This window comes from Patagioenas fasciata, chromosome 1, assembly GCF_037038585.1.
Source record: "Patagioenas fasciata isolate bPatFas1 chromosome 1, bPatFas1.hap1, whole genome shotgun sequence".
Classification (NCBI taxonomy): Eukaryota; Metazoa; Chordata; class Aves; order Columbiformes; family Columbidae; genus Patagioenas; species Patagioenas fasciata.
In genome coordinates, this window is record NC_092520.1 from 7,625,014 (window position 1) to 7,685,961 (window position 60,948).

Consider the following 60,948-nt stretch of genomic DNA (forward strand, 5'->3'; position numbering starts at 1 on the left):
CCCTGTGAAACAGTAGTTGTAGCAGAGTTTCTTCTGTGATGAAAAGGGCCAGAGTGTTTCTTACATGGATATGAGTGGCCAGCTGCAGTGGTGTAGTGTTTCATTACACAGACTTTGGGAAAGGTTAAAGGTATCATTTGTAACTCTTACATTATGTATAGTGTCTGAAACCTGGAACTGCACAGGTTTTGTGATGTGTGTGACTTATCCACATTGCACATTGTTGTAAGGACTGATTGAGCTGTTAAATACAGTGTCTGGGGATGTGGAATTAGGCTTCTGAGCTGTGAGGGTCAAGCAAAATGATGTTGCTCAAGGTTTTTTTGTTTGCTTCTCTCTTTCCTGTGCTGTGCTTGCTAAGGAAAGGCAATGTACGTGAACATTGCAGTGTTTCCAAGTGGAATCCCAGAAGGTTATCTGAATAGATGAACTGAAGGGGAAATCGCTTTTGTGGAATAAACTCTTCAATGTGAAAGTGATTTGTGGAGTAGAGATTAAATTACAAACCTGGACACTTTTATGTTGACTAAGGTGCCATTTAAACTCGGTTAACTTTCTTTGAATAAAAGGTTTCCAGATGGGATTTTGAAGGTGTCTCACAGAAATGTCATAGTACCCTCTAAAAGATTCCTTGAGAGATCTTCTATAATCAAGAAAGTTTTTTTGAATTGTGTTTCTTAATATTTTCACTACAAACTGAACATTGTTCTGAATGTTGTTTTCTTCTTAGTGACTTTTAACCATTCAAAAGCTATGCTGTGAGGCTAGAAATATAAGTGTGTGTGTGTGGTTTGTGGGGGTTTTTTGTGTTTGGTTTTTTGTTGTTGTTTTAACCCCTTGAATTTAGTAAGTAAAGTCTTGCATCTGCTGATATTTATTTTAAGTCTAGGGGTTAAAGGCCTGAAGTGTCCAGGATTAACAACACATATGATAGGACAAGAGGAAAAGGCCTCAAGTTGCACCAGTGGAGGTTTAGATTGGATATTAGGAAAAAATTCTTCACGGAAAGGGTTGTCAGGCATTGGAACAGGCTGCCCAGGGCAGTGGTGGAGTCACCATCCCTGATGGGGTTTAAAAGGTGTTTAGATGAGGTTCTTAGGGACATGGTTTAGTGCTAGAGTTGGGTTAGGGTTGGACTTAATGATCCTGGGGGTCTCTTCCAACTGAAATTATTCTATGATGCTGTGTTTCTTTTTGAGGATCAACTGTCATGTAAAATGGTGACTGGCTTTGCAATAGGCATTAAATCTGAATTATTTTTCTTCTCTTCAGATGCAATCTCCATGTTTGCTGAAAATAAAAGTGTTAAATTAACTCCTCTTCTCTCCTCCAGTTAGAATTCGGAAAGCCTGAATTTAATTATCAGATACATTATGGGCTATGGCAAGTGTATTGCATTAGAGGCGACAGAATGGTGGTGCTGGTTGTGATACCACCCTCCAGGGTAAGAAAGTGTGTCAAAGTACACCATACCAGTACTTATAAGTGAGATTCTGGCACATGGCTTATATGTAGACTGTGGTATTTTATTTAAATTAATTATCTTCTCAGTTGGGTTATCTTTGAGATATTCTGATGTTTCTATAGGACTGACAGTGTTGCTTGTATTTGGTTTTATTTAGGGAGTGGAACAGAGACAAGTTGTGTTCCAGCAGTCGCATTTCTGAAGGTGAACAGAAATGATCCTCCTTGCTGTATGTAGAGCTGATTGACTCTTAGAAAGTTTGTGAGTGATGATGCTCCTGCTGGGATTTTGGAAAACTTTCATTTTGATTTTTCTGTCAATTCATGCTAAAAGCTGAATAATGTGTGTTTGTGAGGTTTTGGGGTTTTCTGGTCATTTCCCCAGTCAATGTGTATTTTTTCAGGCTCTTAGTCTTCCCACTTCTGGATTTTTCATTATAGGTGAAATGTTTAACAGCCTGTAGTCAAGGCAGAACAGAGTATTTCTGGCTTTACCAAAGCTGAGTGGCTTCTTTAGTGCCAAGAGGCATAACAAAGCAATATACCTTTGTGAAAGAGGCCGAGTTAATCTCTTGAAATTGTGCAATTTCTTGTGTAACAGACTGCAGCTGTAATAAATGTCATAGTAAGATCCCTTGGTGCCTGTTGGAGCTGTACTAGTAGTGCTAACTGTGTTCTTTCATGAAGGTCACTGACATTCCTAATTAAATCACTGTGATTTGTATCAATCAACACAAGGAATTGTGGTCACATCTCATGGCACAACTGAAGAGTTCACGTTTTTTCACTTGGGCTACTGATGCTCTTGCAGAGCGTGATGGCTTTTGGAAGGCAAGACATGGGTTCTGCTGGGGTCTTTTGCCACAGGTGAAGTGTTCATGTTGCTTTGGAAAGTGTTGTGAATATAATGTTTTGCTGACCGCCCTTTTCAAAGCAGGAGTTCATGCTGCAGGGAAGCAGTTTTGGCCTAGAGAACAGAGGTTTAGGAGAATGCCGTTGCTGGCAGTTGTCGCTGTTACTGGCTTGTTTGTACTTTTAGATCTGGAGACGATTAATGGCCGGTAATAATTTAGTCAATGCAATTATATATTCTCTGGCTGTGTGTTGTTTTACTGATTGAGAGTAGATGAAATTCATGTGATTGTGCATAAAGAAGGGGCTTAGAAATGCTCTTCACCTTATAATTGTTTTTTTTAATTTAGTTTTCATTTGTGCCTGAAAGTGGTGTAGGAATAGAAAGCAAACCATGGGCTGAGATTTTGACCCTTACAGGAAGTGTATTGACAAATGGGATAAAAGTTACAGGTTAACCTTTTCCATTGCAGACTTTTTCTGTTGTGCAGCATGCAATGGTGTGTGTGATGCCGTTTTCCACTTGCAAATATACCCTCTAATATAATGTCTGCATTTGAGACCTGCACATGAGTGAGATTTTTGACATGGTGATGAGGGCTCACTATCTTGAATCAAGGGTTTAATGAAGGGAAAGGAAGAGATGGAAATAAATATTTTCCTGATGGCAGTTGCTCTGTGATGAGATAATATGTTGGAAAGTGTTGGGTCTGTGTGCAAAAACCCGAGTTTGTATTTAATTACCAATTAACATACTGCATTCTCTGTGTTTGGAAGGTTAATTGCAATAGCCAAGTATTGAAAATGCGGAGTGTATTTCAGATGGTGTAAGGATGATAGGGGATGTTTTTCTTTTAGCCTTTTAGGCTGAGGTGTTTCCAAGGGAGTGGTTCCATGGGGGTGTGTGCAAAGTGACAGAATAGATGTATTTTGTTATTTAGATCATGGGTGGCTTTCTAAAGTAGTGAAACGTTCTGATGGAGCCTGTTGCTTGAGGATGTTACGTGTTCATTGTAAATGTCAGCTTCTCAGGTAAGGATGTTACAAGATGTAAAACTTCTACCAGCTCTATTGTTATTGGGATTTTTAATCATGAACTTGTGTGATATTTGGTTTCCAGTACCTTTTCTCTGTCTTTTTTAATACTTTAATAAGTTGTACCTTTATCAAGCAAGCATCTCTCCACACTAAAGGTTAACATCATATAGCAATGGCATTTTTCAAAACACTTCCAAATAGCACTTCAGCAGATGAACTGTCTTATTTGCCTTGTGTTAAAGTAACATTTTAATAGCAAGTGCTTTACTCTTGAATGTAGCACTATATTGCAGTTGTAGGGTCTGGAGTGAGGAGTGATGCTCCGCTTCAGTTGAAAAGGGTGTTGGATTTTTGAAAGTGTGTTCTGGATGGGCTGGATGTTGGCTTCTTTGTGGTAGTGCCTCATGTCTCTGCAGAAAAAACAGGTAAGTTTGAGATCGTCAGTCTCTGAGTCTCAGTTTGACTTCTCAAAGTTGTGCTGGTTTTGCCAGCTGAGTTTTTGACCATGGAACTAAGTCAGATGGTGCTTTAGATTTCAGTTGGCCTTCCTCGCAGCTCAAGGTAGTATTGCCTGGTCTGTAGGGCAGCTCTTGATCAGCTTTGCTTTTTCCTGCTAGTGAGAGGCCAGAGAGCACTACTGAAAAAAATCACTTCTGTGTTAAGAGCGAACTTGTCTATTGTGTTTGCTCGAACTTAGGTGGAGCATGAGTATTTGTTTTCTGGCAGCATCGTGGCCCCCAGATGTTTTTCCTGTGTTTTCCTTTAGAGATGCTGCCAAAGAGGAGCGTGTGGTTTAGGTAACTCTGGGTGCCCGTTGTTGTTTGCAGAGCCCCTGGCTGAAGCTGGGACTGAAAGTGCTGGTTAACACTCAGTTGAGAAAGGTCAGAAATGATGGCAGAGGGTTGGGATGATGCCCGTATGAGCAGTATGCAAGTTAGGGGTGATTTTCTTCCTGATTAATTGTTTTGTTTGTGGCTCTGGCAAAGTCAGAGGCCTTTCTGTTCTGTGGCTACTCTTCGGCCTTTGCTACTGTTGGTGGTTTTGGGCAGTTCAGCCGAGTCCTGGGGCTGCCCAGCCCTGCACAAGGGTGGCTGCTCTGGATCTCAGTGCACAACCAGGTTCACAAGCACCTGGTTTGAACGAGTGAATCGAAGCACTGTGCAGCAGGGCTGCACGTTTCCTGCTTATCTGCAATTGTTACAATGAGAATTAAAGGGTCAGTTCCTATTGAGAAACGATCTGTCAGTAAATGACAGCAGAACCTATTTTCTGTTGAATCAGTGTACTTAATAGGAAGCTTTAAAATGATCTGCTGTGTCTTTTAAATGTACCTATCACACTGTTTCATCTGTTGTGCTTGTGTGTACTTGTGCCTGTCCTTGGACTGCGTGATTTTTCTGTATTTCTGAGATAGGGAGATGTTTCTGGTGGGATTTGAAAGATACCTTTTACAGAAGAAACACAGTAATTTAAGTAACACAGTCTTTATGTGGGTGTCAAATCTAACGTGTGCTGTTTGTGATGCTTTCAGGGAAGGGAAGTCAACATCCCTTCGGTGCCATGAACCTCCCTCAGACACCAACAGTGGCCCAGATTGGAATCTCGGTGGAACTGCTGGAGAACCTGGCCCAGCAGACTCCTGTTGCAAGTGCTGCTGTGTCATCAGTAGATTCATTCACAGAGGTAGCGTGGACATTCTAATTTCAGAAATTCTCTGTACTACTGAAGTCTTAAGGATTGAACCTCCAAGTTAATTTAAAAAAAAGCAGCTATGGGAGGCTGTAGGGTTGTAACCAACTTAATCGTTGTCAAATCATTTGGCTGGATGCTGTTATATTTTGAAGTTACTTTTTCTTACACTGGAAAACTCTCTCCTGTAAAGGATTGGATTTTGCATGTTCAGTGGAGTTGGGCCAATAGACTCACTCATCTCAATGTCACTCTACTGTAAAAATATTTGTGATGCTTCCTTATAGGAGCAGCTCTGACTAAATACATGTAAGAGATGGTGGATCTTTGGGTGATTTGGAGGTGCTGGAACTCTGGTGTGTAGATTTGCAGGGATGCTCGAAAACTACTCAGAAGTCAAGGCCAACATTGGCATGATGCAGACAGGTATCTACTGTCCCTGAGAAATCCTTCTGATGTAGTTCTGCAGAACTAGGGAATCATCCCCTCTCCCACAGAAAGACATTTTAGGTTTGGTTTGGTTTGGTTTGCTTAATTCTTTCCCTATGGACCAGGCTTTGGGCTGCAACACTTGCCATTTTTTTTACCCAGCCTGCCTGTTAGTTTGAACCTCTGGAAATCCTCAGCCAGCGCTGGTGGTTTGTTGGCCATCTAACAGCAGTTCAAGGCAAGCTGGATCTGCTTGCCAGGTCTTGATTTCCTGAACGCCGACGGCTCTGGCATTATCTTTTGATATTTCAGCAGTTGGTGAGGGTTTTCTTGAAGCTTTTTTCTTGCTTGCTTTGCTTACAGACACTTCCTGAGCTAGATTAGTAACTGAACAGTGATCCTGATGATGTAACTGATGTCCTGTAGCGGTGTATACGCATAAAGCTCCAAATAAGTAAAGTCTTTTGGAGAAAGTTATCATGATTAGGAGTTGAATGACAGCTGTTTTTGCATAGTACTGTTAATGGAGCTTTACTGGAGATGTTAGGAGCAAATGACATCTAAATAGCACTTCTGTTTTCACCAATTTCTATAATAGCAGTAGTTAAGTCGTGAGTTATTGTGTCGCATAAGGTCATTTGTAAGGTGGCTGGTGGATTTTTCTGGCAATAATATTTAAAGAAGAAAGAACCACCTCATGATTGCATAACTTCTTTACAAATGTTGTTTCCATTTAGGTGGATTTTTCTATTAAAAAAAGTATAGTAGCATCCTAACTGAATTTGTATGTTGCTTTCCAGGAATGCAGTTGAACCAAAGGTTGAAGCAGTAATTACTCGTATAAAGACGATGTATAAAGTCATAATTGACAAAAAAACCTTTGAGGGAGTAGATAGCAGAGGAAGGGGATATGACTGGGAGCATGTTTGTGAAGGACTAATGGCTTTGATTTAATACTTGACATTTGGAACTGCTACATTATAGCAATAAAGTGGTTTTGTTTTTTTGAAGGCAAAATCATCTCTGTCTAATTGAAGGGGTTGCTCTCCCACTATATTTTTAGTGAGATTTATGAAGCTTTATGATTGTATATCTATTTTTTAAATACATGTATTATAAAAAACATGTATTGAGAAAATTGAATGAAACCAGAGTTCTGCATGTGAGTGGGGTGAGACTGAGGCTTCTGGGTTCTGAATTCTTCCATTCCTTTTGTCACAGCAGGTGGAGGGAAGCACAAGGGTACGCATATATCAGAGAGTCACAGAATGTCGTGAGTTGGAAGGGACCCACAAGGATCATCGAGTCCAACTCCTGTGCTTTTTCCTCCTTCGTTTCACTGTCTATGAAAATAGTTTGTTCTCCCACCAAAACAATGCACACTTTTTGTTTTGTTTTTTTAATAAAGAGAATAGGGGTAAGATGGAGGTACCGTAGCCTTATGTAGCTGTAGCCTGGCTGCGAATGTCCTGCAGCCTCATCCTCTGCACACAGGGCTCACTGCTTCTTGGCCTCTCTTTCACTCTTTTAATTCTTTATTCCTACAGTTTAGGAGTTTCCTGTTCATCTTTTTCATGTTTTCCCCAACAAGATCTTGTGGCAGAAGATGCCAGGATAACAACCTTTCTGGTGTGGAACCAAAAGGAAATTTCCCTGTCAGTGGAGTCTGACGAGTTGTAACGAGGCCGATCACAGACTTTTCAGCTGGTGTAGCGACTCATGTTTTGCCATGAGCTGGAACAGCAGCTTTGACTGGGTCTGCAGTTGTGCTGATGTTTGCTTTGCAGGAGAGGGACAGCTCTGGTCACTGCATCACTACTTTGTCCCGAGATGAAAGTGTTCTTCCCAAAGCTGTTTATGCAGTTGGATGAAGTAGGGCAGGGAGTGGGCAAGTGAAGATCCTGAAAATGATTCTTGGATGATGAATGCATCTGAGCGCAAGTTAGGATGTTTTGATCACTTTAAAATGGACATGTTTGGACCTACTATATCCACTTTCCCACAGTGTTTTAGATGGTAGTGCTAATTTTACTTCATACAGGAGTTTTGGATTTGTTCAACTTTTGCGCAAAAATTCAAACTGAAAAAAGAACTTAAAACTCTCCTTTTTTTTTTTATTTCAGTTCACTCAGAAGATGTTGGATAACTTCTATAACTTTGCTTCCTCCTTTGCTGTAACTCAGGCACAGATGACCCCGAATCCTTCTGAAGCTTTCATTCCTGCAAATGTAGTTCTGAAATGGTAATGGCAATGATCTCTGGTAACAAGTGGGTTTTTTCCTCGGCATTATACCAGCTGATTTCTTCAGTATTGAACTGCTGTCATGCTATTCACCGAGATGATGCAAAAATGATTTCAAAGCATTTGTGAGAGTTGTCAATTTGTGTTTGTTCATTGCGCTTGGTCTCTTCCTAGATGTAATTCCAGCATAGTTATATTGCTCATGTTCCCGGTTGACTTGGTTCTGTCCCCAAGACCTTTGAGCACAAACAAAAGTCTCTCTGGGAGTTGTTTTCCAGGGACTGGTTTAAGAAATGTCTATGGGGGTGATCTGTGTAGTCTGGAGATGACTTGTGAACTAGCAGCAGTCCTACAGTTTAACCCTCTTTAGCCTCCATAGTATTAACCTGAACCCTGTTTAACACAGAATTTTGGGCTCTCTGAATACAGTTGTATCATTAGTACAGATATCATGAATATACAAGCAGTTAACATAAGCAATATATTTTATTCGGGAGTGTAACTTGATGCAGATCTGTTCAGAAGGTAACTCCACGCACTCCATGAATGTACATGGGGGAGGTCTCTGAGAAAAACTGAAGCGAAACCAGGCTGATGGAGCAGGGAAATGGCTGGTCATGACCTGAATGATGCTGAATTTGCTTTTGGTTGTTCAAAACAGCATCATGAATTGAGGCATAGCTCTAATAATTAAACTGAACACCTTTGTATATAGAATCTGTAAAAATCAACAATTTTTTTAGCTCTGTTCCTGTGTTCTTGAGCCATCATAATGTGTTTAATTATAGCTTGCGATACGTAGAATATCTTAGGTCTCTGCAGTGGGCTGCCTGCAGTGAAGTTCAATAGTTCGGCTTAGAAATTCATTCATAAATAAGCCTTTCTCTAATCTGAGTGGGTTTAAAACTCTTTGGAGTCTCTTTTCTCATTTAAATTGGGGAACTATGAGATGGACGAGAACTTTGTTTCATGGGTAGTACCTTTTGGTACCTTACAGCTTGGGCTTGTGGGGATTGAAAGGATGTTTTTAGGCTTTTGTAGCCTGAAGCCTGTAGGCTGTTTTTGTTTTGAGAAAGTCACGGGAATTGTCTTTTTTCCCCATTTCTCCATGGTCGCTCAGTAATGAATTCTGATATTCAGTTTGTGGTTTACTTGTTTCCGTGAGTACAGAAAGTGAAATTAGGACAGCATGTGTGCGTATGGGATTCCATTATTTGTTAGAGAATAGGTTTTTTAGACTTGGCACTGTTAGGTTGATGGTTGGACTCAAACTTAAAGGTCTTTTCCAACCAAAACAGTTCTATAATTCTTAATGTGTTGTTGCTGAAATACACAAGTCTCACTGTTAACATTCTTGATACAGTAACAATAAGCATTTTGGATTTACTCCCTGGTGTGAAATACATGTAATTTATCATGTTCTCTGCACAGACTATATTATTTGCCTCATTTCTGAAGGCATTTTATTTGTAGCAGCTTTTGTGGTTTGATTTTGTTTTTCTAGGTATGAGAACTTCCAGAGACGCCTGACACAGAACCCTCTCTTCTGGAAAACATAAGCTTCAATTGCAGCATTTGAAGAGCTTTCTGATGAGCGCTTTTGGAAAGATGCAGCGAGTAACTCCATGAAGAATTTTGAGGAAAAAAACAACCAACGATTAGTCTGAAGAGACAAACTTGTAACTTTTGTATTACGCCTGAAAATTATTTAAAATTAAAATCCGTGAAAACTACTTGCCTATGCATTTTTTTTAAATTGATGTACTTGGCTGCAACAAGAAATCAGTGTTGCATGTACCCACGTAGAGATATTCTTTTTGAAACTGCATTTAAAGTGGAAGAAATAACAGGGTGGAAAACTAGCAGCAGTGTCTCATAGTTGTGTAATGTTCTGGGCTATTTAGTTGTAAACCAAATAAATGTAGTTTTTCCTTCTTCATTCTGAAGGGCCATCAGGCAACTGAGAATATGCTGATGGTTTTCCTGCTGGTACTTACGCTGTAAGTTCTTTCAGTTTGTCAACAACAAATATTCCTGTGCGCAGCTCCTGTAAATGGTACAATGGTATTTTCCTCTTTTTGGCATGAAGGACACTATGGAGCTTGATCTCAGGGTACCTGTCTGAAAGTTTTCCTGTATGAAAGTGTAATGAAGAGAAATTTCGGGGACTTCCCTGCTGCAAGTCAAACAGCTTTGAAATGGCTGTTATAGGCCAATTCAGAATTGTAGGTTTGTATTTTGCAGGCCTGGACTGTTCAGTGAGATGAGAGCTGCTAAATTATTGCCAGTGGAGGTATTTGATTAATTTGTCTTTCTCTTCAGCTTTAATTATGGTATGAAGGCCTAAGGGAAACCTGAAAGAGTTTTTCTGTGAGGAAAATGGGTTGCGTCAAAACACTGAGGTTATGTCAAGGACTTGTGGGGTATCATTTCTACCATTTGAGAGGAAGATATTATAATAATAACAATATTATGTTCTGCATTGAGAAACTCATTGCAGCACAGAGAACTGGAGCTTGTTTTGACTGTCCTGTGAGCTTCTCTTGCTATCCTGTGATTCCACTTCAAACTTAGAACCAAGTGTCTCCATAGTCTTCATCAAAACAGAGAACATTGTTCTAAATTTCTCTGGAAGAAGCTGCCATCTCTTCAGTTTGGTACGACAAAGTATCTTCTGTAGTCTCTACTGCTTAATGCTCCAGGTGGCTTTTGAAAAGCAAAACTAATTCCATCCCAGGTAACTTGTGGACAAAGCTCAGAGTTGTTTCACAGAAGGTTAAACCCTGAAATAACTGGTCCCGTGCTCAACCAAGCACTTAATTTTCTGAAGGAAACGTTTTTAAGCCACCTGTTCATGGAGAAGCAGCAATGAGGGCGGTTAGCAGAGGTGCAGGCTCAACTCCCTTAATTGGGAAAGGTCATTAGGATTATTGTGTGACCTGTCAAATCCTGCAGCAGGATATGGGAGCTCTGGTTACACAAGTGGCAGATGCCTCACGTAGCTGACAATGGCACAAGCGGTGTCAGAACACAGCGGGGCCAAACGGAAGCCGCAGTTAAAGCATCGTTGTGACACGGCTGCTGGTGGTCATTGCTGAGGTTCTCGTGCTTGTGAGGAAGCATCTGCCTGGTGTGGAAGTAAAATAATGAACATTTCAGAGGCCTTTGTGAGGTTCAAGACATGTCAGTATGACCTGACAGTCTCACCGGGGCAGCAGGATTTAAGTACCAATGGAGTGAATTATTTGTAAAGAAGAGGTACTGACTGGAGCATCCCTACATGAAGTAAACTGTGTTACTGCTCGTTGTTGCAATTTTCTACAGTCCTGCTTTATCTGACACGGTTTGGTGAAGAATAAGTCATATAACCTAAAGATGCTGTAGTCCATCAGGGCCCCCTCTGGGCAGAGTTCCCACCAGTCACTGCTGCTCTGTCCTCTCTCCTGGAGCATCAACCTCTTGTGTTCTGCCCTGGTCACAGCTGCATCCTGGTGGCTCCATGATGCTGGTGGGACTGGTGGTGTCTGGGCTTTGGGAAGCCAGAGTGGACCGTGTGGGAGGGATCAGTGCGAGCTCTGTGGCTGCTCTCACCCTGGCTCCAGATGTCAAGGTTATAAATGAATATATATAGTTGCATGCATTTTAAGGAATTCAGCAACGTGCATTGAGAACTTCTCCCAGTGCTGCAGCCACCATGGGTTCAGCAGGTTTCTCTGAGCTTGGTCAACGTGGCACACGCTTGAGACCATCTCTGTAAGTTATTTTCCTTTTCTTCCCAACCTGCCGTGGCTGAGCTTGTGGATCAGAAACCTACAGAAGGGAAAACCACCCCACTTCAAATTCTATCAGAGAGGTGCCTTTCAAAACCACTATGAAACAGCTCATTTATTTCTGTGAGCTGTTTATTTGAATTTCCAAGCTGTGCTTCTCAAGCACAAGAGCTTTTTCTTTCTACCTCACGCAACTTTCGTTCCACATGGGTTTGTCCTGAGAGACACCAAACCAGTCTTTCCTATTTCTTTGTGATGAGACGTAAAACAACAGCTGGATCACTGATGTTCAAAGTAGAAGCCTAAACCTGAGCTATTCAATCCACCTTTTGCACCATCTGCATGTCAAAAGTGAGGTTTGCACATTTTTTATTTGCTTGCTAGAAGAGAGAAGTATTCCCTTGTTGAGGAATGGAATAAACCTCTTACCGGCCTTTCTTGTTTCAGGATGAATAAGGGTTTAATATCTTTGCTCTGTGTCTTTCAGATAAAAGGGAGGTCGCAGGGAAGCGATCAGACTTTGTCCTGTGTCTTCATGACGAACAGCTGAACGCTTGCTCAGCACATCTGTCTATATAGATATGTATCTCCTACCAATATCCCTCAACAGGCTGGTTTAAAATGAGAGAACAGGATTATATAGAAGTAGTTCAGGAATACACCTGAAGAGAAACACAAAGATACAATGCATACATCAGTCTATCCTGCTTCTTACATATATATTGGTTTGGGTTGCTGTTGGTTTTAATTCCTCACACACAATAAAAAACAATTCTTCACCCAGTTACTTCCAGAAATGTAAAACCTGTAATAATAATAATAACCCATATGTAACGTAAATTATTTTGTAAAGGACCTCCTATGTGTATTTTTCCTTTGTGCTGTTACCACTTTCTTGCTACTAAGAGGTTAAGTCTTAAAACAACAAAAGACCCTCTACTGATGACAACCAATGATAGGATAAGGGGCAATGGGTACAAACTGGAACACAAAAGGTTCCACTTAAATTTGAGAAGAAACTTCTTCTCAGTGAGGGTGGCAGAGCCTGGCCCAGGCTGCCCAGGGGGGTTGTGGAGTCTCCTTCTCCGCAGACATTCAAACCCGCCTGGACACCTTCCTGTGGAACCTCAGCTGGGTGTTCCTGCTCCGGGGGGATTGCACTGGATGAGCTTTCCAGGTCCCTTCCAATCCCTGACATTCTGTGATCGTTCGGCTTTGAGGTTGAACATGCCCCACCATGGCTGACCAGGACAGTGATTGACTTATTTCCTTCCATTTTGGGACATTTTCCCAACCGTTTTTCTTCCCAAGTTAACATGACTCATCAGCCAGAGTTGGGAAAGTTTCATTCAGGAGCCTGATCAGTTTCTGGGTCTGCCCACACTGCACCCAGAGGCGAATTTAAAACTACAGAAAGCAACAAATGCATACACTGCTACTAGTTTATGCTGAAATAGATGGAAAGTCTGTGAAAAGCAGTCAAAATTCTAATTACGAAAAAAAAAGCATAAACCACACCAAAGAAAACACTTTCACATATACAAGGAAGGACAAATTCCATCCCCATTTGCATGAAATTCTCCAGCTTAAAATCAGATACCTCAAGAAGAATCCGATTTAAAATCACATTGTGGTTAACGTTTTAATTCCGTCACCACCACATGGCGTAAAACTCCAGAAGATGCACAGTCAGCTCTAGGAAGAAAACACCCCAATGAAATTAATACATGACTTTTATGTTCACCTGAGCTTTAAGCATCTGAATGTTGAAAAGGAGGTGTTTCTTTCCCTTTGTGATGTATATTCAAGATATTATTAGTCTTAAAAGCAGATGGTACTGATTGTTGTAATCGAGACTTCTTCTTCCCTGGGGCTTGATCCAGCTCTACTTGTGCAAGTCCATATTCTCTAGTTCAGGGGTGTCCAAGTAATTTTCACCGAAGGCCACATCAGCCTCCCTGTTGCCTTCAAAGGGCCGAGTGTAATTTTAGGACTGTATAAATGTAACTACTCCTACAGTTATACAGTCCTAAAATTACACTCGGCCCTTTGAAGGCAACAGCGAGGCTGATGAGCCCCCCCCCAGTGAAAATGAGTTGGACAGTGCTGCTCTGGTTCTTCCCTTCATTAACACCTTGAATCTTCAATCAGCTCTATCCAGATTTCTCAGGGCAAACCTGGTAGAACATTTGTCTGTATTTCAAGAGAACAGTCCTCAGCACATTCATAAATCGGTGCAAAAGTTAAAGCTGACCCTGTGTTAGGCCCCTCTCTGGTGAGGCACCATCCTCCCTTTCCTTCCTTTCAGCTCATTTGTCAGAACACACCACTTTGTCCAAAAAAAAATGGCCAAAAAAATCCCTACTGCTTTGTATCCCACTTCACTGTCAACCCCGGACATGGGAAAACCCAGAAAACCTTGTCCAACGACACACGCTTGCACAGCCTGAACAGCAGCAGCCTCCAGCACCAGTGTAGTCAGTGCGGTTCAGCTCAGCTGACGGAAGCAGTTTCCTGGAAGGCTGGAGGATGCCTGAGCACTCCCACAGCCTTTTGGAGTTCTCTCCCCACCACATCCCCACCTCGCAGCATTTCAGACTCTGCTAAACCCAGAGACTTCCCACAGAATTAATTATGAGGTGTTTGGGCCATTGCTGTTGCATAAAAAATAGTTGTATCAGAACTCGTGTGGCCAGCAGGACCAGGGCAGTGACCGTCCCCCTGTGCTGGGCACTGCTGAGGCCAAACCTCAAATCCTGTGCTCAGTTTTGGGCCCCTCACTACAGGAAAGACCTTGAGGTGCTGGAGCGAGTTCAGAGAAGGGGACAGAGCTGATGAGGGGTCTGGAGCACAAGTGTGATGGGAGCAGCTGAGGGAACTGGGGGGTTCAGCCTGGAGAACAGAAGGTTGAGGGGAGACCTTATCACTGTCTACAACTGCCTGAAAGGAGGTTGTAGCATGGAGGGTGTTGGGTGTAAGTCTTTTCCAACTCTGCCAACCAGCATCCTAAACAGACCAACGCCTGCTTCGGAAGTCCAAAGGAGCAGTTCTGCTGACCACCCTCCTTACTTCTCCAAGAACAGAAGGCTCAATCATTTCATGATCACTATGCCCAACACGACCTCCAACTGACACGTTGCCCACGAGCCCTTCTCTACTCACAACCAACAGATCCAGCGGGGCTCCTTCCCCAGCTGTGTTAGGAAGTGTCCTCCATGCACTGCAGGAGCCTCCTGGATTGTTTCCTCTCTGCAGTGTTGTATCACCAGCAGACATCTGGTAGGTTCAAGTCCCCCCACCATGTTTCTGTGACGGCAACAACATCATGGTTTTTCCAGACTGAAGGGCCTCGCTAGCACCGCATCCTCAAATGTTCATTTATACTTTATTCCTAAGTGCGGCATTTCCTGTGTGTGGTCCCTGGATAATTCTCAATAGCACCATGAGGTTTTCAGTCAGAAAGTCACAAACACACCCGCAACCACGCACACATATCAAATTTCTAGCAAGTTACCGTATACTTACGTGCTAGCTGTATGCAAAATGATTTCATAGGCCCTAAGTGAAAACTCTTTGTGGGGAAATAATTAAAATGGACAATTCAGAAAACTTTACAAAAATACTTCTTTTTATTAAAAGCAGCAATTTCAAGCAGAACAATACACAGAATGTAAACATCACTAAGTTCAGCTCCAGCCTGCCGAACCTTCGAGGAAGTCTACACTAAATGCATCTACCGTACTAGCGAGTTAACAGACTATATTATAATTTGAAAATATATTTTCTACTTTGAATTAAGAAAAAAGGGATTTATCGTAGTCTGTCCCAGCGCCAGATACTGGCATCATCGCACACAGCTATAAGGATACTGCTGTCTCTGCTAAAACTGGTTTGTCGAATGGCAGCAACGCATTTAGGATGAGTAAGAGTCGTACACCTATAAAGAAAAGAAACTTATTCAGCTGCAAGGTTAAATGTGCACTGGCCACTGCATTACAGAGCGCTGCTTCACCAACCTCTTACTTATGTGACCTCGGAGGAGCTGAAGGGCGACAGGATTATGCATTTTATGGCGTGGTTTGTATTCCAAACGTGGAATTGGGAAAGGTGTAATTTCCTGTTCACCCACTGCCATTTCTCATCCTCTCAATTTCATTTATTTTTATATATATACAAACATAGAAAATAGATATATAATACATCGTGTCAAACCGCCTTGCCACACCGGTGAGGAACTGGAAAGCCAAACCTTTACAGTCTCATTACTCAAGTCCTCTCACCTATTTCTTCTTCATCATGTATTACACCCACCTAGAACATCTTCTCTTAATCGCTTTGTAAATTTTCCACCTAGTTTGTAAGCTCTTTGGGGAACAAATTGTCTTTTCCTACATCTACGTATGGTACCCAGCACAATCTGACTGGGGCCCGATTTATTAAAGAGTAAATCAGGAAAAAATAATAAATGTTAACCTTCAGGGGATCATAATGTTTATTTACCTAGTAGTTAAAACGGAAAGTAACTACTACTGTTAGCTAATTTCTATAGCTATCAGTAAAGGAAAAAAGGAAAGTATCCCAACTCTCTGTCTTGGCAAAAATACAATTTTTCAAAAGTACTCACTTGGCTTTATGAGGATCCTCTATTTCTAAATCCCAGACATAAAGTTTGCCGACCTGATTGCCCAGAGCAAGCATCTTCAAAAGAAAGTAGAGGATATAGAAGTTTTAAAACACTATCTCAAAAAAAAAAAAGGAGTCAGGATTTTGTGAAGGCTGCATAGCTGATAAATTGTGTATGAATGTATAACACGAATCACTTAATGAGTTTGTTGGAGGGGCTAGAAATACTATAAAACTCATCTCCTTTCTTCCACTTTATTATCCATCTCTGCAGATTTGGGAGGAAGATATCAGTAAATATACCCATAACAAAGAACATGTATTTATTTGGTGGAACTTCTTCCACCAGGCAGAACTCAACAAAAAATCTAGAGCTCCTATAGTTACATATAAAGCCCCTTGCAGCAAATCATTCTGCTCCTTGAAAATCACATGAGCCAAGACTTCCTGTGCCCACAAATGGAATAGATTAAAAGTTACACCTTCAAGTCCAAGCTCACACGTACCTTTTGCCAGAAATCCATGGAAAACCGCATGTACCATATGTCACACTGGCTGTAATCAAATCTCCCAAGTATGGTCACATTGGACTCACTGGGCTTGATTTTATCTATATCATCTTCCATCTTGCCAGGTTTCCAGCACACAATGGCATTTTCACAAGACTGGGGGGGGAACAATGAAAAAATAATTACCTTTATTTACAACTTATACTGCACATTCAGTCTAACTATAATTATAAGCAAACATTTCACCTTGCAGCTTCTGCAATGACATTACAAAAAGCACAACAGAAAATCTCCGTCCTTACTGCTTAAAATCCTCGAAATGAGCAAATAAGAGTAACATAGCTGAAAACAACTGCGACATTACCTTGGAAAGAATTAGATCTCCCAACCATCGTACACAGTCAACATAGTTTCTATGTATGTCTCTCGTAGAGAAGTCAGGAAAGTGAATTTTCTGCGAAATAAAAGGCCTATGGAGAAAATTGCCAAGTGAGCTCCAAAGAAATACAGAAGCACAAGCCTAATTTTCAACGTCTGGTTTTAAGATGTTAAAAGGACAAGCCTGGCTTTTTTTGTTGTTTTAACAGTTTCATAACAAAGTTGATTATGTATGTTGTTTTGTTGCTTCTTTGGGCTTGTTTGTTTTTTTAAATAATGGGAACAGTCCCTGTTTTCATCCTCATTCCTAATGAAATAACGTTTCCCACTGTACCAGACTGTGCAGAGACAGTGCTAAACAAAACCACTCCTTCAGCTGCTGAATGCAGCTTCCACTGCCAAATACTTCCAGCCCTAATTAAAACTCGGTTTTCCTGATGTTGCTTCTGCAACATCTAAACAGTTAAACAGAAAAGCACACTAAAAAAAACCCAATATTTTTAAAAAAGCACGCTAAAAAGAAGCATCATTTAATATTTGGTAACATTACCAAAAAAAGCGAGAGTATTTTCACAGCTAGTCTCATTGCTGAGCATGTTCAGTGTGTTTTAGACTCTTCAATTCTCTCAATGGTTAAACTGGAAGTTAAGATTAAAAAGTTGATGAACTTCATAAAGGAGGATTTCTCTATCATGTATCTAATTGCTATGTTTACTTGACATGTTATTCATATCTAAGGCCAGATCAGAGAATGATGAAAATTAAAGATCATATTACATAGACAGTTTTGTCCCCACCCCAAAGTCCAATAGCAGATACAATAATTAGTAATAAGAATATAAAACTATCTGCGATATTTAATTACAGGTTTGATTCCTTCCCAGAAATGTTGAGGTAAGAGAAAGAAAAGCCACTGACATCTTGAAACACAGTGAAATACAAGCTTTAATTAAGGATAGAGATAATAATTCCGAGTATTTTCTAGACAGGCAGATAAGAAACAATTAAGATACTTAAAAGTGTCAGGAATTTGAATCCGAATTCAGTAAAAATCTACTGAAGCCAACATCAATAAGACAGATTTGGTGTCCAGCACAATCCCCAGGTGACTCGCAATCCTCAAGAACTCCCAATTTGGATAGAAATTATCTGGGCCATTGATGAGGATACTCATGTTTTGCAAGAAGATGAAGATGACGTACCTGTTGGTTTTATTTGGGTTGTACTCATAAGACTCTTTGATGGCATTTATCATTCTCTTGGAATTAATTCTCCAGAGTTTGAGAGAGTGATCCATCCCACAGGACATGATTTTTTCACCAAGAAGGTCATAATCCTACATATATGAAATAATTTTGAGGACCCCCAGCCTAAGCTGCATCACAGCTACTCAGATTTCATTCCATCATTTCCATCAAAACAGCATTTTCTGTGCAGAGAACACAATAAAGCTGCATATTTCAAATAGAAAAATGCTGACAACCTAAATCCTGCTCACTGCAAAGAAGCACAGTATCTTAATAATTATATTTACTCTTTCTCAAGAAAGAGAGGTATACTCAACAGCGTTGACAGACAATGAATCTACTTCTAGTGCTCCCTCCTCAGTAAATTCCCTAATTTTCATTTTATGGAGCAACTTTGGCAGGATTCCAGGGCTGTGACAAGGGTGATGACTATTTAAAACCACAAGAGAGTAAGACAGTGTCGTGTATCATATAGATCCACCCCTCACCTTCCAGGTCACACACCAGGAATGGAAATAGTTCTTAAGAGTATTAAAAGTCAACTGTTCTAGCTGGGATTTGCTGGGTACCAGTGTCTGTTGACAGCCACTGAAGAGCAGCATAACTCACCTGAAATAACTTATTTCCTTCACTACCATGTCTCTGAAGGTTTATTTGCTCTTGCTGCTTTGGCTTGATAAGACCTCAAGAACTTCAAATATGGGACCATCGTGAAAACATTTTACTCTTTCTAGCCCCACTGAGCTCTATTTTGTTTACTTCTAGGCTGCACTGTGAGAAAACCAGCTACTGAAACATATAGAAAGCGAACACCTGTCCTGTATATTAAGAGGTGGTCAGTTCAATCAGACTACCATAGTTTTAAACTTGTCTATCCCCTTCAAACAGTATTTATGCACTTCAGGGAACTTTTTAAAAGTAGGTATAATATCAAAACAGTGCACAAGAGGATAAAAAGTTGTATATCATAAGCTTACTACCCTCTGTAAATCTAAATCACTGCCCCACAGTCTTCCACTTACTGCACTTAACACCTCATCCCTGTGCCCTTCTACTCCTCCAAATATTGCAACCAGCGTGTCTGTCTGGATGTTCCACAGTCTCAATGCATGATCTATAAAGAACAAATAAAATTACATGCTGCTTTTTGTATGTACATATGAATAATATATTTCAGCTTAACCACTTTCAACAACAGGTGTTCATGTAAACATCAAAAAGGCACTTAATTCTTCCTCACTCGTTAGAAACAACAGAACTGCATTAACTAGAATTGCCATTACAACTAAACTACTGTTAGAGTAATTGTGTAATTAAGAAAGTTTGCCCACCCCCCTCCCCTAGAGCCAACTTCTAGCAAAAATAAGCTTGGATCTTTAGATCATCCGGAAAGCAAAGAGTCTGATCTTGGACAAGTATGTTTTTATCCAGTCCTATCTCAAAAATAATGGTACATATTAAAAAAACCCCACTAGAATTCTTTTCGGCCATTCTTACATCAGCATTCAGAGAAGTTTTGATTTTCCATCTTCTTAATCTTTAAAATATTATTCTTCATGAACCACAGACTGTAGTGATGGGAGAAACTATTTCTATGAACAACATGTACTTCAAATTCAATGGGGCTAATCCACTTGCTTAAAGGAAGTTTTAACAATTTCCAATGAAGAACCTCTAGTGTTTTTCCTATTTGGAAATGGGAATCTCTAGTGTGTTCCCCTTTTGGATTCCACAAGTACACTGCACTGAATTACAGCAACACCAACTGGAAGGCCACATCATCCCAAATATCTTCTTATTTTTCATTCATCTCTTGGCCAAGCAGTTCTGAAACTCCAATATTCTCCTGCCTCATGCCCTCTTGGAGACAGTACCAGTCCAGAGATTGCACATTGAAACTTGCAGTACTATGGCTGATGGCAAAATGTTATTAAAAAGAGAACCCCAAAAATATGCAGAACACAAGGACTTCACAGCACAAGTTTGACAGTTGCAACAATCAGAGAGGCTCCCATCTCCTATTCTTATGTAGTTTCATCAGTGAGACCAAATACACTGAAGTCAAAAGTGCCCTTATGTGAACGTTCCCAACTTGAGCGTTCCGGAAGGTTTGCTCTTACCGCAGATCAAGTATTCCCTTCCCTAACAAAATAGTCACAATTAGGAAGCTGTGACTGTTGAGATGTTCTGGACAAGCCCATAAGACACCACACCAAAAACTCGCTTCTCCCTTCACTAATACGCTTTTTACACAAAGCTCAATTAAAGCCAGAGCTACTCCTGAGCGACTGAGAATCAAATTTTCCCCCATGAACACAGCAGTGAGTGTTGTCTGTGACACTAAGACATTCCCACTAGATGGCAACAAGATTCAACAACTGAAAAAAATATAACTCAGCTGTTAGAAAGAAGAGAGTGACCCCAATGCTCATGTTTCTTCTTTCCTAGAAGCAGCACTGTTCACAATCCCTTTGCATCACAGGAGTTATGTTTATTGTAAGCCATGGATTTAATTACATACAAGATATATCACCGCAAAAGAGGAAGATTTACTCCCGACTTTCAAGGTAAACTTGTTCAGTGCCACTCATAAAAAAAGATTCATGGAGGTTTTGGCCATTTTCAAGACCAAAATTCAATCCAAAGTATCCTGATACGCACAAAAACAAAAGAGGTTTTTTCCTCACCTTTGCTTACAGATAAAAGGAGATTCGGATCTCTCGGATGGAATTTCAGTTCATTGATTGCATTTCCATGGCCCACGTAGTGCTGGGATAGAATTCAGAGACCAAGTTATCATTTCCCCTCACATTCAGATGTATGTAGAAGACATAAGTTTCACACCTTATTGAAACACAAGCTGTATCTCGGAGTTCTGAGCGCTCACCTTTATGCACTGCATTGTAATAGGATTAATTATCCTAATAATACCCCTGGACCCTGCCACGGCCAGAAGAGGATGGCTTGTGTTGCTGTCGTATGTCCACGCACAGGTGTAGAAATTTTCATCTGCCTAAAACATCTTACATTAAGGAACACAGAAAGAAACAGGAGTTGGTGGGTTTTTTTGTTTTGTTTGCTTTTTTAAACACCCAGGGGGTTTTAAGTAAACTCATTGCTGCTTTACACAAGTGCCCAAGAGTCTCTACTGGAACCAACAGGAAAAAGATACATATTTGATTATAAATCTGCAAATATAAGGAACATCACCTTTTCTATAGAGGCCAATTCCCTGACTTCTGTTCCATACCATAGAAGGGAACACCTTCCCTCCCTTGGCATCAGTTTTCAACCTCTTTTGCCAAAACATCCAAAAACTGGGACTAAATGAGGATAAATCAAGACTTGAGTTCACAAGTTATTGACTCGTATACTGTAAATGATCAACACAAGTTACTAGACTTCAGAGAATGAATCAGAATTCTTAGGCTTTAAACCTGGTTTCAATTCACAGGGAAGCTCAGACCACTGTAAAACAGCAAATGTGAAACTTTACACAAATATTAGTGTTGGGAGGATTAAACTGATGGAGAATCAGCTTTCAAGTATTTTAATACAGCATGTTCCATGAGTCCGCGTTTCTAATATTTTTTCAATAGGAGGGACTCTAGGATGTGGGAAAGAGGTAAGACTTGGACCTAACATAAAGAATGTGCTACGTGAGCAAAGTATTAAATCACAAACAAAACCTTTGTATGCTTTTCCCTGCAAAGACTCTTCATTTTTGGTAAAGAGGAAGGAAACAAGTGGCTTTTTAACTTAAAGGATACGTCAGCATCCACATAGGACTGCAACAGCCGGATCTCTCCTTGGGAATGACATTCATATAAAGTAACCTGGAGGGAAAAACAAAAAAAGGGAAAGGCTGCTGCTGCTTTGTGATATTTCAAAAAGCAATCACATGCACCTGTGGACTGATTTCTTGATGGGGAACAGTTGCATGTCTTTATGGTTTAGTTCTCATCCATCATCTGTTCCCAGCAGGTGGAAATGGTTTGATAAAAAGATGCTCACAGCAGTTGCACTAAAGCATCACTCCAGGACCTGTCAGCAGTCCTTCCCAGATATCAAAATCTATTATTTGAATTGTCTCAGTAAGGTTAAAGTCTATTTGGAATTAGTTACTCCGACCATCTCTAACATGAGTTGGTCTTTTAATGAGCTTCTGATACCTTGTTTAATCTTAGTTCAGCACTTTTGGTAACTGTCAAGTGGAACAAACCTGGAATTTAAAGCTTGTTGTTTATTCACAGCTCTTGCACGGAATGCACTTGAGGACTTATTTTCATGACACACATCCTTCTTCAGAAAAAGCCTATAAATTCACTCCACACAGGCCATTAATTTAGCTACTGAGCTGCCCTGCATCATTGTGGACATTTATCCTATTTTAGACCATACTACCTTTTGGAAACAATAACATCTCTGAAGAGTAATTTTAGTGCAAAGTTACATTTCTTCACCTCTCTTCCTTACCCCATGTTTATATTACTGAAGGATTTTTTTCTTTATAGGCTAATTCCCAAATAGCTAACACATGACTTCATAAAACAATCCAGAGGATGCAACTCTCCCAGATAACAGATGCTACATGCGTTGGAAATAAAGCTTTCTGGATGAAATTAAAAAAAAAAAAAAGAATGCAAGCAGAACCGCACGGAAAGGCTGATGGTTAAAAACAAATTACTCACTCTGTTGCTGCCTACAGTGGCAAATACAAGGGGATCACCTTCTTTACTGTGCCAGTTAAACTGGACTCCAAACAAAGGCTGACCATGGTCCTCCTGTAGATGTAAAGTAAGATTAGGGACAAAAAACAAACATACACTAAAACCACAGCCATATTATTTCTGTGAAATTCAGCTGTGGTGGTAAACACTTCAACTCATATGTTTTCCTCCTCAAACTACTGAGTTCACCTCATGGTGAACATGGTGAACAGTTAAAAAGAAGAGTTTTATAACATCACATTTTAACTTGGCTGTCTTAAGGGAGGTTAAAGGAATATTTTGTGCTTCCCACCCCTCTGCTTTTAAAAAGTCAAGGGGAAGAACTGTTGTCTCACTGTGGTGGCCAGAAGCTGGCAGAACTCCTCACTTATATTTGCAGTCCCACTACTTCGTTTTGCAATTTTCAGCAAGTCAACCTCTGCATCTAAGGCCACATCTATATGCATTTTCGATTGTTGTAATTACTTCCACACAAGGATTTACAACTTCAGAGGTGAATTATTAAGACAGAGAAGAATTACACTGGCATAAGGGTGGAGAAGGGCCAAATTTAGCTATTACATCACAGTTAGGTCTTGCAACTCTGCCACGGACACAGCGAACTCTCTCCAGCATGTCACAATGCTGTAGCAAAGTTCATGTCTACAAAGTGTCTTCAGATCGCCTCCACAAACAGTTACCACAGAAATGCCGCGTATTATTTTTATACAGCTCACATCAGAGAGGAAAAAAAAAATAATAAAAAAACCAGATATGTTTATGAATTGTGATGAATATGGTGGTGCTTGTTAATAATTGATAACAGTATTTTGGCCTGTCCTGACAGGATGTTTTCAGCAAGAATAATGTTCATGAAAGTGCCTCCCCACGGGGGACTGTCTGGGACAGCGTGGGCAGGAAGGAAATGTCTCATGACGGCTGCTCAGCAGCCTTCAAATGGCACCGCTTCAGAGACCAGCCCAGAAATATCAGCCTTGGCCTGTCCAAGAACCAAAGAATAAAATTGAGGATGGGGTGTGGGTGGGGAGTCCAACACTATTCAAAAAAAGAAAATTAAGGAAGTCTGGAAGAATTTAAAATAGCATTATTTACCGGGTAAGGCAAATTGTGTAACTAACAGACATAGCTAGAAGAGCTAGAAAGAGAAGGGAGAAAATCCTTCAGAGATGAAAGCCCTCCTGCACCTGTTAAAAAGAGCTAATGACTTCCAAAGCTGAATACAGATTTAAAAGAATTGTTCACAGTTTAACTCAAAGTATTACCTGTCGTAACATGAAAGAACAGACCAGTGGTGAGGGATATGGGATATTAGCAAAGGGAAAAGTAGCAAGGTTATTAGTGACCCCATGACAGAGGGAAGAAGCAGGTATTCAGCATCTGTAAAGCATTATATTTTAATTAGAGAGGAAGAATGAGGAAAACTGTATGCCATAAAATTGCACACACAAGGTCATGATTTTTAGTGTTCAACAAAGCTACAAATTTTACTTTCTAAGCTTATTTTTGGAGTGTATTTAACTCTTGAAGAGAATGGCTGAGAGGTCAATTACAGAATACTTTAAAAAAAAAAAAAAAACAAACGACAAATCCACTAATAATTAGTTTTGAATTTCTGTGTGAAAGAGTTCATGCTGTTGTATATTGATGACTCTCCACATACTGCATTAAGATAACACAGGTAAAACGCAGCAATTCTTACTGCTTTATTACAGAGATGTATTAGCAGATTTTGCACTTATTTCTCTGGAATAACCTTGTTGTCACGTACACTGTTTCTGATAAATTTAGTGAAATGGGAAAAGTGAAGAGGAAGATGTTTCTCTCCCCTCAAGATAGGATATTTTTCCAGCATAAGTTGTGGTAATTTTGTGATTTTCTAGGTAGGACCCAGACTAGGGCAATGCAGAGAGATCCAAGAAAGGGCTATACTGTTTCTATATTTGAACACTTACCTAAAGCATATAGTAAGCTTTTCAAAGACAACCTATTTCACTGGAAAAATTACTCTGTGAGACAAACTTCTTTAGACTACTTATGTCAATACATTCCTCACATCGAGTACTACAACCTCCAAGAGCCTGACCGTACATATTGCAGCTTTTCTGGTGTTTAAGAATGAAGTAGTGAGATACAGGCTTTTGCAGGAATTCACTATCTGAAGAAGTTCTGCTCACCTCATTTAAACTACCATCATCCTCACCAGTCAGAGACAGCCCATAGCTGTTTTAATAACACCTCTCTGCTCTAATTTTTGTCTCGAGTGCTAAACAACGAAGCACGTTTTTAAAGACGTTACGCTTTTAGGTGCTGCACGTTACAGTTATCCTGAGATGCCAAGTATGTCACACAAAGCTGACCACTGTTTGTACAAACAGAAGAATGACCCCGACGCTGGTACAAAAGTAGAATTGTGAAATGCCATCTTGACCCTGGTACAAATAAAGGGCACAAAACCCAAAGTACCCACATTCTTCCTGCACCAGAGAAAGAAGACAAAGGAGAAAATAGGTCTACAATTGTTACAAAAGCAAATAAATAAATAATCAATGGTTGGTTATCATAGAATGTCCCAAGTTGGAAGGGACCCACAAAGATCATCGAGTCCAACTCCTGAAGTTCTGCCCTTACTAAACAACTCAGGTTCAGTCAGACAGTAAGACCAGACTTGTTTTTAGACCAAAGGCAGTGAAGTAAATACTACGCCAACACAAAAAGTAATCACCTGCACCTATACGAACACATTGTAATACACTCCCACCCACACTGCCAGCGGGGAACCAGCAGACCACACGTGCACTTCCAGTTCCCAGAAGTGGACACAAGCGGTTTTAGGCAGGGGTTTTAGTTACCTCTCCTTCACACATCAACAAGCCAGAACATTGCATGTGGCTGGTTACCGATCCCCAGCTTGGGAGACAGCAAGTAGAAGCTGAGAGAGAGACAACACAGGATTGCTGCCCACCGCTGAGTCACACCCTCAGCAAGAGCAAAGGGCACAGCAAATAACAGCTTTGTTTTAAAGGGAGCACATGAAAGCAGAACACAGTTCTTTTTTGGAAGATCTATAAGCAAAACGTATATCAGTGTATGTGAGGATGTGCATCTCTTAGCCGTATATGCTCATTTATAAACTACATTTCCACTCAGCCAACAGAAAGCAAAGAGTTTTTCAGTACACCTTACAGTAACTCAGTACTGCAAAAAGCAAAAAAAAGGCAGTGTTTTATTTCCTGTCATCTTCCAAGTTATATTTTTGTTTTCCTCATGCTTAAATTTCAACCAAAATAACTTCAACAGTAGTGTTTAAAAGGCATATTTAGCAAGCACTGAGTTTTTCAGGCTGAATCATAATCATTTACCATTCAAAGCAGACAGTAATGGCCATATTTCTGTTTTCCCAAGGAAAAGTGAAAAGCAAAATAAGAAGGAAAAACAAGAGTAGGAAAGTGAAAAAGCACATGATCGATATATCCCTAAAAAATACTAGAATCAATTTCCATGTCTTTACTTATTGACTCCTCATTAATTTCAGTACATGCACCTGGCAGCATAGTTCAAAGACACATAAAATACAGGATATATGATGTGATATCCAAAGAGTCACAAGTGTTTTTCTGAACCCATATACAACATTGAATTGTTAAGAGTTTATCCCCACAGAACCTGCAAAATTGGTATGGAAGAACAGGAAAAAGAGAGGCTTCCTCAAACATGAAGTAAAAACGAGTTACCAAATTTGGCTGCTACCTAGTCTTTGTATTGACATGCACATTTATTAATATTACCATTAATTGCAGTTCAAAGATAAATTGGGAAAAAATAAAAATATCCCACTTAGCTGAAACACTACATTTACTCCTGCACAGCTTGATTCCACTTGCATGGGAATCTGGTCCCAGGCCCTGATCCAAATCCACAGAATTTAGGGATTAATTAACTTTGTAGGGTGGTCTTTCAAGTCACCCTGTAGTGGAGCCTGGCACGAAATTGGGGCTAGGGAAATGTTCTGTTTTCCCAGAATACACTTGAAAAGCACTAACCCCTTTGGAATATTTGGTCTGCGGACGGAAAACAAATACGCTTAACAAAACTCAGAACTTGTTAAACATTTGGGCGCAGACAGGCTTGCGCCTGTGTTTCAGGTATGACTCGAAGCCACAAAAAGCACCATCTGTGGGGGCGAGTCATGCGAATCACTGGAACAGCTGCCTACCTGAGTGAAAATGAAAGAACTTCCCTTCCTCCTACACTCTGAAATGACTGGAGATAATTTTTATACTTAAAAAAAAACAAAAAAAAAAACACATTAAGATCAACTTGTTTCCCAGATAGTTTTGTCAGCGTAACTTCATATCGCAGTTTCTCCAGTGGCAACACTCATTTAGGAGGTTTCTGTGCTGCAAACCTCTCAGCTACCCCAGCATTTCAACCAGGGAGCCTGAAGCTGAAGGTCAGGAACAGCCACATCAGCACAACTCAACAGCTTAGTGTGGGGGAACGACAAAAACCCCCTAAAGCAATTCTAAAGAAAATATCACTACGGAGCTGCACACATCCTCTTGTTAGCAAAATATGAAGTTTAACAAAACTCCCGTCTTGTCCCAGATGTAATCTTTTCTTTATCTAGAAGTCTTATAAGAATCAGATCAGATGGCATGTTTACAGCTTTTGTCACATAAATATCCCACACAAGGCAGGGGAATGAAAAAACAACATCCTGACAGTGTAAAAGAATCAAAAAGAAAATTAATTCAGTCCACCATATTCTGCTACCAGTGCAGAAGAAAACAACAACACCCTAAAACACAAGAACAGGGAGAAAAGACCACGAATCTACATCCCTTAATACCATCAGTGGGAAGATAAATATGACCTAGATCAGGTGCAAACACATAATCACAACACTCGCGATAAATTAACCCAACTGAGCTATATAGCATTTATGACAACTGCCAGAGAACAGAAAATAGCTGATCTGGTAAGTGTGAGGAAAAAAATACATCAAGATTTTTGGGTTGGTGTTTGGGGTTTTTTTTGTTGTGTTTTTGTTTTGGGTTTTTGGTTTTGTTTGGTTTTTCTGTTTTTTTCTTTGTTTGTGTTTTTTTTTTCCATTTGATTTGTTTCTTGGTTTTGTTGGTTTAATTTTTTGTTGTTTTAAATAAATTTCATCAGGTAGCAAAATCTGTACAGGTTCTGTGCTTTGCATCAAGTTGTCACAGGTTTTGTTTGCTTTGGAATTTGTTTATCCAGTTTCTTATCTTTATGTCAAGCAACTACAGCTTCAATTAAATACGTAATTATAACATATCACACATAACTTTGCAAACCTGTACAAAAATCAGGTTAGTCGCGGCTCTACCTACTGTTTCCTGTTTCTCAGTATACTTTTTCTTCAAAACTTCAGCTATTCCAAATAAAAACATACTTTCTTCATAACATACATACATACATAACTGTGTACAGATATTTAAAAATACTAATCTTGACACTGTCTCCCAGTCAACACCAACATTATAGCAAGTGGTACCCAGCATTCCCATATTGAGCTTACACACACCTACCTTCAGGCTATTTACACATTTGAAGGAATATTTGCACTTCTTTGACTTCCATTTGCCTTTCCCCCAGCTTTTCCTTCCTGGCGCATTAGGAGTGTTTGTTGGTGTATCAGGGCGTTCGGTGTTAGTACCACTTTCAATGCTAACAGCATCATCCTGAAAACAGGCAAATTATATAGAATGTAATAAAGATATCATTAACTGCTGTATAAATTCAACTAATTTTGGAGCACTTGGCCTTTTTGCTTTCTCTTGTCCTCCATAAGCATAGATCTCCTAGGACTTGGTGTTGTCTAGATTCACGTATTTAAATCTATTACTAACATAACAGCATTCCTCCCTAGGAACAGAACATGAGTCACACAAGGACTAATCCAAGAGGGACAGACATGAACTGTGATCTACTGAAGTTTCTTCAGAATAGTAGTAGCTTTTCTCTTAAGAAAACATCTAAAGTGGTTTCTTTCCACTAGAAAGTGTCTTTGACGTAGATGAAACGAGCACTATTGAAGTGCTGAAGGAAGAGGTTGTTTGCGTAAAAACATTATGCTTCGCCATACCAAGAATCTAATTGTTCTGAGAGACTTTTGGACACCATCATCAGCATCGGGCACAGCGCAGCTCTGCGGCAAGTCAGTGCTGCCATTAGAAGACCAACTTTCACTCCTCCCCCCTGCTTCTTTCTACAGATACTTAATTCAACTAAAAGCCAGGTAAAAAAAACCCAGCTTATTGTCTGATCAGCTGAATAATCCAACTGGCCCTCCAACCATCAGCTGCCAGAGCTATGGTAAAGATGGGGAGAACTGAAAAAAAGGGGTGCGCAAAACAACCCACCCAGTCACTGAGAAGTTTTAGGTCAGCTTTGGACAATAAAGAGCAACTACAATTTCATATCCAGTCCGGCTGCAGGACACTACTTAAATTGACATTTCTATTCTCTGCATCACCCATCACAGTACACCACAACTTCACCTGTGCTGTAACTGGCAACCCTGTGCTTCCATAGAAATTAGTTCAACTTGTTAAAAATCAACTTTTTTTTTTTTTTTTCTGGCAAGACAGTTTGTTCACTTTTCATCAGATCAGTGGGGGAAACAACTCATCTCAAGGCCACGTGATTTCCAGATCTGAACTGAAAAAAGACAGAGGCAGACAAGAGCCTGTCACTGAAGAAGATTAAGTGTAACATGAAACTGCATCAGGAGCTCCATGAGGAATACAGAATAAGGTCAACTATAAACATTAATACACCAATTCCCACCAAACATTTATTCTTTGTCCCAGTTTCATATCTGTTTCATCAGATGCCAGTAAAACTGTACTGGTCTTTGGTTGCCCAACTCTGAAAATCAGGACATCAAGAGGAGAAAAAGGTAGAAAGACAACACTGCCCAAACCTGGAGTCATTACCTTCATGTTGCACCCCTACAAGAGCCAACCTCCCCAAATACACATAACCCAGTTCAACGATTCTTACACTTCCTAGTTTCTTCTCCTTTACCCTATGGAATTTCAGAGCTTGCCAAATTCTCATCTGCAAAGCGCACTTGCTGTAATACTTGGCAAAACTGAAGTCTTCTCTGGACTAGTCATATATTGTCAATATAAGAACACCATGTACCTGGTACGATGCAACTACACCAAGTAACTATGACATAACCAACAAACTTGCACCCAGGATAACCTGTGGAACAAAATACACCCTTTCTCCAAATGAACACTATTATGCCAACTTTTAAACAGAATCCTCGTCTTCCACCTCTGTGACAGGTCACGTTTTCAGAAACCAGACAGCCATGGTCACCGATAGCCTACAACAGACACCGAACCAAACATGACCGGCTTTGTCACCGAATTACACCTGCATTCACAAATGCCGCAGCCCCCACTCAGTAATTATGTAAAATGGCTGCTAGATACCTTAGATTATCTTTCAAGTGTAAAGCTGTGCTCGATCAACCACATCACCTTTGTTCTGAGCACTCGTTTTTTACAGAATCACAGGATGTTAGGGATTGGAAGGAACTTCGAAAGATCATCCAGTCCAATTCCCCCCGCCGGAGCAGATCACACAGGAATGTGTCCAGGCAGGTTTAAAAGTCTCCAGAGAAGGAGACTCCACAACCTCCCTGGGCAGCCTGTTCCAGGCTCTGTTACCCTCACTGAGAAGAAGCTTCTTCTCATATTTAACTGGAGCCTCCTGTGTTCCAGTTTGTATCCATTGCCCCTTGTCCTATCATTGTTTGTCACTGAGAAGAGCCTGGCTCCACCCTCGTGACACTCACCCTTTACATATTTATAAACATTAATGAGGTCACCCCTCAGTCTCATCCAAGCTGAAGAGCCCCAGCTCCCTCAGCCTTTCCTCATAAGTGAGGTGCTCCACTCCCTTCAGCATCTTTGTTGCTTCTGGATCGGAGGGGCCCAGAACTGGACACAATAATTCCAGGTGTGGTCTCACCAGGGCAGAGTAGAGGGGCAGGAGAACCTCTCTCAACCTACTAACCACCCCCCTTCTAATACATCCCAGGTACCACTGGCCTTCCTGGCCACAAGGGCACAGTGCTGGCTCATGGTCATCCTGCTGTCCACCAGGACCCACAGGTCCCTTTTCCCTACACTGTTCTCTAATAGACCATTCCTCAATTTATACTGGAACCTGGTGTTGTTCCTACCCTGATGCAAGCCTCTACACTTGCCCTTGTTATATTTCATTAAATTTTTCCCCAAAACTTTGCTCAACTTTGCGATCCCAGCCCTGAGTCCCTGTGCCTCCCGCCACTGACAGGAGCCCCGGAGCTCCGTTCCTGCTCCTCACCCGCCACGGGGCTGTGTGGGTAAATTTACGCTCATGTTAGTGATGAAGATTGGAACAGGCTGCCCAGGGCTGTGGTAGAGTCACCATCCCTGGAGGGGTTTAAAAGGTGTTTAGACGATGTTCTTAAGGACATGGTTTAGTGCTAGAGTTAGGTTAGGGTTGGACTCAATGATCCTGAGGGTCTCTTCCAAGTGAAATGATCCTACAACACGAACTGTGAGAAAGATGGAAAAATTTTGCTGTTTTGCAGTTAAAAAAAAAAAGTGTGACATTTCAAAGCTGACTTTGAAACACAGCCCCGCTCAGAGTTTGGGCCTCAAATCCTCCCTCACCCACGTGAAAGAAAAGAGAGTGTCTGTCCTCCAGACCCACGCCGGGCTCTCCCACCGGGGGCCCCTCTCCAACGGCCCGAGGCGGGCGGGCTGACACCCTCCTCCCCCTCCTCACCCCCACCTCGCCAGGGATGCGCCTCGGCGGCCTCGAACCCGCGGACACCCGAGCGGGGCCGGTCCGGGAGGCGCCCCCCCCAACTTCGCCTCAGCGCTCCCGCCCGCCCCCAGCGCGAGGCCCCGCACTCCCGCCTCACCGCCCCTCCCCCGCTCTGCTCCATCCGCTTCTCCCCCGCTCGCTCTCACGTTCTCGTCGCCGGACAGATCCCCGGGGTTACTGTTCTCGTCGCTGCTCAGCTTCTGCTTCTTCGCCGGCATCTCACCCCCCGCTCCCGCCGATGCTGCCGCCGCCGGGGTTTCTCCCCGCTCAGACATCTTCCCCGCCCCCCAACCCCGCCACGCAGCCGCAAAGCGCGGACGGGGAGGTCGAAACACTTGCCGTAAAGCAGCCCCGCGCCCCGTTCGCCGGCTGGGGAGCGGGGAACTGCCACACTGCTGAAAAAGCGCCTTTCCCGCGCACGGCGGCGCGCGGCGCCTCAGGGGCCGGTGGCTGAGGGGACAGGGCGGTCTCGGCTCGGGTGTTAAATGAGCCCGTCTTTAACAGCCCAGTGCCGCTAGGTGTTAAATTAACCCGTCTTTTAGCAGCCAAGGCCGGCGGGGGAAGCTTGTGAGGTAGAAACAAGCAGCCCATGTCGCCACGGGTGTGAACGGCTCCTCTGTCCACCTTCGCGCCGTTCTTGTGCCTGAAGAGGGTGGGTTTTTTTGTTCTTCTCTTGATCTACTAAAGTCCAGCCTGAAAGTGGTGTTGCCTGAGAAGGAAAACAGGCTCTGCTGTGCTGCCTGTTCTCCCTGGCAAGTTCCTGCTACGGCTATAAATGAAATAAACACAGTTGCCAGATTTTTTTATTTATTTATTTGTTTTGAGAAACCACAGGTCCCAGAGTCATAATAATTCTGAACAGTAAAAAAAACCAACTTCTAGCAAGCGGGAGAAGCGATCTGCCCACAGGCACAGCGTCTTACCTGCTTTTCTAGGGGCAGAAACAAAGTCTTTCCTCCCTGGGGGGAACATTCCAGTCTCAAAAAGCAATGACTTTGATGGCAGGGACAGGCTTAGCCGTGCCCTGTATGTTATATTTTCTCTGGAGGTGAAGATGAAGAGATAAGCTTAAAATGGTGCATGTACTGTAGTGGTTTTAGCAGTAAACAGTCTCTCTTCTGCAGAACTGTGGGCTCCAGTGAATCATTACATAATATACAGCAAAAGGTTGTCGTTTACAATTAATAAAACCTCTGTCCTGGGTCTGTGCTGTAAGATCAAGGGTGTGATAAAAGTGTTTGTGGGAAAATATACAGGCTTGCTTTTAAAATATGACAGGATGGTTTTAGCCTGGCATCTTAGTTAAGACCAAATCTGTGCTGCGGGTCCATTGAAAGAAGGGCAGGCACAAAGTTTTCAGCGGTTGAGGGTTTCTAACTTCTCCCCACAGGTGCCCTTGAGCTGCTGGCAAGAAGACAGCTCCCCTTCATTTGGTAGCTGCCAACTGACATCCTCTGGACAGACAGACACACACCTGACTCCACCGCATTTCACGGGCTCATCTAAAGTGCAAGGAAAGTGAAAACTGTGCCTCTTGGTCTGCACGCAGCAAGGTTCCACACCCAGAATCAACCAATCCAGTCTCCATCACCAGTTTACTGGGCCTATGGTATGTCCCTTCTCCTGTCTTCCAGATGCTAGAACTTCACTCTTTGATGTCTTTATAAATGAGAGACTGAGAGAGCTGGGTCTGTTCAGCCTGGAGAAGGCTGAGAGTGGATCTCATCAATGTTTATAAATATCTCAAGGGTGGGTGTCAAGAGGATGGGACCAGATTCCTTTCAGTGGTGCCCAGCAATAGGATGAGGGGCAACGGGCACAGACTGAAGCACAGGAGGTTCCATCTGAATATGAGGAAAAACTACTTTGAGGTGCCAGAGCCCTGGAACAGGCTGCCCAGAGAGTTTGTGGAGTCTCTGTCTCTGGAGACATTCAAACCCACCTGGACATATTCCTGTGTGATCTGCTCTGGTGAACCTGCTTTAGCAAGTGGATTGGACTGGATGATCTCCAGAGGTCCCTTCCAACCCCAACCATTCTGTGATTTAGGCTGAGGCCTTGAGGGATTGTTTAGTTAGTTTGCTGATGACACAAAACTGGGAGGAGCTGTTGAGACTCTGGAGGGCAGAGAGGCCCTTCAGAGAGATCTGGACAAATTGGAGAACTGGGCAATCACCAACTGCATGAAGTTCAACAAGGGCAAGTGCTGGATTTGGCACCTGGGACACGGCAACCCTGGCTGTACATACAGAGTGGGGGACGAGCTGCTGGAAAGCAGCTCTGCGAGGAGGGATCTGGGGGTTCTGGTTGACGGCAAGTTGAACATGAGCCAACAGCATCCCTGGCAGCCAAGAGGGACCCATGTCCTGGGTGCATCCAGCACAGCATGGCCAGCCAGGCAGGGAGGTGATTGTCCCACTCTGCTCTGCACTGGAGCGGCTTCACCTGGAGCACTGTGTGCAGGGCTGGGTGACACAGGATGAAAAGGAGATAAAGATACTGGAGAGTGTCCAGAAGAGGCTACGAAGTTGGTGAAGGGTTTGGAGGGGAAGCCGTTTGAGGAGTGGCTAAAGTCACTTGGTTTGTTCAGCCTGGAGAAGAGGAGACTGAGGGGAGACCTTATGGTGGCTACAGCTTTCTCACAAGGGGAGGAGGAGGGGCAGGCGCTGAGCTCTTCACTCTGGTGACCAGTGACAGAACCCGAGGGAATGGCAGGAAGATGTGCCAGGGAATGTTCAGGTTGGACATTAGGAAAAGGTTCTTCACCCAGAGGGTGCTGGACACTGGAACAGGCTCACCAGGGAGGCGTCACGGCTCCAAGCCTGACAGTGTTCAAGAAGAGACTGGACAACGTTCTCAGACACATGGTGTGAACTGTGGGGTTGTCCTGTGCAGGGACAGGAGTTGGACTCAATGACCCTTGAGAGTCCCTTCCAACTGAGGACATTCTATGATTCTCCTTCACCAGGTGACAATCCTGCTGGACTCCCCAGACTGTGCTTATTCTAAACCACTTGCCTTTTTAGTGCTTCCTCAGGCAACATGAGAGGCCTGGTACACCAGGGGAGACGAGTTTCTATAAGTCATAGTGCATTTCCTCAACTTCTATTTAAAGAATTAGTTGTGTGGCTAAACACAAGCTTGAAAGTTCGGGGATTTTGCTTCAATTCATGCTCTGCCAAGATTCTCTTTGGAAAGCCCTTGTGCTTTTCTGTACCTCAGTTTCTCGACTGTACTATGGGAGAAGCATTTCTTACATCATGGGGGTATTATGAAAATATATGTATATTATAATTTATGATTTGCTTAATTAGCATGATACTGCTATATAAATGCCATGCATAGATTAACTAAGAAGTAACGGCCTTTGAAATAGCATATAGAGGAAAATGGGAGCACAATAACATATTTTTGAAAATCTGCAGTCAGATTCAAGTGAAGATGATTTAGTGGCATTTTAAAAGCACATGGTGAGTACTTGGAAGGGCTGGATTTCATGTATACGAGAGGATTTTGCCAAATGTGAATTCTCATAGGATTGCAGTAGTAAATGTCAAAAAACAAAGAGAATCATGGGATTGTGGAGACTGAAAGGGACTTCCAAAGCTTCTCTAACCCTTGCTCAAAGTAGGTCAGTTACAGCCAGTTTCTTTAGGCCTTGTTGAGTCCAGGTTTTAATACCTTCAACATAAGAGATTTTGTAGCCACTGTGGTCCCCTGTTCTCAGTGTTTAATGACCCTCATGGTAATATTTTATTTTTTTTTTACCTTTTAATGTGTAAGGAATTCCCATGCCTCACTTTGTGTCCCTTGCCCCTCATTGTTCCCCTGTGCATCTCTCTTCTCTACATCCTCCCATCAGACAGCTGTAGACAGCAATGAGCTCTCTGCTTGGCTTTCTCTTAAGGCTGAACGGACCCAGTTCTTTCAGGTTCTCTTCATACATCCCGAGCTCCAGTCCCCTGACCAGCCTGCACTCAGTACAGTGTATCGATGTGTTTCTTGTACTGGGGAGCTCAAACCTGGACACTTGTAAGATGGGGTCTCACAAGTGCCAAACAGGGGGCAAGAACCACTTCCCTTAACCTAATGGTTACACTCTTGCTAATGACGGCCCAGTAGGTCATTAACCTTTGCTGCAAGGACATGCTATGGACTCATGTTCCACTTGCTATACACCAGGGTCTCCGAATCTTTTTCTGCAAGGCTCCTTTGCCAAGCCCTAACCTTTACTGTTGCATAAAGTAGTTTCTCCCCCAGTGCATGACGTTACATTTGCCTGTGTTGAACTGCATAAAGTTCCTGTGAGTCCATTCCTCCAACCCATCTAGGACACACTGCATAGAGGCCCTGACCTCCAGCTTATCAATCATTCACCCCCAGTTTAGTATTGTCTGCAGATTTGCTCTCATTACCCTTATCACATAATCCACATCATCAATAAAAGACATTAAGCAGTAGTGTCCTCAATATTTATCCCTGAGGGATGCCACTAGTAACCTGCAACTAGCAGGACTGTAGCACTGATGACTCTTTAAGCCAATGGCCAAGGCAACTTTCCACCCACCTTGTAGTCCACTTACCCAGCCATATTTCACCAGTTTGACTGTGAGGATTCTCTAGGAAAGCTTGTAAAAGGTTTGCAAAAAGTTTACAACATCCACAGCTCACCTTTTGTCCACACGGACAGTCACCTCATTGTAGAAAGCAATCAGTGTGGCCTGGTAAATACATGCTGGCTGTTTACAGTCACCTACTGGTCCTTCATGTGCTTGGACATGGCTTCCAGGATTTGCTCTATCACCTCTCCAGGGACTAAGGACAGACAGGCTGGTCTGGCATTCCCTGGATCTTTCTTCTTGATCTCCTTGAAGACAAGTGTGACTTTTACCCATGTCCAGTCATCAGGAGCCTCCCAGTTCACCATAACCTTTCAAAGATGATATACAGTGGGGTCTCAATGACATTGGCCAGCTCCTCCAACAGCCTTTGTTGCATCCCATCTGGTCTGTGGACTTGTGCATGCTCAGTTGGCTTCAGTGCTCCCTAAATTCCATGCTGGGTGCTGCTGCTAGGCTTGGGGAACCTAGAAGCCTAGGGGCAGGTGATATCAGTGAAAACCTTGGCAAAACCAGGAGTGAGTCCCTCAACCTTTTGCATGTCCTTTGTGTCCCCTGCTTCACAGAGCAGTGGACCTGTATTTCCCTCAGCCTTTCTCTTGCTGCCAGTGTACCTACAGAAGCCTTTCTTATTAACCTTCACCTCCGTGTCTGGTTTCAACTCCAGCTGAGCTTTGGCTTTCCTGACACCAGCCCTGCACAGTCAAGCAAAGTTTCTGTATTCCTCCTGGGCAGCCCATCTATGCTTACACTTTCTGTACTCATCCTTGTGTTGGAGCTCTGCTGGGAGTCCCTTGTACATCTATGCTGGCCTTCTGCCACACTTGCTTAATTTTCTGTACATCAGAACAGACTGCTCTTTTTCTTAGAGGAGATTCTTCTTGAAAATCAATCAGCTGCCCTGGGCCTCGTGCCCTTTAGGGCAGTCTCCCATTGGATCCTGCCAAGAATATCCTGGAATAAACCAAAATCTGCTTTTCCAGGTTTGTGACTGCTGCTACAGGCTCAGGGAAGAGTGGCTGGAAAGCTACCTGGCAGAGAGGCATCTGAGGAAGTGATTGTGCCACTGTACTCAACACTGGTGAGGCCCCACCTTGAATCCTGTGTTCAGTTTTGAGGCCCTCATCGTAAGAAGGACATTGAGGTACTAGAGAGAGTACAGAGGAGGTGACAAAGCTGGTGAGGGGTCTGGAGCACAAGTCTGATGAGGAGCAACTGAAGGAACTGGGGCTGTTCAGCCTGGAGAAAAGGAGGCTGAGGGGAGACCTTATCACTGTCTGCAACTGCCTGAAAGGAGGTTGGAGCATGGAGGGTGTTGGTCTCTTCTCCCAAGTAACAAGTGATAGGACAAGAGGAAATGGCCTCAAGTTGTGCCAGGGGAGGTTTAGAGTGGATATTAGGAAAACATTCTTCATGTCAGGGTTGTCAGGCATTGGAACAGGCTGCCCAGGGCAGTGGTGGAGTCACCATCCCTGGAGGGGTTTAAAAGGCATTTAGATGAGGTTCTTAGGGACATGGTTTAGTGCTAGAGTTAGGTTAAGTTATGGTTGGACTCAGTGATCCTGAGGGTCTCTTCCAACCAAAATGATTCTATGATTGTATACTTGCCTTGGTCATTTCTCTCAAGATTTTCACCTCTACAGTCTTGTGTTTGCTGCAGCCAAGACTGCACCTTCACATCTTTGACCAATTCTTTCTTGTTCATAACAGGTCCAGCAAGAGATCTCCCCAGACATCTTTCTTCCTTGATATGCTTCAGGTAGCACTGAGGACAGAAGGACCTCCATGCTCCTGCATTCTTCTGGTGGTGCTTTTGGCAATCAGCTGGTCCAGGTAGCCCAATAATTTTTTTCGCCAAGAATAGACAATAAGAAATGTGTTGGTTTAAAGAGAGTGAGAGTTAGCTCAGGGCTTCTTGGCTGTGTAGGTAACACTGAATTTTGCCATCCTAAAGATGAAGAGGCTGTGCTGTGCTGGAAAGGAGGATACTTGAAATAACTAATGGGCAGAAAAATCAAGGAGCAGAGCCCTGGAAAACTAAGCTTGTTGTTCCCAATGCCATACGAGCGTGGAAGAGGCTGGAGAGGTATTCTTCCCTGTTGCTCTCAAACCTCTGCCATTACTCAGTGGAGCAGCAGCTGAGTCTGACTTTTTAGAGCTCCGACATTTACAGTTGGGCCCTGGCCTTTTGTGCTGCCCCTGACATCACACTGCTTTAGGTAACACTTCACCTATGTACAGAGATAGCCCTGCATCTCAATTACCCAATACCAGCATCTGCTGTATAAAAAGTGTTCCTTCTTATTGATATTAGCTGTTTTCTATGTGTGTATAGGTCAGAATTGCTGAATTGGCTGGAAAAAATATTTTTTTAAAATTCTGTTAGCTCAATGGGAAAACATAGCCATGGCAACTGGGGTGGATTGTGTTCTGCTTCATGTATTGTCAAGGACCCTCTCAGTTAATCTCCAATTACAGAGGCTGTTTTACTGGTATTTTTATTAAGAATCTGAAAACACAGCTGGATTTTCAGAACACCAGTTGAGTTTGTAAGCCTGACAGCTAATGTTGTAATTTTTGCCTTATGAAAACAGCAAATTTAGAAACCAATGGAAAAGCATTAACACAGGAGCCCATAGCATCCCTTTTGTATAATGGGAATGCAACAGCCAGAAAAGGCTGCAGTCTTTTGTCGCCTCTCACTTTTGAAAGATTAATGGGTCAAACCTTTAGCTGACTCATGCTCTGAAAGCAAGGAACAGCTCCCACATTTAAATTTTGCTGCAGAAATTCAGGATGATGTGGATAAAAGTCATATATTTTATACATCTGCTAGAGCTAACGACCTGCATAAAAATGGAAGGTGTATCTGAATCAGAAAATGAGACAGCTGAGTTGATCTAGCAGCTCAACACTACTGAAGGGTGTCTCATAACTCCACCTTTACAAACCTTCTCCGTGTTCCTAGATCTCGTTTTCCGTGGGCTCTGCTTTTCCAAAGGCTTTCAAAGAGCCAGTTCATCTCACTAACCCAGGAGAAAACTGATCCAGCACAAAGTATCTTGATCTTATCTCTTTAGTTAACGAACAAGAGCAGGCTCTGCAAACTCTCTGATGACCACCAGAACTGGTGCATGGGAAGGCTGGAAGCTACAGCCAGGAGTGAATGGTGGCTGAAAAACAAAATCTCATTCTGATGACAGTGGTGGGCTACAGCTCAGCAGTCTCCTGAAATCTCCCCGTGTGCCGCTTTAGTTCCTGGCTTGTCTTCAAGGGTGAAGGGATTTTACCCAAGGTGTAGGACTGTCTATACTGTAACAAGTCTGATGTAAAGATGACAGCGGGGCAACAACATGCAGTCAGCATCAGTAAAGCCATCAGTTTGTGGCTTCACGGTCAGCAGCAGTGCTGCTCACACAGTCCCATTCCTGCCCATCCAACTTATTTCTTCTGCTTCCACCTGCCCTCCTGTTCTTTGCCAGGGAGTGATTTATACATAATAGCTGTGCAATGAATCACACAGGTCAAAAGAAGAAAACAAACAACATTTCTCCATTTTGCCTCGTTGTTTTAGATCAGTTCCCTTATTTGTTCACAATGTGGCTACGCAAACAGTTCTGCTGACGCAACGCGGGGAGTGGCACATGAACAATTGGTGGGAAGAGAGGGAGGTGGGAGGAAAAAAGCCAGAATTACTTCAGCCAGTGTCGTCACCAAATAAATCCTCATGGACTCACAGCTCATGTGAACAGAGCCATTAGTCCAGTTTAAAGTGACCTTTCTTCCAGAATAGCTTGTCCTGTGTGTGAAGGAGCTTTCACTGAGGCACTGAGGTGCATGTACAGTGTATGAAGCATATTTACAAAGGGACTTTAGAGCCCAGTTTGTGGAAGAAATGTGGAGGATCTGCAGCCCCACACTGGCTCTGTGACAAAGTCCTGTAGCAGCACAACATCCATCAGCAGGGATCCAGCTGCTGGTTTAGCATGATATGCCTGTATGAGCAGCAATGCTATGGGCTGATGTCCATCTTAGAACTTGTTCCTGGAAGTGTGAATGGTAAAGTACTAAATCCATGACCATAGCATCAGAGAATCTGAAAGGCCAGTATAAGAAAATAATGTTCAGATAAACTGTATTTCTCTTGTCCTGTCTGTACAGTGAGCAGAACTGTGTGCAGCTACTTCCCTAGAATTTTCTCCACATCCTCCCAAAAGCCACCACAAGGATGATCCCCACTAAGATTTGGATTCAGCTTGGGGTCAGGACCATCCAAGGAAGCCCCATGCTTCCATCACCACGTGGTGCCTCTTGGGCAGGCTGCTCTTCCCACCAGGGAATCCTCTCAGATAAACAACCCTGTTTACACAGCCAGTGCATGGGGTAGTTAGTACAGACTCAGGCCTTGCGCCACACTGCTCTATGTAAGCATCACTCAGCAAAGAAACAGCTAATGCAAAAAATATATAGGGATAATTGAATAAAATTTGGCAAAATGTGTCTTTTGCCTTTTTCTTTTTGTGCCTTTTTTCCCACGCCCCACCCTAGATTTTCATTGTAATTTACCGTGACAATACACTTTCCCTTATTTTTCTACTGAAATAGCCACATACAACACTTAGCCCAAAATATTTTCCACTGAAACACACACAGCCATGATGACTGTGTTGGCATCATCTTCAGAAGCTCCTCACAGTGCTAAAATATCAGTCCAATGGTTAGCTGAAACAAAATCTGATGATTTGGAAATGCCTTAGAGACATACATATTCTTTCTAATTCTTTAGCTGCATGGTGCGGGAATTATTTGCTGGGAAAAATGGTCTGACACCTAAGGTTAATCTATAAATAAATGGGTTATTCTCTCAGCTCATATTTCAGTTTAATTTTTCAGTAGTTGTACTGGAAAACTTCCACGGTAACTGTGAAACCTCACAACAGGGTTTGGGTGCGAATTTGGCTGCAGTGCTAAGGGGACAACAGTGACTGGAGCAGCTCCTGTGTCTGATCACCTCATGGCTTTTCTGTTGCTCTTTCTTCTCCCCAGAGCCCTGCTCCCAGGATCTACCTGTCTCTGTACTGACAGGCAGCTTCCTATTCCTGATCCATTCCTCTGATCATGTAAACCTGTTAACTCTATACAAAAGTGGAAAGTCTTGGGTATTAATGGCTTTTCCTCCTACTTGGAATGTGGTTTCGCACTGTTCTGGTCCAATATATCTGCAGGCTGCCCCCAAAACCACATTCCCATTCTACTGTCACTTTCCCTCCTGCCTCAGCCGTGTGTTCCCTCCCCTCCATTACACATGATGGTAAATCCAATTTAGATTAATTTGAACTACATGGAACCGCACTCTTATTCGTGACATGCTGCAAAGTGAGTCTAAGACTTTGTTGCTAAAACAAGGGGTCTTCTAGGGGGATTCCTGCCTTCTGCACCCTTTCCCTGGTGCATGTAGGGTGTGAGGACAAGCCCACATGTGCAAAGATTTATTAGTGGGGTTCTTAGCTGAGGGCATACATTGAATCTAGTAGTGAAAATAAACTAAAGAGGGAGAGATTGAGAAAAAGAAAGGAACAGGAGTACTTTTCTAAGCTGAGAAAAAAGTGCTGGGAAGGTCCCCAGAAAACATCCTCTACTGGACTCCTCTCCCAGGTCCCCCTGTGGTGCTTTTCCCTTGATAACAATATAATGTTTATTGGGACCGACTCATGTTATTGGTTGTAACTGCTTATGCTGTAGGTGCTGCACACTGAATGGTTATTAAGCTTTGTGCCCCCTGTAATGTAAACCAAAAGCAACCACCAAAGGGTAGGAAAAGGGGGGAAGAAGGGGTGATTCTCACGCTGGTGGCAATCACTTCCCATGAGAACCTGCTGAGAACACTATCGAGGGCTTGCAGGTGCAAGGTCATGAGAACAACAGCATGAGAAAAACAAGGCAGAGATGCTGCCCCAGAGGCTCTGGGAAACGCTGCCAAGGCAGCTGGGGGGAGAGGACACAGAGCTGGGGGTGGAAAGCAGGCATGGAGCTGTGATGGAAAACCCTTAGCAACACCGAAGGCAACAGCCCCAGGACGCGCTGCTGGTACTTGCTGTGTCCTTTTTATCAGTCACGCAGCCACACACTGAGGTGGAAAGCAAGATGCTTTTCTGGGCCAAAACATCTTTTTAGCTAGATGAAAGTCAGTCAATAAAACTATAAAACTCCTTTTTTAGGGACCCCTCTCCTATATTCACCACCTGTATTGAGCCAAACGGTTTAGATATGCGGACAGCCAGGTCAGGAATCCGATCAGGCTGAAAACCAAGCAAGCCAAAAAGAACGGAGTTTCAAGTACTACATGCAGCGTCAGAGAGAAGACAAGAGCAGAGAGGTGCGTGGGGCCATTCCTCTGAGCAGCACCAAGGGCTGAGTTTTTCTTAAAACGCTTCCAGCCACACTTCTCTGTCCTCTTCCTTGTGTGGGCAGCAGCTCCACAGTGCCCTGGTTCAGGGCACACATCTACCCATGAGCTGCACTTCTTCTCTTTGTGCTCTTTTAGTTTTCCTGGTTTACCACTTGGCTACACAGATCATTGTGTTCGCCTGACAGAAGAGGCTGTGCAGGTGGAAGTGCCAAAGGGTAGATAGGGAACAAAATACATAAGCTGATGCTGCTTTTAAAAATAACAGGTTAAACCATAGCCCAACATGACTTTGTGCCAGTTTTCCACTTGAAGACCTTAAAAGGTTTGGAGATGACAGACTTGGTCTATATCAGTGTTGGGTACTTCCATCCTTTGTTAGTATAGCAGCATTGCCGAGTGGGACTCTCCCTCGTCAAATCTTTTTCAATCTATTCACTAATATTTTAGCCGTTGGAATGGAAAATGGGCACATTCCACATGGAAATGACAAAGAGGTGGGAGGGGACTGAAAATACACTGGGGTATAGGATCAGAATTCCAGAAGCTCTTCACATATTTCTAAAAGGGTCTGAAAATAGCTTTTTCATGGGGATAAATTAAAGACATTACACTTAGGCAGAAATGTTCAGCTGCACAAGCATGGGACAGAGAACACACAAGTAAGGACCGGGTTTCAGAAAGGAGTTTGAGGGGATTATAACAGATAAAAAGTTGACTAATGTCAGCTACTACATCTAGGGCCTCAGTTGGTTATCCAGTTCCAGGCACTGCACTTCAAGAACAATATGACTCAGCTGGAGAATGTGCAGAGAATGGTGAGAGGGTTGAAACCCTGGCCTGCAACAGAAAAATGGAACAAACTGGAACTTCTTGTCCTAAGCAACAGAGATCTGAGAAGAGAGATAACAGATACAAAAGGCCATTGAAAAGAAGAAATAATTTGTTTTCTATAGTACAAGAAAAAATGGGTTTTAATTATAGTAAAGATGATTCAGTTTACATATAGGAAACTGTAAGTATAGATAATTAATAGGAACAGATTGCTGTGGAGGATGTTATATGAAGGTTTTAAGGTTAGAGAAATGTCAGTCAGGAATGCATTAGGCATCACTGATCCTATATGAGGCCAGTGAGGCCAATGGCCTCTTGAGTTCCCTTCTATACAGGTGTGTTCCAGGTGCAGGGCAGAAGAGAAGGAAGCACAGAATTAACAGGGATTAGTAGAGAATAAAATAGTCTAACAGATTACACAGCAGCCGAATCAGGGGAAAGTCTCATTACATAATCCAGAATCACAGAATGGTTGGGGTTGGAAGGGACCTCTGGAGATCATCCAGTCCAACCCACCTGCTAAAGCAGGTTCACCAGAACAGATCACACAGGAATGTGTCCAGGTGGGTTTGAATGTCTCCAGAGAAGGAGACTCCACAACCTCTCTGGGCAGCCTGTTCCAGAACTCTGGCACCTTAAAGAAGTTTTTCCTCATATTGAGATGGAACCTCCTGTGCTTCAGTCTGTGCCTGTTGCCCCTCATCCTGTTGTTGGGCACCACTGAAAGGAGTCTGATCCATCCTCTTGACACCCACCCTTGAGATATTTATAAACACTGATGAGATCCCCTCTCAGCTTCTCTTCTCCAGGCTGAACAGACACAGCTCTCTCAGTCTCCCCTTGTAATAAAGATGCTGCAGACCCCTCATCATCTTCGTAGCCCCCTGGTGGACTCCCTCCAGTAATTCTTTGTCCTTCTTAAACTGGGAATCCCAGAACTGGACCCAGTACTCCAGATGTGGCTTCACCAGTGCAGAGGAGAGGGGGAGGAACAACCTCCCTTGACCTGCTGGTCACACTTTTCCTAATGCACCCCAGGTATCATTGACCTTCTTGGGCACAGGGGCACATTATTGACTCATGGTCAATCTGTTGTCCACCAGAACTCCCAAGTCCTTCACTGCAACACTGCTTTCCAGCAGGTCCATCCCTAACCTGTACTGGTACCCTGGGCTTCATTGTCCCGTTTCTTTTAACTTTAGCGCCAAGGTAAGATTTGAGTTCAGGGTAGCTACTTATTTCTGATGATCCTTGAGTAAATATTTATTTCCACAGCAAGTATGCTGGCTTGTTGCTAGGAAGTGGTTTATAAAGTTGCCTGGTAGATAAAAATTGACCATAAAATCTGCAGAACTTTCAGATCCTTTCTGTGTGCCGTGACCTGTGCTTGGCTGTTTGCTGTGGCTCTTTTGTGGATGCAAACTGTGTTGTAACAGTGTAAAACAGTGATAGGAATAACCCCCTTATTTTTTAGTTCAGCCTCAAATTGCAGACCTGATTTTAAATTGCGTGGGTAGGTGCACAGACAGTCCAAGTGTGCATGTGTAACCATTCTAATCACAGTGTCATATGAATACTCAGATGGCCAGCAGGCCTCCAGCTTTGGGCATCAAAGCAGCTGCACAGCTACACATGGAATTTTAGGCTGAGTATCAGATACTCAGTACCTGCTCCTCTCCCACCTGCTATCTTTCATTTGCCAGTGGGCTGCTCAGCACCCACATTCCTGGCTATGGATCGACTCTTAACATCTGAACTACATCTAAAGGAGCTGTTAAATGGACGGAAATGACACTCCAGAGGGTACCAGGAATGTTTACAGCTTTTAACTATATGTTGTCTGATGTTTGATTGTATTTGGCGGAAATCATCAGAGCCAGATCCAACTATGAGCAAGACAATCCCTTAGCCCGCTTCCTTCAGGGTTATCATCAAAAGACAGCCACAGAAAACCCTTTTAAGAAAAGAAACGGGGTTTCTTGTGATGAAATAAAGGTATTTATATACTTGTAATCTTGTCAGATACTTATTTGAAATATGGCAGGATCACTCTCACTGGTTTTGGACTAGCTGTGGACAACTCGCTTTTTTTTCACTTACCTGTGTAAAACTGAAGAAAATAATAATGTTGAATTCATCACTAATGGATCTTGGACCCTGTTGAGGGGACGTGCTCTTTTAAGAGCTGCTTTGTTATCTTCAGAAAGAAAAAAAAAAACAGACAAATATATAAACAAACAAACAAAACCACCCAAAACCAAACAACAACAGTTTTTTTAAGGACGCTGAGACTTTTGAGATGTCTTACTGAGAAAATTGCAGATTTAAGACTGCATGAAAAGCTTGTTACTCAGCCTTCATTGCATGTATCATCTGTTGTACCTAACTAAATTTAATTCTTTCTACTACATTTCACTTGGTACAAAAGCATCCTTCTTTTCCCCAGAACTCATAGCTATGCTTTTATGTAACACAACCTGAATTAGACGTAAGGGATGTTCATTTGGAGGTAATCACAGCGAAGGGGCTTCAGGCAGAGGTGGACTGAGCTCAGAGGAGGGTTCAGCAGGAGTAAGATGCTGTCCTGGACACCAGCTCATCAGGAGCTGCAATATTCCAGCCAAAACATGAATATATACCAAAACTGGTTCCAGACTGGAGCTCAACAGCCCTTTCATTTACACTTCATGGATTTTTAAGAGTAGAAAGGGTATTATATCGTCCAGCCGGATCTCCTGTTTAACAAGCAAAACTGAGTTAGCGTTGTGCCCAAAAATCTTATGTTTATTAGAAGTATTTTCCACAGAGGCATCCAGTCCTGAGCTGAAAACTTGAAGAAATGGAAAATCTACTGCTTCCCGCGGTAGTCTGTTCCACTGGTTAATCACTCTCACAATGGAACAATTGTACCGTATTTCTAATGTGAAATCTGCCTGGCTCCAGCTCTTACCATCTCTCCTCGCTGTGTTTCTCTCTGCTAAAATAGACCGAGCAGTTCTTCCCTGCAAGAATAAATGTTGTTATCAAGCCACCTACTAGTCTGTCTCTGTTTTTTTTTAATTTTTTATTTTTAAAAGATAAAACATGTAGGCTCTTTAAGGGTAGAAACCAGCACGCATGTTGTAAACAGCCGTGACCACAGGAGTACCTGCTGTGAGCACCCTTTGTACCCAGCTCGTCAAACCTCTTACCATGTTGCTCTGGAGGTCACTGTCCGGTCTGCCAGCAGACCTGTCTCCCAGCCCACTCCAGTCTCAAACAGTTTGGTCCGTTGAATTCCTTTAACGGTAAGTCTCTTGGCTCACTGTGACTGAACAGGGCAGCTCTACTGGCAGATCTCCTGTATCTTGGGCTGTGTCAAAAAGAACATATCCAGCAGGTCAAGGGAGGTGGTTCTCCCCCTCTGTTCTGCTCTCATGAGACCCCCCCCATATAGTAGTGTCTTCAGCTTTGGGGTCTCCAACATAAGGACACGGACCTATTGGAGCGAGTCAAAAGGAGGGTCATGAAGATGATCAGAGGGCTGGAGCACCTCACCGTATCGAGATTAAGTAGATCCCACTAGCTAATGCCGTTAAAACTCAAAGCCAAGCAAGGTGATGCAGTACAGATGTCTAATTTTTTCTGACATCATCCTTAATCAGGATGTCCACCAAAATGTTGGTGCTTGCATAGTAATTATCATATTGCATCTGCTTGTGATCCATTTAGTTAAGTTTCCTATCCTTGGTGACAGCCAGATCCTGTAACACCAGGTGCATGAATACTTGTGGTTAGCGGTTTCTCCCTAACAGTATCACAGTTTGGCTACATTCATGCCGTGGAATTTTAGAGTTTCTTCCTACCTCTTCCATACCACGGCTTGATGTCTGTCCCTTTAAGTGGGGATGTTTGCATTTTTTCATGAAAATACTTAGAAAATATTCATGAAAAATTCAGAAAATACTTCCTTCAGGCCAGCTAATCTCTCACCCCAATACCTTATAAGTCACTGGGGGTTGTATGGTGTTTGAAACAGTATTCCCCTCCTTCCTTTCACACTCACCTCTGTTCTGTTTTAGTGAATGGCTTCTTGTGAAAAGCACATGAATGGAAGAATCTCAGTGTGCCTCTTTTAAGTATTCATTTCATGCACTTCATCATAGTCTCCCTTTGTGGTCCCGTTTCTAAAATTAAGTTTCAGCATTTTTCCTTTAATGCCCATGGTTTTCCATTCTTACATGATTTTTACTGCCCATCTCTCAACCTTTTTATTTCAGCTATATTCTTTATTAGAGCCGGTGGCCAAGCTGAGCACATTATCCCAGAATATTCCTTCAGAAATTCTTTGCACAGTGTCCAGCTCTCTCCTTCCTTAAATAATACTGACTATTCTGCCAGTTTTGCCTCCCTGCTTCTCACCTCTTTTCCCGCTCAGTAATGAACACTTGTAAATAAATCCATGGACACCGCTCCAAACAAGAAGTATAAATGAGTAGCCCCCAGATGGCAATTTTGCAGATAATAACATAAGTTGTTTCTCTTATGACATGATCAAGAGTTTAGTTTGGGTAGAAAATTCTTTATTGATGTCTGGTTTACGATGCTTGTCCTTTGGAAGAGTCAGGCAAGTAGAAAGAGCATTTCTTTTTATTTAGTCCTTCTCACCAGAACAGCTCTTGGGACAGAATTGCTTCTGGCAGTGATGACAGAGTAGGCGACATTGTTCCCACTGTCACTTCTAGGTCCGTACAACAGGTTATTACAGCAAAAGTGCAAGTACAGCAGAAAGACACCAAGCTGTGAGGACCAGGGTGTCTCCTGCCGGTCGATGGTGTGTCAAGGCTGTGCTGAGCACTGCGGCTTCTACTCCGAACTTCTGGCTACTCAACGTAACTCTTGGCTGTGATGAACATGGGTGGAGTACGGACTGTTTTCTCTGGTCTCTGGCCTGTGAGGTTATTTTACTTCTCTCAGACAGCTTAGTTATTCCTTGTAGAGAACTTATTCAAAGACTCATTCAATTCCAACCCTATCACCTGATTCTTCTCTTCAATTTTATTGATGGATTCAGAGTACTGTAATGGAGGGATGAGATAGAAGTTTCCTTTTTAGAAGATGTGTGAGATTCTGTCATATTTTGATCATCTTTCTAGTTTATCATTCCATTTTGAATTGTAGCTCAACCGGTATCCCAGACACCAAAGCATGGCTTTGTTACTAACTGTGTGCATCAGCTGCCCACGTTCTTCCTGAATAGTTGGCAGTTTCAGTCTGTGACCCGATACCTTCCTCTAGATCCAGCTGTGACACTGAAAGAAATAATCACTCCCAAATGTTCTTTGCTGCTTCTGTTCTGTGGATTCCTGACCCCTCATATCTGTCAGCTGAGTTGTTCGTGTAAACACTTCTGAACCCATCTCTGGCAAAGTGACCTAGATTGTGGAAACAAATGATGTAAACTCTCTAAGCAGTTGGCTGGTTTTCACTCAAATGGGTTAGGAAGCATTCCCATTGCTTCACCAGAAGAGATGTATGGAGTTGATATTTTAAAATGGCACAAAGACCAGCAGCCTCAGTGGGGAGACTCAATGACATGGGCAGAAGCGGTCACTTCTTCCACCAACTCTGGCAGAGAACATCTGTTTATAGATTCTGTCTGGCTGGTGGGCTGTTGGCCTGTGGAGCCTAAGACAGTAGGTATGTGGCTGGGGCAGAGAGAAGGAACCCCAGGAGACCCAGGGTGGAGAGTTAAACGTAGACTTACAGGATTCGAGGGCAGTGGCCCATATGTACCTGCCAGATTCTTATCCTGGAACATAAACAAGGAGAGAGAAGTTAGCTGCCAGGTAAGGGAGGCCATTGGATATGGTTGGCACTTGGAGGGCTCCGCAGTGGAAAAGTTTCAGACTTTTAGCCCTTTGAAGAGCTTTTCCGTTCGTTCTTACACAGGAATGATCTATGATTTGTATTACCTTACTGATTAGGACAGGGACTGGCAGTTCTCAGCTGGGAGGAGGTAGCCCTGAGGAACATTCACAACTAGGCAAAATAAATTAATTATCATAATAGAATCATAGAATCATTGTGGTTGGAAGAGACCCTCAGGATCACCAAGTCCAACCATAACTTAACTCTAGCACTAAACCATGTCCCTAAGAACCTTGTCTAAACACCTTTTAAACCCCTCCAGGGATGGTGACTCCACCACTACCCTGGGCAGCCTGTTCCAATGCCTGACAACACTTTCTGGGAAGAACGTTTTCTAACTTTGCACATTGCTGGATAGAATGCTTATAGCCACAATATATAACTTTTGCCAATACTCAAGCATGATTCCGTGAAGAATTAGACACATACATGCATTCCAGGGCTATCCAGACTTAACAATGGCAGAGCAAAAATAGGTTTTTAGAAAGGACATAAAACATCACACTTCAGATTTAAACCTTGTAGCTGGTCTAGTAATGTGACTTTCATATAGGATGTGTTTTCCTACTTCTGCTTTCTGCAGGGCATCCTCTCCAGAAACACAACAGTGGATAAGATCAGGAACATCTCTGCTATCTGGATTTGCAAGTATGGACCAGCACTTACTAGAGGATGTGCTCATGGGGATGATATAGACAAATATTCAGGAGGAAACTGTGAGCTGGATGAGCTTGACCTAAGTCTAGCCAAAACATTCTACTAGAGCGACCATGGTGCTGACAGTGCCTCTATTTCACACTTAAGAAAACAGTGAAAGGTTAAATGAATCACACATTGCTGATGCTCCTTTTCAGAGACCAATATGGTAGTTTCAAGACACAAAATAAGCACGAATTACCCTGTCTTCTCAGCACTGGTGAGCATTCACAGGCATGGTGTACGGTGTTACTGGCATCTCACTGAATTTTAAACTCTTTCAAAGCTCTGCAATGAGTATCCACAGTTTTTGAGTCATGTTACCATTTATTCTACACTCTGTAACTTCCTTCCTTAATCTTTGCCAATAACCTCATTTATTTCTCCCATTGTCTGCTTTGTGAAGAAAACTCATGCTAAGGAACAACCGTATTTGTCTGCACTGTCTTCTCATCCTTTACTGTTTCCCTCACTCTCTGACTGCACCATGAACAGGATTCACAGGCAACTTAACTATTACATTTCCTATACATCCTATGCAAAACATCATGCATATAGGTTGGAAAGCTAAGCAGATGCCAGATGGAAGGTTGTCCTAGTTCCTTCCTCTTGTGAAATCATTCTGTACCCTGTTCTGTGAGACAAAATAGCATGTGATTATGTAAATAAAGATGTAATCCTAACATACATGCTATAGCTGAACAAGTAGTACTCTTACTCCTTAGGTTTTCAGGGATAAAGAAATAAATAAATATTACACATGTACAACCAGCGTGAATTTTGACTCATCTGCTTGACTGCTCAGGCTGTTTGAGCTATAGGGACAAAGTATACTCATTGGCAGTACAAAGAGATAATTGTCCCATAGCGACTGTCAGCACACATTCCCTGTGCTGGAACACAGTTACTTAAGTATTTTCAAGGATTTTCAGAAATTTAGATGGGATGCATTGCCCCAGTGTCCATAGCAGAGGTGACTTTGTCTCAGGTAATCACTTGGGGTCCACATGCAATCAGTGCAGGAGGCAGCACCGTTCATATATACCGATTTAGGCATTTGGTGTCATATGGGACAATTTCTGTCCTATGAGTCTTGCTAAGAGTGTAGTAAAGGGATGCAATACAATCCAAGACTACTATTCTTACAGTTGAAAAAGAAAAAAAATAATAGGTTATCTCAGGGCTTAATATCACAGTCTATAGTTCCTCCCAGACCACATTCATACCTGATGTGAATAGGTCCCTGTTGAGTGGATCTTATTTAATAAGATCTGAAATTTTCAAGTATAAGTTGAAAAATCTTTGCTTTTTGGAGCAGCTCTGCGTTACATAAAGGTGACTAATTTCATGGTGCTGCACAGACACTGCATCAGATCAAGACGCTGATGAAGAGAAGGGAAGCAACAGTATCTGAAAGTGTAATAGAGAAAGTCATTTGCAGATGTTACCAGAATGTCAGGATCAACAGAGTTTGCAGCAGCAGTCATTGCAGTCAAATGACTGACATCAGATAAGTTCCTTGCCTTTCCCAAGAGTTACTTGTGTGGATGATAAAGCACCAAGCTGAAGATTAGGTCCTCCTCCACAGACAAAATAATGGGTAGAGCACAAGTTGCTGCTGCCAACCACAAAACAGAGTTAGAAAAATTATGAAGCACATCTCTTGTCCTTGAGAAAAGGAGGGTTATTTCCATTCCACCAGATGTTCTCCTCCCTTTTTCTTGAGAACTGATGTTTTTGCATCTGGAGCCCTTTCTTTATCAGAATAAAACATTTTTGCACATCTGCAAAAGCTTTTGGGCATCATGCCAGATCAACAGCATTTCCCAAAACATAAGGGACGTTTTGCAGGGAGCAGAAACAGTTATTCAGAGGAACGGGGCGCACAAGAGAAGGCAAAGCTGTTGAGGTACCTACAAAAACCTTGGCAGAGTTGAGGAGGAATGCTGACTGATGGCATTGATATAATCATTGATATCCATTTCTGAGCAGCCCCGTTCAGACGCTGTCTGCGTTGACTGACGCTTTAACCCTGGAGCAGGCACAGATCGATGTTTCATGGTGATGAGCACCTGAGCTAGTTCCCTGATCAACAGTTTTTGCCTCCTGACAGTGCTCAGTTTTCATACATTTGGGAAAAATCAGTTCAGTGGACACATAATTCTCACATCTCAAAGATATTTGCATTATTAATTACTGCTGTGTAGCAGTTTAATTCATCCACCTATTATCTCCTCACCTAGATTGCACTGAAGATAAGCCAGAAATGAGACACTACAGAAAATAAAAGACCCAAAGAAACCGCATCTCTGTAAATGACTCCCTAGTTTCAAACATGAGGGTTGTTTGAGGGTAGAATAGGAGGTCTAGAAGGACTTTTCAAAGTAGGTTATTTGTCTTATAAGACCATAATCACAGCCATAACTGCTCTGTGTTCCAGGCTAGGATGGCACTTGTTAACCCCTCGTCAAACCAGTGGAGGTTTTATTTCTGTTCTGAAGTAATTCCTTACAAACCTGTTTCAAAAACTCCATCTACTTCAATAGAATAGCACCCTTTAGTAAAAATATTCCTTAGATTATTAATGTAGCATTGTCTGTGTTCTTTCTAGACCGAATGTAGTGGTATCTCAAGGCTTGGCTGTCTCTTACACCTTTCCTGGTGTGTTTTATGTGTTTCTTATTTCTATGGCATGAGATATGTTAGAACATTTTATATACATTGTATTTTGGACATATCTGGGATATAGGAAAGGCTTATATTTTTGAAAGTTGTGTAATTTTCCAAGCTATAGCAGCTGGTCTAATAAAAAATATTAGCAATAAACCTTGCCTCACCAATACGTGTAACCCTTTCTGTCTGAGCAACAGATGGTAGAAACCTGCTTCAGCCTGGAAGTTTTCTGCTTCTCTTGGGCACATTCAAAAAGGTAGTGATCTTTTTGTTCCTAAAATGCGATAATTTACAGACACAAACAAAATAAAGTCATTTTACCAAAAAATGCACGCTTGCAACAGTGTGTTGGCTTCAGGACGTAGCTGAAGCTTTTCAACTAAGAGCACGAAGGAATCAAAACCAGAAGGATGAACAATTTGCAACAAAAGGAGCACAGTGTGAGTGTTCATGAAAGAGGACAGTGGAAATCTCCACCAGGAAGTTTTTGTTGAAAGTGATTTACCCCTGTTTTTTTCCAAATATGTTTATCTGATTGTTATTTTTCACTCGTTTTACTATGGTGGCTCAGGAGAAGTTGAGCTGAGCCCTGCATATAGATGGGCAAATAGCATATAGATGGGCAAATAGCTTTATAATCTAAATACAAGACAAAAGACAACAGACCTGTTTGGAGAGGGAGGAAACGATACAACTGCATTAGTCAGCAAGACAGCATGTATTGCCAAGTATTTTCTAGGCATCAAGGCCAAGGAAAGCTACAAGGAAGAATCTGAAGGAGAACAATGAACGGGCTGATAGATATTTAATGAGAATAGTTTTTTTATTCAGAAAACGTGGCAAATACGAGACCGAAGCAGGAGCCGCTCTCTCAATATGGATGATGGGAAGGAAAAGCTGTGGATCTCAGGGAAAGTGAAGAGATACAGATGGGGTTTGATGAACACAGAAGGGGAAGCTAGGAAAATAGTATAGATGTGGCTATGCTTCTAATATATGGATTGTACATAATAACATCAGAATTAGAGTTATGTATATTCTGAGTAAATTTATCACTGAGTTTCATACTCTTAAGTAGCTTGTTTGTAGACAATTTCTCCAGCTTGCTCATGAAAAAGACCTAAAGCTCACACAGAATTTTTGCCCATGAAATGCATAGGAAAGGCTTTATCCTAGAGGAACCTGAACGATTGAGACAGACTGTATTCAAATCAATGTGAACCAGGTCAAAGAAGTCAAAGCTGATACCCAGCATATGGGTCTGACTGACAAGGAAGATCATGGTACAGTACATGGTGACTGAGAAAATATTAAACAGGTTTTGGTAGTGAATGATGAAAATGTCTCCCATAGTTAGATTAAGTGAAAAGGAGGCTGAGGGGAGACCTTCTTGCTCTCCTGACAGGAGGTTGGAGCATGGAGGGTGTTGGTCTCTTCTCCCAAGTATCAAGTGATAGGACAAGAGGAAATGGCCTCAAGGTGCACTGGGGAGGATTAGATTGACTATTAGGAAAAAATTCTTCATGGAAAGGGCTGTCAGGCATTGGAACAGGCTGCCCAGGGCAGTGGTGGAGTCACCATCCCTGGAGGGGTTTAAAAGGTGTTTAGATGAGGTTCTTAGGGACATGGTTTAGTGCTAGAATTAGGTTAGGCTATGGTTGGACTCAGTGATCTTGAGGGTCTCTTCCAACCAAAATGATTCTATGATTATATGAAATCAGGATAAGGTTTTACGTTGAACAGAAGGGGTCAGACATCACTACAACAAGTATGTATAAATCTGGGCTAGTCACCCAAGCTCCCTTTACAGCGTGTGAAAATCTATTAAGTGGAATTTAGGGCCAAATCCATTTCATCCAGACTAAATATCTAACACAGACCAGTTCCAGATAAAAACCTTGGTCCCTGAAAAGCCCTGTTTCTCTGCACTGACTACCAGAGGCAATTCAGATGCCTGGTTTAGCTGTTGACATCTATGCTAGAGATGCCTGATGTTAGGTGAGGTGACTCTCAACCCTTGAGGCAGACCTGGAGCAGAACTGGAAGTCTCCAGAATTGACCCGATAGATTGATATACACGAGAGTGTGAGCCTTCCCAGAGATAAAGTGCAAAGGGAGCAAAAGTCTGTATGGTTTTTTGTGTGTGTGTTTCTCATCCATCTGTCATGTATGAACTGTTGCTTCCAGAAAGAATGGAAAAGTTCCTGCTCTGGATGACGGCTCGCGCCGCATTGCACATTGGCTGTGCTAGCATAAGGAAAGCAACAAAGTGATTTCCCTGATGATTACAGTTAAGCCCAGTTCCAAGAATACTGCCTGTGGATCCAGCAAACTCTCTTGGACATGGATGTTTCCTTTGGCTCTCAAGTATTAGGGCTACAAAAATACCATATAAGTGCATGAAATGTCCAAAGTTTTTTTCCTTGAAAAGAAGGCTTTCGTTGTTGCAAAGCTGAGTGTAGACCTTACAATACATCTCTCTTACTGCTGGCAAGGACAGGTGGTTGCTCTGTGTACGTGGCACATCTGTAAATAAAGCAGATCTGGCATGCAGTTTTAAGTTGTCTTGCATTTCCCACCCAGATATCTCACAGCTGTGAATGAAGGGTATTTGGAGATAAGCACGTTTTTAAAATAGTAACTTTGATAAAGAAAGCCAAAGCTCAACATTTGAATTAGGATCTCACCACTGCAATAAACTGAATTGTGCCAGGATGAATCACTGGAATGGGTAAATAAGAATTGTGTGGATAAATAAAACAATCAGTGCTGCAAGGTAATAAATGTAAAGTCTTTGGTTGCATGGTAAATCACTGTATTGTCCCTATATGCAGGGAAAGGATGAAAGCACATTGTGACTTTTGGCCTCTACAAATAAATAAAGATTTGTAAGTTACGAGCAAAGGGGAGAAATAAAAAATAATAATAATAATAATAATCATAATAAATGTAGCTGCACTAATTCCTGTGGTTAGAAAGTATTTGGATAATGATGGGATATCAATAATAACCAGGAAGCGGAACAACAAACAACATAAACCAGCAAACTCAAAGGCAGTCAGCCCAGAGTTTTCCATTAAAGTCAGCTCAGGGAAAAAAAATAAAAGGCGGATTTAAAATAACTCTTGAACTCACCACTGTGTTTCTACGGGCTGATGACATGATGACTGCTTTGATTTCAATGTGATGTAAAGCCAGACCCGCACGCTGTTGACACCGACCCATTGTTTCACACCAGTGGAAACGCTGTTAACGGGACGGGTCCTGACTGATCCAGAACAGAATCTGAGATTGGAATAAACCAAATGAAGCAGATTATTTGATCCTATTGGACCTTTTAGTCCTCTGACTTCCCCAGGCTGCAGATAAATCAAGTGTCATGCAGATGATACAGTGAATGACCAGAGCAATGAGCAGCACTCGGAGGCTATCATGAACATCCTGAAGTCCATCAAATTTCTCCTTGTGCAGACATAAAACCAGACCAAAATATATATATATGTATATATATATATATATATATATATATACGTCCTGTGGGATATACCTGGTAGGGTCATAAGCCTAAATTTGCGCAGGGCCAGGGTGAAGCAGCACGCTATAGCAATTGAACATGCAGGTGATGTATCTCCAGCAGGGATGACAACCTATGACAGTGCAGAAGGAGACAATGGATGGTATCTGGAGATGGCAGCTGCCCATCTCCACCCAAAAGGGTGCTGTATAGCACTAGTCCTGCCTACACCATGACCCTTCATAAGCTTACTGAAGCAGAAGAACCGCGTGGACTTACAAATGATTTTATTTTTCCTCCTAGAACAGCAGATTCCCTTGTTGCTTATGTTTTATTACCCATCCGTGAATTTGGAAGTCGTAGCAGTTTGCCCATACATGAAAACCTGCCAAGCAGAGTTTGCTTTTCACGTTCTTACCAGTCATTTCTGCCCCCAGCCTGAAGCTTGAAGACACTGAGTTCTATACAACATTATTATTTAATGATGTATTTTCCAGTATCGAGGCCATTAGCAGACTATGTAAGTACCTAAATGAAGCTCATGAACAGTTTTAAGGTCTTAATGAATTAACATTCGGTTGAGTTTATGCTAAATTGTGTTAAACTGCAGAACCCTGGCTTCAGAAATAGGAAACCCTGGTTCCCTCTGTGCATATTGGGGAAGCACTAGGTCCCTTTCAGAAAGGAAATCTAAATTCATCCTGAGCATCATTTGGGCATCTGAGTCAAAAGTTTAGTAACGTGTCTAGCCAAGCCGCAGAGCGTTTTCACATCTGGATGTGTCCCATTTGCTAAACTGCTTCAGTCTGTGAACAATTCCAAAATACACTCGGCTTTATTATTGTAAAAGAATGTAATGTTATACAACCAAATGTGAAAGCACATATTGTGGAATATTTCAGAAAGAACAACATGTTAAAACTGCACTTTTAAAACAAGGTTTGAATTCAACGGAGAAAATGGCCTCAACTGGTCTGCATATGTCAATAGTTTACGTAATCGGCTGAGGGCAGAGCAGCCTGCCAGGAGAGCTGCTTTTAAAATGAAAATCACACCGGTGGAATGGGAATGGCTTTCTAACCTTCAGAGCAGAGATGGGCCTAAGCCGCAAATGTCAGATCGGGGCTGTTCAAAACTTCGAAGCGTTTACATCCTGCGGTATTGCTCCAGTAAGTCTTTGAAGCGGATTTAGAACTTATCCTCAAGGAATTACGGCTGTGTCTCTCTTTATGGTATATAAAGAAATCCTGAAAGGTTATAAAAATAAGATCTTGGGATGAGGTGGATTTTCTATTAAATATTAGCAATATCAAGACTGAATTTGCCCTGGTTTTATTGAATGGTTTCTTAGGCTCTGAAAAATGTCTTGAGAGCTTCTTCATCCTTTAGTTCGAAGTTGAGGGCTGCTGAAATATCAACCAAGCTTGTTCCAGGCCCTGTGTTAGGAGGGAGATTGTGATACATTGGAAAAATGCCAGCCCAGACCTTTCAGAGACCTTTTGGAAAGGCCTTTAACTTACCCATGCCACAGATTCTTGCCTATAAAAAAGAGAGGTCATCTTCCACCTTAGAACAGTACTGCTGGGATATGTGAGCAATACGCCTTTGCGTGGAGAAGGCACCGCTTACTGACAAGACATCATGGCCGACAAAGGTGTTTAACATTTTCATACTTAGACATAAGCAGGTTTAGTGTAAAAGAGAGGAGGGGACACCAGAGTGGACTCCTTTTTAATTTTCTGAGGTTATTTTTATGTATCATAAAGTTGGACCATCTAAAAGTCATTTGTTTCCCTGGAGTTTTCGTCCATTATTCTACTGTGGAATTGCCTTTCATTTTTTAAAAATTTGGAGTTTAACAGCTCATCGGCTAATCATGGTCTTCTCTACCATTTTCTAGGCATGACAGAAAGAACCCTTGTTTTCCAGATGAAAAATGGACAACTCACCGCCTTCAGGATAACACTGCTCCTCATTCCTGCACTGCTGTCATCTGAGGAGGATGCCAACGTGTTTAATAAACTGTGGGCAAAGCCTGTCTGTTAGATATGCAGCTTCCCTTAAGTACATTGAAGAATATGAACGTGGTTCTCTTTGTGCAGATATCCCTCCCTAGTTGCATTTCAGCAGCCGGCCAGTCTCTGTGGTGGGAAACACAGGAGCCTTTCCCATTCTGTGGCACCAGGATTACACAAAGGAAGGGAAGTGAGGAACACGTCATCCCGCTGAAACTACAGAGAAAATTCAGGGAGAAAGAAAAACATCTGACTTGGAACGTAGCCACTTCTCAAGAGGTTAACACCCTACTTCTGTGAAAAGTGCCATAGTCGTAATGATAAAAAAAAGTGGTCAAGGCCTCAAGTTTCATTCAAAGGAAGGTTTTTCAATTCAATTTCCATTAAAAAAAATAATCAAAATCCAGAGCAATGCAGTTCTTTCTAGGCACACTAAAGTTCTGGGTAAAATGTGCAGCAATTACCTGTTTTGGTTAGGAAATCTTTAAAAATGTGGTGTGTGTCAGAATGCACTGAGTAAATCAATTAGTAATTCTCAGCCTATGCCTTGTTTGTGAATCATTTGTTTGCATACTTTATTATCCGTTACTCATATCGTGTGGCCGATTGCTTGAGGCTTTGTCTTCACTGCAAAAGGGCTCTGTTCTTCTCTTGAGCTCCCTTCCAATCCCTAACATTCTGTGATTCTGTGATTCACTTGGAGGTACCTGGGCCGGATCAGCTTTGTTCCCCACAGCTGCATTTTTCTTTGAGTTACAGGGATAGAAACCACTGTGCCTTGCTTCCATTAGGATTTATACTTGGACAGCCAGCTGGAGAAAGACAGCTATTTTAATGGAAAAAACCACTGGGCTTGTGTTTGTTTTTTGTTTGCTTTGCAGCGAACATGTCATTTTTGTCCAAGACATTGTTTCAGCTCCCTAATTGAATGACGGAAATTTTGAAAGCAGAACAATGAAATGGCATTCTTCTGGAAAAAAAAAAAATCTGGTTGCATTCCAAGTATTTGCAAATAATTCTGATTGCAGAAGCCAGAACGAAACAAACTCATTAAAGTATTTGTGAATACACTTGGTATTTTGTATTTTTCAATAGATTCTGCTTACTACCACACTTGGGCTTTGCTCTGTGCAGAGAAGGGAATCCTATTTCTCACTCATTTGATCCTACTCAGTAAATAAAGTCAGCTCGGCTTTGCTCCATCTTATGCTCCATGAAGCTTTAGCTCATTCTGATAAGAAAAAAAGATCTAGAGGTAAGCAGGAGCCCCAGCTGAAAATATAACTGAATTAAAAGCTCACTTTTTGAATGCCTTTCTTGTTATTTAAGGTTTGCTTGTCAAGTGAGGTGATATTCAGCGTTGAGCTGGATCTCAGAATCTCAGCCTTAGTCATTTCTGCTTAATGCAATAACCTCTTGAATGAAATAGTTTATTTCCTGGCAAAGGGCTTAACAGAGAAATTAGACTGTGCTCTGGCATGGCACTTAAATTGGCTTCCAGAAAGATTGTGATTATCTTCTGAAGCCGGCTGAGCCAGGAGTCTGTTCTTTATCAGTGCCTCTTGGTCTGCTCTCCCCTTTTCATACCAGTTCCACACAGTGCTTCAAGCTCATGATCGGGACTGCTTGGGAAACTGCTTTAAATTGGTTCAGGACATCACTTGTGATTTTTTTGTAGCTTCGTTTTATTGCTACAGCCTGTGTCTTGTGCACATGTGGGCACCTTGATGATCATCTGAAAAAATGACTCAGGCCCTCAACCGACTGCCAATAATCTCACTTATTGATTATTTTTCCACCCATCTTCCCTTTCACCTTTCACCTTACTGCTCCACCTGGTTACTTTTCCAAAGTCAAAGTGCTGAATTTCACAGTTTTGTTCTAGTTTAATGCCCACCAAAGGCAATGGAGAGATTCAGATTGACTTCAGTGCCTCTGGGTTATGGTCGAAATCTAGAAAGACATTTTCAGGTTATAATACTCATCATAGCTCAAGAGATAAGTGCTTACCTCTGCGAATGCAATTCACCGTGCTAAGTAGGCACTTAATTAACAATAGAATTATCTTTTTCAGCTTCTGCAAAGAGAATTGTGTCTCATTCCTAGCAGACAGGTAACATTCCAGGACACACGAGCATCTCAACAGAGAAACCAATATTCAACCAGTGCATTAATGAAATTATCTTCTCTTTCTGAAAGGTTGTTCCTCCAGATAAAGACTGGAACATGTGGATGGGAGAGATGTTAAAGCTTCCATTGCTGCTGTTTATGCGGTTCTTGTTTTTTAATAAAATCCAAACAGACACATAATTCTGTCAACATGAGTTTATCAGAGGAGCAATCTGATGGTGTAAAAAAGAAAACAACTTTCATTACTAATATAATAAATCCATCACAAAAGACTATAGAATTACTTTCTTCTGTCCTTGAGACATACTCTCT

At 42.2% G+C, this 60,948-nt stretch overlaps 2 protein-coding genes and 1 long non-coding RNA gene across 6 annotated transcripts in view; 2 read left to right on the forward strand and 1 right to left on the reverse strand.

Annotated features, from left to right (window-relative positions):
* The window catches only part of HIKESHI (heat shock protein nuclear import factor hikeshi), a 12,918-nt gene extending 3,471 nt beyond the window's left edge, over positions 1-9,447 (forward strand). For both annotated transcript variants that reach the window (XM_065833135.2, XM_071818079.1), the window contains exons 3-5: positions 4,886-5,037; positions 7,596-7,714; positions 9,219-9,447. In XM_065833135.2, coding sequence (XP_065689207.1) covers positions 4,886-5,037; positions 7,596-7,714; positions 9,219-9,273 — 326 coding nt within the window. In that variant the 3' untranslated portion in view covers positions 9,274-9,447. The remainder of the gene's footprint in view (positions 1-4,885; positions 5,038-7,595; positions 7,715-9,218) is intronic.
* Positions 9,448-15,091: 5,644 nt separating this feature from the next.
* EED (embryonic ectoderm development) lies at positions 15,092-32,123 on the reverse strand. Of its 2 annotated transcripts, none has more exons than XM_065833134.2 (12): positions 31,986-32,123; positions 28,533-28,685; positions 22,933-23,025; positions 22,012-22,077; positions 21,129-21,254; positions 20,929-21,010; positions 19,264-19,355; positions 18,197-18,330; positions 16,981-17,086; positions 16,614-16,772; positions 16,109-16,182; positions 15,092-15,421 (listed from the first exon to the last, which is right to left on the reverse strand). In XM_065833134.2, the coding sequence occupies exons 1-12, from the start codon at positions 32,112-32,114 to the stop codon at positions 15,295-15,297; spliced, it is 1,341 nt and encodes a 446-aa protein (XP_065689206.1). In that variant the 5' UTR covers positions 32,115-32,123; the 3' UTR covers positions 15,092-15,294. The 2 variants fall into 2 exon arrangements, with proteins under 2 accessions (XP_065689206.1, XP_071654246.1); XM_071798145.1 differs by having other exon boundaries at positions 31,937-32,048.
* A 66-nt stretch (positions 32,124-32,189) lies between these two features.
* LOC136114189 (uncharacterized) lies at positions 32,190-59,576 on the forward strand. 2 transcript variants are annotated; one of them, XR_010653065.2, is made up of 4 exons: positions 32,190-32,491; positions 33,230-33,448; positions 38,169-38,291; positions 50,192-53,042. It is a non-coding gene; the product is annotated as an uncharacterized lncRNA (long non-coding RNA). The 2 variants fall into 2 exon arrangements; XR_010653064.2 differs by lacking the exon at positions 50,192-53,042 and adding an exon at positions 58,392-59,576 and having other exon boundaries at positions 32,191-32,491.
* The last annotated feature ends 1,372 nt before the right edge of the window (positions 59,577-60,948 follow it).

Bases quoted from the DNA above. Each gene is read 5' to 3' on its own strand.
- EED (XM_065833134.2), bottom strand. From the start codon at position 32,114: ATGTCTGAGCGGGGAGAAACCCCGGCGGCGGCAGCATCGGCGGGAGCG. The intron at 22,078-22,932 runs GTGAGTAATTTG...TTTTCCCTCCAG, and splicing joins CCACTGTAGGCAGCAACAGA to GTTACTTTATATGAATGTCA. The intron at 16,773-16,980 runs GTAATGTCGCAG...TTCCCCCCCCAG, and splicing joins GAGATCTAATTCTTTCCAAG to TCTTGTGAAAATGCCATTGT.